Genomic DNA, 71,757 nt, shown 5'->3' on the forward strand with positions numbered 1-71,757 from the left:
GGTAGAAGCGACGTAGCTGTTTGATGTTCCAGGCGTTGCCGTAGATCTCGCCTTGATTGTTGGCCAGCTTGTATGTTCCGGGCTTCAGAACTTTGGCGATGACGAATGGCCCTTCCCAGGGGGGCGTGAGCTTGTGCCTCCCTCGGGCGTCTTGCCGCAGCCGAAGCACCAGATCGCCCACCTGGAGGTCTCGGGACCGGACCCCTCGGGCGTGGTAGCGTCGCAGGGACTGCTGGTACCGCGCCGAGTGTAGTAAGGCCCTGTCCTGAGCCTCCTCCAGCTGGTCCAGCGATTCTTCTCGGCTAGCTTGGTTGCTTTGATCGGTGTAGGCCCTCGTCCTCGGGGAGCCGTATTCCAGGTCAGTGGGCAAGATAGCTTCAGCCCCGTAGACCAGGAAAAACGGCGTGAAACCCGTGGCGCGACTCGGCATCGTCCTTAGGCTCCAGACCACCGAGGGGAGTTCCTTCATCCACCGCTTGCCGAACTTGTTGAGGTCGTTGTAGATCCGAGGCTTGAGCCCTTGTAGAATCATGCCGTTGGCACGCTCTACTTGCCCATTCGACATGGGATGAGCCACGGCGGCCCAGTCCACCCGGATATGGTGATCCTCGCAAAAATCCAAGAATTTTTTGCCGGTGAACTGGGTGCCGTTGTCGGTGATGATGGAGTTCGGGACCCCGAAGCGATGGATGATGTTGATGAAGAACGCCACCGCCTGCTCGGACCTGATGCTGTTCAGAGGTCGGACCTCGATCCACTTGGAGAATTTGTCGATGGCGACCAGCAGGTGCGTGTAGCCCCCGGGCGCCTTCTGCAAGGGACCGGCGAGGTCCAGACCCCATACGGCGAAGGGCCAGGTGATGGGTATCGTCTGCAGAGCCTGAGCGGGCAGGTGGGTCTGCTTCGCATAGAATTGGCACCCTTCGCAGGTGCGGACGATTCTAGTGGCGTCAGCCACCGCCGTAGGCCAGTAGAAGCCTTGCCGGAAAGCATTCCCGACAAGGGCTCGGGGCGCCGCGTGGTGGCCACAAGCCCCCGAGTGTATTTCTTGCAGCAGTTCCCGACCTTCGGCGATGGAGATGCATCGCTGGAGGATGCCCGAGGGGCTGCGATGGTAGAGCTCCTCTTCATTGCCCAGCAAGACGAAAGACTTGGCGCGTCGCGCTACCCGCCGAGCCTCGACTTGGTCGGGGGGTAGCTCTCCTCGACGGAGATATTGCAGGTACGGGGCCTGCCAATCTCGATCAGGCGTGGCCCCGCTCCGTTCTTCCTCGACGTCCAGTGCCTCGCCCTCGGGGGCCGAGGGTACCTCGGGCTGAGCCGAGGGTGCCTCGGTTTGAGCCGAGGGTGCCTCGGGCTCGGGCACGTCGTCGATCTTGACAGAGGGTCGATGCAGATCCCGGGAGAAGACGTCCGGGGGGACCGTCGTTCGCCCCGAGGCTATTTTAGCCAGCTCGTCTGCGGTTTCGTTGTAGCGCCGAGCGATGTGGTTGAGCTCGAGCCCGAAGAACTTGTCTTCCAGGCGCCGAACCTCGTCGCAGTAGGCCTCCATCTTCGGGTCGCGGCAGTGGGAGTTCTTCATGACTTGGTCGATGACGAGCTGCGAATCACCACGGGCGTCGAGGCGTCTGACCCCTAGCTCGATGGCGATCCGCAACCCGTTGACCAGAGCTTCGTACTCGGCCACATTGTTGGACGCCGGGAAATGGAGGCGCAGCACGTAGCGCAGGTGCTTTCCAAGGGGCGAGATGAAGAACAGGCCCGCGCCGGCTCCTGTCTTCATCAGCGACCCGTCCAAAAACATGGTCCAGAGCTCCGGTTGGATCGGGGCCGTTGGCAACTGGGTGTCAACCCATTCGGCCACGAAGTCCGCCAACACCTGGGACTTGATGGCCTTCCGAGGGGCGAACGAGATCGTTTCGCCCATGATTTCCACCGCCCACTTTGCGATCCTGCCCGAGGCCTCTCGGCACTGGATGATCTCCCCCAGGGGGAAGGATGACACCACAGTTACCGGATGAGACTCGAAGTAGTGTCGCAGCTTCCGCCTTGTCAGGATCATAGCATATAGCAGCTTTTGAACTTGTGGGTAGCGGATCTTGGTCTCGGACAGCACTTCGCTGACGAAGTAGACCGGCCTCTGAGCGGGCAATGCATGCCCTTCCTCTTGCCTCTCGACCACAACCGCGGCGCTAACCACCTGAGTGGTCGCGGCGACGTAGACCAAGAGGGCTTCTCCATCCGCCGGGGGCACCAAGACAGGCGCCTTCGTAAGGAGCGCCTTCAGGTTGCCGAGGGCTTCCTCGGCCTCAGGGGTCCAAGCGAAACACTCGGCCTTCCTTAAGAGGCGGTACAGAGGCAGACCTCTTTCGCCGAGGCATGAGATGAAGCGGCTCAGGGCCGCGAGGCACCCCATGACCCTCTGTACGCCTTTTAAGTCCTTGATGGGCCCCATGCTGGTGATGGCCGCGATCTTCTCCGGGTTGGCTTCAATGCCTCGCTCGGAGACGATGAACCCTAGGAGCATGCCTCGGGGCACCCCGAAGACACACTTCTCAGGGTTGAGCTTGACTCCTTTCGCCTTGAGACATCGGAATGTCACTTCAAGGTCGGAGAGGAGGTCGGAAGCCTTCCTTGTCTTGACTACGATGTCATCGACGTAGGCCTCGACTGTGCGACCGATGTGTTCGCCGAACACATGGTTCATGCACCGCTGGTACGTCGCGCCCGCATTCCTCAAACCGAACGGCATGGTGACATAGCAGTACATGCCGAACGGCGTGATGAAAGAAGTCGCGAGCTGGTCGGACCCTTTCATCCGGATCTGGTGATACCCTGAGTAGGCATCGAGGAAGGACAGGGTTTCGCACTCAGCGGTGGAATCCACGATTTGATCGATGCGGGGCAGAGGGTAGGGAACCTTCGGACATGCTTTGTTGAGACCAGTGTAGTCTACACACATCCGCCACTTCCCCCCTTTCTTCCTCACAAGCACAGGGTTGGCGAGCCATTCGGGATGGAATACCTCTTTGATGAACCCTGCTGCCATTAGCTTGTGGATCTCTTCGCCCATCACTCTGCGCTTCTCCTCGTCGAATCGGCGCAGAGACTGCCTGACGGGTCGGGCTCCGGCCCGAATATCCAGCGAGTGCTCGGCGACATCCCTCGGTATGCCGGGCATGTCCGAGGGACTCCACGCGAAGACGTCGGCGTTTGCGCGGAGAAAGTCGACGAGCACTGCTTCCTATTTGGGGTCGAGCCCGGAACCGATCCGGACCTGCTTGGTGGTGTCGCCACTGGGGTCAAGAGGGACGGCCTTAACCGTCTCTGCTGGCTCGAAGTTGCTGGCGTGGCGCTTCACGTCTGGCACCTCCTTGGAGAGGTTCTCCAGGTCGGCGATGAGGGCCTCGGACTCGGCGAGGGCCTCGGCGTACTCCACGCACTCCACGTCGCATTCGAACGCGTGTTTGTACGTGGGGCCGACGGTGATGACCCCGTTGGGGCCCGGCATCTTGAGCTTCAGGTAGGTGTAGTTGGGGACGGCCATGAACTTCGCGTAACATGGCCTCCCTAGTACGGTGTGGTAGGTTCCTCGGAACCCGACCACCTCGAACGTCAGGGTCTCCCTTCGGAAGTTGGAGGGCGACCCGAAGCAGACGGGGAGGTCGAGTCGCCCGAGGGGCTGGACGCGCTTCCCAGGGATGATCCCGTGGAAGGGCGCAGCGCCTGCTCGGACGGAGGACAGATCGATGCGCAGGAGCTTGAGGGTCTCGGCGTAGATGATGTTGAGGCAGCTGCCCCCATCCATCAGGACCTTGGTGAGCCTGACATCGCCGACAACGGGGTCGACGACGAGCGGGTATTTCCCCGGGCTCGGCACATGGTCGGGGTGGTCGGCCTGGTCGAAGGTGATGGGCTTGTCGGACCAGTCTAGGTAGACTGGCGCCGCCACCTTCACCGAGCAGACCTCCCGGCGCTCTTGCTTGCGATGCCGAGCCGAGGCATTCGCCGCATACCCTCCATAGATCATGAAGCAGTCGTGGACCTTGGGGAACTCTCCTGCTTGGTAATCTTCGTTCTTGTCGTCGTCGCGGGCCCTGCCACCCTCGGCGGGTGGCCCGGCCCTGTGGAAGTGACGCCAAAGCATAATGCACTCCTCGAGGGTGTGCTTGACGGGCCCCTGATGGTAGGGGCACGGCTCCTTGAGCATCTGGTCGAAGAGGTTCGCACCTCCAGGGGGCTTCCGAGGGTTCTTGTGCTCGGCGGCGGCGACAAGGTCCGCGTCAGCAGCGTCGCGTTTCGATTGCGACTTCCTCTTGCCTTTCTTCTTGGCGCCGCGCGGAGCAGACGCCTCGGGAGCCTCTTCCGATGGGTGGCCCTGGGGCTGCTTGTCCTTTCGGAAGATAGCCTCGACCGCCTCCTGGCCAAAGGCGAACTTGGTGGCGATGTCCATCAGCTCGCTCGCCCTGGTGGGGGTCTTGCGACCCAGCTTGCTCACCAGGTCGCGGCAAGTGGTGCCGGCGAGGAACGCGCCGATGACATCCGAGTCGGTGATGTTGGGCAGCTCGGTGCGCTGCTTCGAGAATCGCCGGATGTAGTCCCGGAGCGACTCCCCCGGCTGTTGCCGGCAGCTTCGAAGGTCCCAGGAATTCCCGGGGCGCATGTACGTGCCCTGGAAATTCCCAGCGAAGGCTCGGACCAAGTCGTCCCAGTTGGAGATCTGCCCCGGAGGCAGGTGCTCCAACCAGGCGCGAGCAGTGTCGGAGAGGAACAGGGGGAGGTTACGGATGATGAGGTTGTCATCGTCCGTTCCACCCAGTTGACAGGCAAGGCGGTAGTCCGCGAGCCACAGTTCCGGTCTCGTTTCCCCCGAGTACTTCGTGATAGTAGTCGGGGGTCGGAACCGGGTCGGGAATGGCGCCCGTCGGATGGCCCGACTGAAGGCCTGCGGACCGGGTGGTTCGGGCGAGGGACTCCGATCCTCCCCGCTGTCGTAGCGCCCCCCACGCCTGGGGTGGTAGCCTCGGCGCACCCTTTCGTCGAGGTGGGCCCGACGGTCGCGTCGATGGTGCTCGTTGCCGAGGTGGCTCGGGGCCGCAGGCGCGGTGTTGCGCGTGCGCCCGGTGTAGACCGAGGCTTCCCGCATGAATCGGGAAGCCGCGGCATGAGGTTCCGAGGGATATCCTTGCCTTCGGGAGGCAGTGCTCTCGGCCCGTCGGGCCGCAGCGCCTTCCAGGAGATCCTTGAGCTCTCCCTGGATTCGCCGACCCTCGGTGGTTGATGGCTCCGGCATCGCGCGGAGGAGCATCGCTGCGGCTGCCAAGTTCTGACCAACCCCGCTGGATGCGGGCGGCGGCCTGACCCTGACATCGTTGGCGACGCGGTGCTGGAGACCTTGGGGCAGGTGACGTATTTCTCCGACCAGGGGTTGGTCCGCCCATACCTGCCCGACGTCCCGACGGATCGGCTCAAGCGCTCCTGTTCCCTCGTCGAGCCTGGCCTGCGCCTCACGGACTTGCTCGAGTTGTGGGTCGTAACCCCCCGCCGGAGCGGGGACCACAGCTAGCTCCCGTGGGATGTCGGCGCGAGGCACCGGCCTAGGAAGATCACCGTCCTCCGGCATGCCGAGACGGTTGCCCTCGGAGGGATCCCCTAGCTCGATGTGGAAACATTCGCGGCTTGGGCCGCAGCTCTCGTCGCCAAGGCTGCGGCTTCCGTCGGAACCGTCGGATAGGCAGTAGTCACATGCGATCATGAAGTCCCGCATGGCACTGGGGTTGCCAAGTCCGGAGAAATCCCAACAGACGCTGGGGTCGTCATCTTCCTCGGACCCAGAGGGCCCGTAGGTTGAGACGTCCGTCAGCCGGTCCCAAGGCGACCGTATACGAAACCCCAGTGGGGTTGCATTCGCCTCAATGAGAGCGCCCGCCAAAACGAGGTCGTTTGGCGGGTTGAGGCCGAGTCGAAATGACGCAAGATGGGAGTTAGCCGGTACCTTTTGGTCGACGAGGAGCGACGCGGTCACGTCGGGGACTGGTTGCACCGTCATCTCAGGTACGAGGGCGACGTCCTGCAGGCTTTCCGCGAGCGCGCCGGCGTCGTCTTCTTGCTCGGGGTCAGCGTGTCGCGGGGGGACGGCGCTTGCCTTCGTCTTGAACGCGAGGTCGACGTCCGGCGTGCCTTCCGTCGGGGCGTCGGGGGCGTCGATTCGCTCGACGGCCAACGAAGCGTGTCCTCCCGCTTGGCCTTGATGGCCCCGCCTCCTCCTCCGTTGGCGGGGGAGAGAACGGGGCGAGCTCGAATGTTGCTCTTCCACCACGCGGGGAAGATGTCGTCGATTCCGCCGCCGGCGAGCGGGCTGTCGGCCGCCATTGTCGTTGTCGCGCGGCGGTGGAAGAAGTATCATGTCATAGCTGCCGTCGAAGGACATGAACTCAAGAGTCCCGAAACGAAGCACCGTCCCGGGCCGGAGAGGTTGCTGGAGACTGCCCATCTGGAGCTTGACGGGGAGCTGTTCGTCAGCACGCAGCAGGCCCCTACCTGGCGCGCCAACTGTCGGCGTTTCGAGACAGGGGGGTCCCAAAGCCGACGAGTGAGTGTGCTGCGTGCCCCAGCCCAAATGGGTCGAGCGCGTGGGCGAGCGCGAAGGGGGGAGAGGCGAGGTGGCCGGAGTCGAGCGTGAGAGAGGTGGAAGTCCCGCGGCCTTCGTGTTCGTCCCGCGCCCAGGTCAGGTGCGCTTGCAGTAGGGGGGTTACAAGCGTCCACGCGGGTGAGGGAAGCGAGCGGCCCCAAGAGAGCGCCTGTCCCGTCCTCGGTCCCGCGCGACCAACCTTCTTTAAGAAGGCCCTGGTCCTCCCTTTTATAGTCGTAAGGAGAGGATCCAGGTGTACAATGGGGGGTGTAGCAGAGTGCTACGTGTCTAGCGGAGAGAGAGCTAGCGCCCTAGGTACATGCCAATGTGGCAGCCGGAGAGGTCTTGGCACCTTGCTGGCGTGATGTCGTGGCTGTCGGAGGTGCGACGGTGCCTGGCGGAGGGACAGCTGTTGGAGCGGTCGAGTCCTTGCTGACGTCGCCTTGCTTCCGTAAGAGAGCTGGGGGCCGCCGTCGTCACAGAGCTTGTGGAGCGCCATCATTGCCCATCCGGCGGAGCTGGGCGGATGGGACGCCGGTCTTGTTCTCCGTGACCCGAGTCGATTCGGGGCAGGATGATGATGACGCTTCCTGTTGACGTGGCGGGTCTGTGCCCTAGGCGGGGTGACGTGGGGGCTCCTCCGAAGCCGAGGTTGAGTCTGTCTTCTGTTGCTGAGGCCGAGTCCGAGCCATGGGGTCGGGCGAGGCGGAGGCCGTTTGGCCGAGGCCAGGGCGGAGTCCGAGTCCTGGGGTCGGGCGAGGCGGAGTTTCGTCGTCTTCCGGGTCTTAGCCCGAGTCCGAGCCCTGGGGTCGGGCGGAGCGGAGTTCGCCGTCTTCCGGGTCTTAGCCCGAGTCCGAGCCCTGGGGTCGGGCGGAGCGGAGTTCGCCGTCTTCCGGGTCTTAGCCCGAGTCCGAGCCCTGGGGTCGGGCGGAGCGGAGTTCGCCGTCTTCCGGGTCTTAGCCCGAGTCCGAGCCCTGGGGTCGGGCGGAGCGGAGTTCGCCGTGGCGCCTTTGGCAAGGCCTGACTGTCTGTCTGACTCACCCTTTGCGTTAAATGCTCCTGCAACTCGGTCAGTCGGTGTGGCGATTTAGTCAGGGTCGCTTCTGAGCGAAGCCAAGGCCTCGGGCGAGCCGGTGATGTGTCCGCCGTAAAAAGGGGGGCCTCGGGCGAGACGGAAGTCTCTCGAGGTCGGCTGCCCTTGGCCGAGGCTAGGCTCGGGTGAAGCGCGATCGAGTCACTCGTGTGGAATGATCCCTGACTTAATCGTACCCATCAGGCCTTTGCAGCTTTATGCTGATGGGGGTTACCAGCTGAGAATTAGGCGTCTTGAGGGTACCCCTAATTATGGTCCCCGACAACGCCGGGTCCACTTTCTCCTGGCTTACCAAAACAGTGCTCGAAGGGCAGGTCGGCAGAAATATATTCACATATGTGGACGACATCGTCGTCGCTAGCAGAAGCAAGGAGGATCATCTTGCCGACCTCGTCGAAACATTTGCGAACATGCGGGACGCACGCCTTCGCCTAAACCCCGAAAAGTGCGTCTTCGGCGTTTGCCAGGGAAAAATATTGGGCTACCTGGTGTCGCACCGCGGAATCGAGGCCAACCCGACCAAAATTCAGGCCATCATCAACATGACGCACCCGCAATCAGCCAGAGACGTCCAGCGCCTGACAGGCAGGTTGGCCGCCCTCAACAGATTCATCTCCAAGTCCGCAGAGCGAAGTCTCCCCTTCCTCAAAACTCTCCGTGGCGCAAAAGACTTCGCCTGGGGACCAGAGCAGGCAGCGGCCTTCGCCTCTTTAAAACAGTACCTGTCGGAGTTGGCAGTCCTTACAAGCCCCGACTCTTCGCTACCCCTGTTGCTCTATGTTGCGGCTTCGCCGCATGCGGTCAGCGCGGCACTGGTGAAGGAGCAGACAGTTGAGGGCGTGATCCGGCAGTGCCCAGTTTATTACGTTTCCGAAGTGCTAACACCATCAAAATGTAACATGACGGAACTGGAGAAGATTGCCTATGCAGTTGTTATGTCTTCGCGCAAATTGCGCCACTATTTTGAAGCATTCAAGGTCCGCGTCACCTCAGATAGGGGACTCGGCGAACTATTCAGAAACCCGGAGGCATCGGTACGGATCGCCAAATGGGCGGCCGAACTCTCCGGCTACCACATCACTTTCGAGCCCAGGACAACGATCAAGTCACAAGTTCTAGCAGACTTCATCGTCGACTGGACCAGGCCAATAACACAGCCGGACCCGTCCGCAGAGAAGGTTTGGACGATCCACTGCGACGGCGCATGGTGCCATGCGGGGGCAGGCGCCGCTGCAGTCATCACCTCACCCGCCGGGGTCAAGCACAGATACGCGGCACGCCTCAGCTTCACTCTGGAATCTGACAGATGCACAAACAACATAGCAGAATACGAAGCTGTCATCCTCGGCCTCCGCAAGCTGAGGGCCCTCGGTGTCACCACCTGTATCGTCAGAACAGACTCCAAGGTAGTCACCGGCCAAGTCGAGAAAGACTATGCAGCAAAGGACCCCGCACTTATGCAATACCTCGCGGCCATCCGAAGTCTCGAGAGACAATTTAAGGGATTCACCTTGCAGCATGTTTACCGGGCTAAGAATGAAGAAGCCGATGCATTGGCCAAGGCTGCTGCCAGAGGCGAGTCCCTGCCCTTCGACGTGTTCTACCATGTTATCGGCACGCCAGCCGTCCGAAGCCCCGAAGGGCTCCAAATAACCAATGACAGCGAGGGCCACCGCATAGTCAACCTTATTATGACCGAAGATTGGCGAGCACCAATAACCCTGTTTCTACAGGGGTACTACCACCCAACTGACATCAATGAGGCCAAGCGCCTCAAACATCGAAGCCGGAACTTCGCACTGATTGAGGGCCAACTCTACAAGAAGGGGGTCAGCCAGCCAATGCTTAAATGTGTCACCGAGACCGAAGGCGTCCAAATCCTGCGCGAAGTCCACAGTGGTACTTGCGGCTCTCACGCAGGGCCAAGGGCCCTAGCCACAAAGGTGATCCGCCAAGGTTTCTACTGGCCAGCAATGATCTGCGCCGCAAATCGGGTCACAAGGTCCTGCGAAGCCTGCCAGAAGTTTTCTCCTCGATCAGGCAGCCCCTCGCAATTCACAAAACTGATCGCCCACACATGGCCTCTCCAGCGCTGGGGCCTGGACATCGTCGGGCCCCTGCCCACGGCTCAGGGGAACCTCAAGTTCACCTTCGTCGTTGTCGAGTACTTTACCAAATGGATCGAGGCGAGGGCTGTTTCCACAATAACATCAAAGACTGCACAGAAATTCTTTTGGCAAAACATTGTTTGCCGCTTCGGAGTACCGTCCAAACTCACAGTTGACAACGACAAGCAGTTTGACAGCCAAGACTTCAAGGATTTCTGCTTCTCCATTGGCACCAAGCTTGCCTTCGCCTCAGTATATCACCCGTAGTCCAACAGAGTCGTGGAACGCGCCAATGGAAAAATTTTCACAGCTGTCAAGAAGATGCTCCTCGACGAAAAAAGGGCAGGTGGGCCGACTTGTTACCTGAAGCGGTCTGGGCGCTAAACACGACTGAGTGCAGGGCGATTGGGTTCACCCCTTTCCGCCTTCTATATGGATCGGAGGCCATGACCCCACAAGAAATAAAGCATGGGTCCCCGCGAATAGTTGCGTCAGCTGTCCCCGACGTGGACGAACCCACTTCGAAGGATCTTATCGACGGAGACCGCGTCTTCACTCTATAGGCTCTAAATAAATACCAAGCCCAGACAAAAGCATGGCGCGACCTCACAGTCATCCCGCGGGAATTCAGCGAAGGGGACCTCGTACTCGTCCGAACAGCTCGGACAGAGTCCAGGGGCAAGCTGGAGCCCAGGTGGGAGGGCCCTTTCATTGTCAAGACGAAGGCCTCCCCCAGCGCATACAGGCTCGCAACGCCAAACGGCGAAGACTTGGAGCATTCCTGGAACATCGATAATCTCCGCAAATTTTTTGTTTGACTCATCAGGGCCAGCTCGCCCTTGTAATTCGAAAAAACAATTTTATTCTGGCCCGCACTCTTTTCCTCCCGGGGGTGAGGTTTTTAACGAGGCGGAGTCATGTAATATACAAGTGAAAAATCCCCCGCAAAAATCTACGTCGAAAAAAGACCGCGCCGACGGTCTCCGGCATTCGACCAATACAAAGTCACCGCGAGGCCGAGCGCTAGCTACCCTCGCGTGCGACACTCCGCGCAAAAGTCGCCTAAGGGTGCAGCCGGACTAGCACAATAAGTGCGAAAAATCGAAGTCTTCCGCGAAGACTATCCGTGCAAAAGTCGCCTAAGGGTGCAGCCGGACAAGCACAACAAGTGTGAAAAATCGAAGTCTTCAGCGAAGACTATCCGTGCAAAAGTCGCCTAAGGGTGCAGCCGGACTAGCACAACAAGTGCGAAAAATCGAAGTCTTTCGTGAAGACTATCCGTGCAAAGGTCGCCTAAGGGTGCAGCCGGACCAGGCACAACAAGTGCGAAAAAGACTACACCAAACTATCCACGCAAAGACCGACTACATACGCGCCAGACCGACATAACAAATACACCTTCGTGAGCATAGCCGAATGCACGAAGGCACACAACCTCATCATACAAGCCATTATATATGTACAAACGAGGGCATCACACTTTACATCGGCTCAACCTTCGGAATAATTCCCATCTCCCTATAGTTAAATAGCATTATCCTCAGCTCCTCACTCGCAAAAAGACTTCGCAGCTCCCCCTCACCTGCACTCGCAGCGGCCAGCAGGGACAACAGCTCCTGCCTGCCAACCCTGCCCACACGAAGCCGACCGCCGTCCGCCTCACTCACTCTACGCTTCGCAACCGCCCTTCGCCGCCTGTGCCCAGCACTTGGACCAGGCACAACTTCAGCATCCACAGCACGCGACGAAGCCTCCGCCGCCGCCACATCCAAGGCCGCAAAGTAATCCAAGTCCTCATCCGACGACTCTTCAGTCCACTCAACCGAAGTCCCAGAGTCACCAAAATCAGAAAACTTAGACGCAGATTCATCCGATTCATTCCCATCATCCACGGTCGAAGCCGCCAAAAAATTAGCAATAGCGGTTGCGTGCGCAGGCCCAAAATCTTGAACCTGCGCAGCAACCAAGGTTCAGCAACACATGCAAAATTCCCTAACTACCCACACCCACTAAGCCACCTGCGAAGACCCAGCCGTCGCGGGATCCTCCGCTGCCGGCTCCGCCGCCATCTTCACAGGATCCTCAGCCCTCGGCGCGGCAGTTGGCGACGAGCCACCGCCGGCCGCAGTGGCTGCAGGGGCATTAGGGGCGCCTTCGACGGTTTCTAGGGGCGGCGCCGGGGCGGCCTCGGACACAGCCGCCACCGGTTCAACTCCGAATCAGGCTGCGCGCTGTTCAACGCCCCGAAGTCCTCCACCTTCTCGTTACGCGCCGCCTAAGACACAGTACACAGATTCAGCAAACCCACATATAACCCACATTCAACAACACCAAACAAAAGTCAAACATTACCTAACCCCTCACCGTCTCGGACCGCTCCCTGACCACCTCCCGACCGTGAGGGCCCCACATCCGGTCGAAGAGGGCTCCCGCGGATTCCTTCACCACAGGGTCCTCAACCTTGTAAATATCGCGCTCGAAATCCTCATCAGCTTGGTCGAAGACCTCATAGTGCCGGCACCCTTCGCGGGACAGCGTGTTCATCGCCCCTTCGCAGGTGACCAGGGAGGCATAGGACATAAACCCCTCCACGATGGCGGGGAGAGCCAGCAACTCCTCCTGTAGCCACTCGAGGCAGCGAAGACCGGGCTCTCGGTCTGGCACTTCGAAGTCAGCGGTCCGCGCGCCCAGCTCGTGGTATGAGTCCATAAGCTGTTTGCGTGTCCGCTCAGCCTCCGAGCGCGTCGAAGCCTCGGCCCTCTCCACACGGGTCTGCAGAGCGTTGAACCGCTCCTCCAATTCCTCGGCGCGCTGTCTAGCAAGACTGCCCTCCGCCCGCGCCAAATTGGCCTCCGCCTGCGCAGACTGCGCCTTGGCGAGGGCCTCATTAGCCTCCTTCCTCTCCTCCGCCAGTTGGCGCCGGAGGTCAGTCCTCTCACCCTCCAACGCGGCCACCTTATCCGCCAACTTGCGGCACTTGCTGTCGGCGGCCGACTTTTCCCGGACGACGTCAGCATGTTGCGCCTGAAGTCTCTCGACTTCGGCAGACACAACTGCTGTAAGGGCCCCCGACGCCGCGCGGTCTGCGAAGTCAGCCGCCTACAAGACACACATAAGACCACAGCCCCAACGAAGCTGCTAAAAACCGAAGTCTAGCTCAACTTACCTGACTTAATGCCTCCTTCAGCCGGCGGGACACAGCGCCTGCCTCGTCCCTGACGGCAGTGAGTGCCGGAATCTCACCACCGGCACTAAGAGCACTACCCTTCGCCCTAGGCACCACGGCAGCCGCCGCGGTTGCCACGGCGGGCGGAACAACAACAAGTTGGCCTTCGCCCGACCCTGCAACGTATCAACAGATTAAAAAAAACTCGAGCTAACGACTTACCAACAAGATAATCATCCACGCTAATATCGGTGGCGAAGTCGGCAATGCGCTTGCCCGGCGGAGGCAACTCTCGGGCCTTCACGGCTCCGGCCGGGACAGACTTGGTACCGCCGACGGCGACCGCCTTCACAGCCTCCGGCACCCTGCTGGACCCAGGGGCGGCCGACTTCGCCGCCAGCATCGGCTGGCTTCCGCCGGGGGCAGCAGCCTTCGCAGTCCCTCGCGACCTCTTCGGCCTGGCCTCATGCAGCCTGACGACCGCCTGGCGCTTCTGCGCAGCTCCCTAACGATCCTTGTCCATCACTGCCGACACAATAGCAGCAATATTCCGCCCGTAAGGAAACACTCTCCAATCATGAACCATGCGAGATGTAAAAAAGTCTTCGCCGGCCGCGCGGGGGATAGGAACATTCTTAGGCCACTAACCCCCGGTAACCCTCAGCATCCGCGCCGAAGACTCCCGGAGCTCGGGCGAAGACATCCTTCCCCCTGGGGCCGCGCATGTCCTCATCAATTCCCTAGCAAAACCATCGGAAACCCCCAGTCCTCCCGTAGCAATACCTAGCTTCCTCTTCTTAGAGGATGGGGCGACCGCCGGCGTGGGGTCGTCTCCAGTCTCTGCCGCCGGCTTCTTCCCGCGACGATCCACATCGGCTTGCCCGGGATAACCGCCATACGGCAGACGGTTCAACTCGAAGACCCTGTTCAAGCGGTCATTAGACCCGCGTATATCCCAGCTACGCTGGCCCTCTGTCTTCGGCACGTACCGACCAACAATCCGCACCGCCCCATCCTCCGCTTCACGCACAAAGGCGGCCGGATCGCGGCTATGCAGATCCAGTGCGAAGGCGGGACTTTGCACCAGCATCCCACCACGGGAAGGCATCTGGCGAGGGCATACTTCGCCCAGCGCCCAACCATGCGCCAAAGGCCACACCCCATACGCCACAAACTCCTCAACCAAATCGCGCCCGCTGCTCAGGCCGGCCGCGCACCGAAGGGCCCCTTCGTTTGCATCCTCCTCCGCCACTTCAAACTGCGGGTATGCTGAGTAATAATGCGAGCACATCTCGGCCACGGGGAGCCCCGGATGGTCTTCGACTGTGCCCTCCGCAACGTAGAACCAAAACTCATGCCAGTTGCCCCATTTATTGCGGGCGCAAGGAACCAACTCAACTACCTCCATCGAGGTCTTGCCGGTCTTCGGCGTAAATGTACAGGACCCAAACTGAGCAACCTTATTTCCGATCATCCTTTTCTGCCAGTGCAGACAATAGTACTTCGCGAAGACTTCGACCGATGGTTGTCCGCCGTACGAAGTCGTCGCCTAGACATATTTCGACAGAGCCACCACGACATTCGGAGTCAGTTGGTGGATCTGGACGTTAAATCTGCGCAGGACTTCTCCCACGAATCGGTGCGCAGGTAGGCGAAGACCAACGGCAAAGAACGCCTCAAAGACAACCAACTCGCCTTTTGGCTCGGGGACCTCCTCCGTCCCCGGGACACGAGCGACTCCGCCGCCAAAGTAACCAAGCTGCTGCATATCTTGCACGCGGACCGAGGACATCCGCGACACACCGAAATCCACCGTGTCGCCGGCGCGCAACTCTTCCGCCGCCATAGTGCTCAGCGTCTCCTCAGACGACGCGTCGGTCGGCGGCGTAGCGGCAGCAGAAGAAGAAGAGGTCGGCATCGCTACGTACCGTCGGCGGCGGCGGGCGGTCTGCTTCACACGGGCCAGATCTCCGGCAAACAAGAGCAAGGAGGGCAGAAGAGCAACAAGAGGTTTGAGAAGGCGGTTAGGGTTTTCGCGGAGCGCGGAAAGATAAAGTTCAAAACGCGCCGCCCCCCGTCCCCTTTTATACACAGGGCGCGGCGCTTCGGGAGACCCGCAATCCAACAGTACGGCGTCAATCAACGGTCACGTCAAAAACCCCCGTGGAACCACTTCGAGCGAGGGCAGCGTCTCCGCCATCTAGCGACGTCTTCGGCACCAGATGACTTTGTCGAACTGGTCCCTCGGAGGGCAAATGTTGGGGCGAAGGCGAAGACGCCACCCTTCGCTCGAGGCCTCCGCCGTACTCGCTGCGCCAACGGTGACAAGACAACGGGCAGACTTACCCTTCGTCTCATACGCCGCCGGACGAAGGCCTGTGACGAGGTCGGCTCATCTTGCGACCTCGTCCAGAATGGAGGCCCGCGTACGATTCGGCCCATTGTAACAGGCCCTGCGTGGCCGTTGCGCGTTACGGGCCTAATTTGTAAAGGCCTCCCTGTAATTACGGTCTATAACCCCGCTTTATGGAAATATTCCGGGGATAACCTAGGTGTCTGAGGGCACATGCGTCCTTAACACGGGACGCTGGGTGCTCGGATACCTATAAATACCCCCGCACAGTGCACGTGAGAGGCTAGATTAACAGAGCTATTGCCATCCCGTGCGAAAACCCTGTTTACGTCACTACACACCCCCGTTGGATCATCTTGCACCGGAGAGCAAGTTCCAACAGTCGTTGCACACAAAAATACAAGAATACATAGCAGAAGTGCTTGAGTCAAGTTTGTTTAAGCTTCTGGTTAGATTTTGACCGTCAGAATCGACTTCTGGTAGTCGAACGCTTTGCTTTTCAACCCACTTTTATGATAATCGTTCCTTTGAAAATCATTCAAATCAGGGCATGTTTAGTTCAGTTGTAGACTACCAAAAACCGATTCTAGCAGTGAGTTGTGAGAAAGCTATTGTGAGTTGATTGTTTAGTTGACTGAAAATTGTAGATTCAATAAGAGCATAACAGTTTGTAATATGGATGATATAAATATGGAAAATGTGGTGTAGAAGGTGATACCGAATTGAAATGGAAAAATGTAGATTTTTAGGATTATATTCAGCCGTTGTACTCGTTTGATTGAGATTCCGGTTGTTTAAATTTGTTTTAGAAAGTTGAACCAGACACACACTCAATGTGAATGCAGAATCCATCGAGTTGTCACGACATGAGAAATATGTCGTTTCTTAAACCCTAAATCATGTAAACCCCATCATCTTTTTCCGCGCGCAAGGCCTATGATATTTGGATTCTCATATCAGTTAGATTATCTAGAAATCCAAATTCTCATAAAACTCTCCAGAAAAAAGTATGTTCCAAACAAACCCTAGTCCCATGGTTCATCGTGAAGAGTAGACACTGAACAAGATAAAAAATAGGCAAGTGTGTGTTGCCATGATAGCGATTCCGGATAACAAAAGGAAACATAAATCCTCTTTGGTACAACTTTTCTGACGAGCGTTTTCTATTAATCTGGATGTTATGACCGGCCGCCACTATAGGCGCCGGGCAACAGCATAAAGCATGCAGATAAGGATTAGAAGATAAGATTGCATGCATATAAGGATTAGAAGATAAGATTGCATGTAGATAAGGATTAGAAGATAAGATTTGTTAGAGAGAAAATAGGAGATCTATCTCATTAGATAAGGATTAGAAGGGAGTATAAATAATTGTAAGCGCCACTCTATAGATCAAGCAGAAACAAGATTGTTCCGGCTTCCCAGAGGGAGCCCGGAGATTACTGTGACCTAGCTGCCCCTTTCCTCGCGCCTCTCTCCTCTCACGCGCGGTGAACACGGTGACCCGCCGCCGTGCATCGCGCCCCAAACCCCGGCCACCAATCACCCACCACTACAACCTGCGATCAATCCGGGAATCAGCCCCGATTCCTATCAACCTGGTATCAGCAATTTCAGGTTCGATCACCATGTCCAGCCCCAACCCTCCACCTTCTCCCCACCACCCGCAGCCGCCACCATCTCCGGGGCTGTCCCAGCCGCCGGGTGCCCAGCTGTAGACACCGGCATCCCAGGGGACGACCGCCCCCATGCTCGGCGATCACACGGTGGCCGCACTGGTGCCCACTGCGCCGCCAGCCGACGCCGTGGCGGGCTCTTCCCGCCTCCAGGCATTCACGCCTCATGAGATGACGGCGGCCATCTTGGAGCTAGGCCAGGCGGTGGCTGGGATCCGCGCCTTCCTGGCAGGGCCCTATACACCGCCACCGCAGCTACCTCCGCCGCAGCAACCGCCCGCGTCGGCGACCTCGTACCAATACGGGATGCCGCCGGACTGGGCAGGTTCTGCTTCATCTTCTTCACCACAGGCGTCTCAGGGCCTCCCCATCCATATGGTCCGATTTCCGCCCTCGCCCTCACCACTGCCGGCGTGGGCGACCGTGACATCGGCACCCGTCTTCGGATCGGCCGCCATACAACCACACGTACCGTTTCAGCCAGCCGCTGGGGGAGTTCCCTCTCACGGGGGCTCATCGGCGGCCGGTGTCCTCTACGGCGGGGTGGATGGGTCGCTGTTCCACGGCAGCAGCGTTCCGCCCCCGGGGTCCAGGGGCCAGTGCTCATCCCCGCCAGCAGCAGCACCGACGGCACCCGCGACATCCGATCCCCTGCCTCCACGATTCTACAAACTGGAGTTCGCAACATACGACGGCGCTGCTTACCCCGTCAATTGGCTCAATCAATGTGAGCAGTTTTTTCGGGGCCAACGCACGCTCGCTTCCGACCGCACATGGCTAGCCTCATACCACTTGAGGGGCACGGCCCAGACGTGGTACTACGCCCTCGAGCAGGACGAGGGCATGCCGACGTGGGAACGGTTCCGAGAACTCTGCCACCTGCGTTTCGGGCCGCCAATACAGGGCAGCCGACTTGCGGAATTGGGTCGGCTTCCCTTTCAGTCCACGGTGCAGGAGTTCGCCGAGCGCTTCCAAGCGCTTGCGTGTCACGTCGACAGTGTATCCTCGGTTCAGCGGGCGGAACTCTTCGTCGGCGGCCTTCCCGACCACATACGGGTGCAAGTGCAGATGCACCATCCACGGGATCTTCAGACCGCCATGTACTATGCTCGCGCATTTGAGCTATGCACGGCGGCCGCACAGCCAGCTCCGACATCCCGCCCCACGCGACACGCCCCTCGCCCGCCCCAGCAGCCACCGGCGCGTGCGCAAGTGGGGGGGCAACCTCCTACAGCGGCGCATACACCTCCAGGGGGGCGCCCCTTTCGTCGGCTCACACCGGCGGAGATGCAAGAGCGACGCCGCCAAGGGCTGTGCTACAACTGTGACGAGCCATATGTTCCGGGTCACGTGTGCCAGCGCCTCTTCTATTTGGAGTGCGGGGACTACATCGTCGACGAGGGCGCGCTCGCGACTACCGATGACGCAGGACTGCAGGCTGCGTCCGTCCAGGACCCTGAGGCCGCTATTGCTTTTGTGGTCTCCCTCCAGGCACTCGCAGGCATTCGCACAGAGAGCTCCATGGTGCTTCCGGTGATGGTCAAGGGGGAGCGACTTATGGCTCTGCTGGACACCGGCTCCACGCATAACTTCCTCCAGAGTGCCACCATGCGTCGTTTGGGGCAGGTACCCGCCGCAGGGGAGCACCTCAGGGTCACTGTCGCAAATGGTGACAACCTTCGCTGCGCCGGGGTGGCCCGCGATGTACCCATCTCCATCGAGAACGAGCACTTCTCCATCACGTGCGTCGGCCTCGACTTGGGTTGCTTCGACTTCATCCTCGGCGTCGACTACCTGCGGACCTTAGGGTCCATCACTTGGGACCTCAAGGCCATGACGATGGCATTCCAGCGCGACGACCACCGTGTATTGTGGCGGGGCATCGGGGGTGCCGACCCTCCTGACCCTCGAGCCTCCGTAGCAGCGGTGGTAGCCGCAAGTGACCAGCAACCCATGCTGGACCGGCTTCTTCTTCAGCATGCCTCCACATTCGAGGAGCCCCGAGGCCTGCCGCCGGCCCGACCATACGACCACCGCATCCATCTGCTCCCGGGAACAGCACCGGTCGCCGTGCGACCATACCGATACCCCCAGCTGCAGAAGGATGAGCTGGAGCGCCAGTGCGACGCCATGCTCACCCAGGGGATTATCCGCCCTAGCACTTCGCCATTCTCGGCGCCGGTACTCCTTGTTCGCAAGGCGGATAAGTCCTGGCGTTTCTGCATCGACTACCGCGCCCTCAACGCCAAGACTGCCAAGGACAAGTTTCCCATACCCGTCGTGGACGAGCTTCTCGATGAGCTCCATGGGGCTCGCTTCTTCACCAAGCTCGATTTGCGCTCGGGCTATCATCAGGTGCGGATGTGCGTCGACGACATCGCCAAGACGGCGTTCCGCACTCATCATGGCCACTATGAGTTCCTAGTGATGCCGTTCGGGCTTTCCAATGCCCCGGCGACATTCCAGGCCTTGATGAACGACGTCCTACGGCCGTACCTAAGGAGGTTTGTGCTCGTCTTCTTCGACGACATTCTTATCTACAGCTCGTCATGGGCAGAGCATTTGCAGCAAGTCGCCATCGTCCTGAATGAGCTTCGGGCGCACCAGCTCCACCTAAAGCGCTCGAAGTGCTCATTCGGGGCGCCTTCGGTGGCCTATTTGGGCCACGTCATCTCCAAGGACGGTGTGGCCATGGATGTCGCCAAGGTGGCGGCAGTCACCTCGTGGCCAACACCGCGCTCCGCCCGGGGTCTCCGTGGTTTCCTGGGCTTGGCCGGTTACTACCGGAAATTCATCCGGGACTTCGGCCTCATCGCAGCGCCCCTGACACGTCTTCTGCGCCGAGACGCCTTCGCATGGGATGAGGAGGCTGCGGAGGCTTTCCAAGCGCTCAAGCGCGCCCTCACCACGGGACCGGTCCTCCAGATGCCCGACTTCGACAAGGAATTCATGGTGGACTGCGACGCCTCCGGCGTGGGGTTCGGCGCCGTCCTACACCAGGGCGCCGAGCCTCTCGCTTTCTTCAGCAGGCCGTTCGCCGTTCGCCACCTCAAGCTGGCGGCATATGAGCGCGAGCTGATTGGGCTGGTGCAGGCAGTACGCCATTGGCGCCCTTACTTGTGGGGGCGTCATTTTATTATTCGTACTGACCATTACAGCTTGAAGTTCTTGCTGGACCAGCGCTTGTCGACCGTGCCTCAGCACCAATGGATCAGCAAGCTCTTTGGCTACGATTTCGACGTCATGTACCGTCCAGGACGCCTCAACGTCGTAGCGGACGCCTTGTCCCGCCGCGACACTGAGGAGGGCAGCACCAGCTTCGGGTCGGCCTTATGCGTGCGCTCGGGGCCGTCTTTCACCTTCATCGACGACATCCGCCGCGCGACGTCGCACGCGGACGATGCTCAGGATGTGCGTCGGCACTTTGAGGCGGGCGAGCTGCAGGGTCCATGGCGCATCGACGACGGGCTACTACTCCATGGTAACCGCATCTACGTGCCGGGCCATGCTGACCTGCGCCACCAGGCCCTCTCCCTGGCCCACTCCGCCGGCCATGAGGGCATCCAGAAGACTCTACATCGCCTACGAGCGGATTTCTACATCCCCGGCGACCGGGCATTGGTGCGGGACTTGGTGCGCACCTGTACCACATGCCAGCGCAATAAAACGGCAACATCGCAGCCGGCAGGGCTGCTGCAACCGCTGGAAGTGCCCTCGCAAGTCTGGGCTGATATCTCCATCGACTTCATTGAAGGATTGCCCAAGGTGGGTGGCAAGTCGGTGATCCTAACGGTCGTCGATCGCTTCTCCAAATATGCACACTTCATCGCGCTCGGGCACCCCTACACTGCGACAACGGTCGCTCGAGCGTTCTTCGAGGGCATTGTTCGTCTACACGGCTTCCCCTCCTCCATCGTCAGCGACAGAGACCCCGTCTTTACGGGGCACGTCTGGCGCGACCTCTTCGGGATGGCAGGCGTGAAGCTGCGCATGAGCACCGCCTTCCATCCACAGACGGACGGCCAGTCCGAGGTGGTCAACAAGGTGCTCGCTATGTACCTACGCTGCGTCACAGGCGATCGACCCCGTGCGTGGGTCGACTGGCTCGCGTGGGCGGAATACTGCTACAACACCTCCTTCCACACCGCTCTGCGAGCCACCCCCTTTGAGGTGGTCTACGGTCGTTCCCCGCCGCCCATCCTGCCCTATACACCAGGGTCAGCGCGGACAGAGGCGACTGAGACTCTTCTACGCAGTCGGGACGAGATACTTGCTGAAGTCCGTCAACGTCTTCTTCAAACCCAGCAGATGTCCAAGAAATACTACGACGCCAACCACCGTGACGTGGAGTATGCTGTGGGAGACTGGGTTTGGCTGCGCCTGCTGCACCGAACGGCGCAGTCCTTGGACCCCCGTGCCAAGCGCAAGCTTGGGCCGCGGTATGCGGGACCATTTCAAGTGGTGGAACGCATCGGCAGCGTCGCCTACCGTCTACAGCTTCCGGACGGGGCGCGCATCCACGACGTTTTCCACGTAGGGCTGCTGAAGCCTCACCATGGCGAACCTCCAGCAACTCCGGCCTCCCTTCCGTCGGTCGTGGATGGACGCATCCTCCCGGGGCCGGAGCGCGCCCTTCAGGCGCAGCAGCGCCGGGGCGTTTGGCGCGTGCTGATCAAGTGGCACGGCCTCCCTGAAGACGACGCAACGTGGGAGACAGTCGACGAGTTCCAGGCGCACTACCCAGACTTCCAGCTCGAGGACGAGCTGTTTGCGCAGGCGGGGAGAGATGTTATGACCGGCCGCCACTATAGGCGCCGGGCAACAGCATAAAGCATGCAGATAAGGATTAGAAGATAAGATTGCATGCAGATAAGGATTAGAAGATAAGATTGCATGTAGATAAGGATTAGAAGATAAGATTTGTTAGAGAGAAAATAGGAGATCTATCTCATTAGATAAGGATTAGAAGGGAGTATAAATAATTGTAAGCACCACTCTATAGATCAAGCAGAAACAAGATTGTTCCGGCTTCCCAGAGGGAGCCGGGAGATTACTGTGACCTAGCTGCCCCTTTCCTAGCGCCTCTCTCCTCTCACGCGCGGTGAACACGGCGACCCGCCGCCGTGCATCGCGCCCCAAACCCCGGCCACCAATCAGTCAATCACCCACCACTACAACCTGCGATCAATCCGGGAATCAGCCCCGATTCCTATCACTGAATTGCTAGAGAATCTGAGGGTGTGTTTGGTTAAGATTTTATTCGTTACAAAAAATCTAGAATCTCAACCAAAGGAGTACAACAAAATATATTTATAAAAATCTAAAAACATCTCTAGTTTACTTCAGAATCATGTCTTACTCTAGATTTCTTAGATTCTTGTGATCCATGTTACAAGCTGTCATACTCATATACAGTCCATACTTGACAATTGTTTCTATCAAACAAATTTTAGTTTTTGTACAATTGTCCGCTCACAACAACTTTTTTTACATCTCACAACTAGAATCAGATTTCTATAAATCTACAGCTAAACCAAACAAACCATGAATACCATAAAACTTACGTACAGATAAATGAATCTATAGGTTTTAGGATCCATAAAGTGACCAATTTATCCCATTGACGACTCAGCGGATTCTTTGATTACTACGTTGACCCAGAGGATTTTCATTAAAGTGATTCTCACAGAAACGGGTCGAGAAGAAAGCATTTGGCTGTTCTCACGGCCAATATCCAAATTTAAGTTGAAACAATCACCCCTTAATAGCTTCTGAGAATTATGGTAAGTTGGTAACGAAGAACACAATTCAAAAGGTGCTGATGACATTCTATCAACCTTTGTTTTAGGGGGAAAATTCTAAAACTGACACATTGCAGTATATGATTCAGGTAAAATAGCCTGTTCGTTTCGGATTAAAGCGAACTGTTTAAACCGCTATATCTGCAATCTGTGTAGAGACAAAACACTGTCGATACTGTTTAAAATCAAGCAAGCTGTCACTTTGGAGACCGTGACTTTGGAGAGCCTTCCAATCTGGACGCCAGAAAAACATGGGGAAGAAAATGTGGGACAGCATCGACATGAGAAAACAATGCAAGTTCACTACTTTTTCTTGCCGGTGACACCCGCAACCACCTGCAAAGTAACAAAAAGATTAAACCTTGCCTCGACCAGTTTCAGTCACAGGATAACAGCATCTAACTGCCTGAGGGAAGTACTCAGGTTTCATTGGCCAAACGAAGGAGGTCAAAATAATGGCAGGCAGCAGGCTAACTATGCCCTCGGCAATTTACTCTGAGCTACCAGCAACACATTTAGAGTTCATTTACGGGACTTTTTTCGGACAGGTTAGTTTGAAGTGCCCAAACAGGAGTCACTGAAGATGAATAGGAAATAAACATTCTGAATTGGGAAATTAAAAGAAATTGAATGTTATGGTCGCTAGATTGGTAAGGGATTGGAGAGGAGTATCAATGGGCAGGAACGTCGGCCGGGGGCCTCTGCCCACGGCCGAGCAAGAGGAGGGTTTTCTCCCTTCGAATTCTTGCCTGCTTTATTTCTTATCCATTGATTACATAAATAGTCAAATTCTTGCCTGCTTTATTTTCTCATCCATTGATTACATAAATAGGCCGGCTGACAGACCCTATCTAGCTAAAGATCCTTATCTCCTTAAAACTCTCCTAAAAACTCTCAACAAACTACTAATTGATAACCTTACTAGATAATCTCAACTAATATCCAAAATAATCTCAACTAATTTTCTAATCTTATCTTTAACTATCCTTATCTAATCCCCTTGGAGGACCCATGGCTGCTGCTACCGCAGCCCCTCTGTGGGCCTCCAAGAGGGATTAGATAAGGATAGTTAGAGATAAGATTAGAAGATTAGTTGAGATTATCTATAAAGGTTATCAGTTAGTATTTTGTTGAGAGTTTTTAGGAGAGTTTTAAGGAGATAAGGATCTCTAGCTAGATAGGGGCGGTCAGCTGGCCTATTTATGTAATCAATGGATGGGAAATAAAGCAGACAAGAATTAGAAGGGAGAAAACCCTCCTCTTGCTCGGCCGTGGGCAGAGGCCCCCGGCCGACGTTCCTGTCCATCGATACCCCTCTCCAATCCCTCACCGATCTAGCGACCATAACATTGAATGTAAGCAATGTTTATCATTTATATGATCTGGAAAACAGCGCACATAAAACAGCGAAAAAGGAAGAAATCACATACATCATTTAGAGGTGGTGGAGGAACTTTTTCTGCGGTCTCCCATGAATCCAGGATTGGCCGGACAACTGCTGGAAGAAAGAGACCTGAAATTACACATATAAGGTTAGTTGAAATCATTTGGCAGAAGGAAAATCAAATCAATAGCAGGTGTTAACATTTCCCAGTAGATAATTGCAAAGGTTCAGGCAGGCAAGTCAGTAAAACTTAGGAAACAAGTTTGTTAAAATGTGTGTTCACACTTCACAGAATCAATAAAATTGATCTTGTTTCTTTCTGAAATTATGACGCACACAGCACCACTTCCTATCCGTTTGTCCCCTGCTAATCGCTGCAAAGTGTCAAATTGCACAAGAACATTTTGGGTCATGAATCATAACCATAGCAAGACCACTACTTAAGTTGTTCGATGCTTGTTTTTTTAAATGGGCTTCACACAATGTACATTCAATCTCATCACTTTTGAATTGACCCTTTATAGGTAGAAACTGTGAGAAGAATTGAATGCCTAGTGCTTATGATGCTCCATAAATTTGAACAACAGTAGCTGCCAGCAAAAAATTATCCAGTTCCCACACAAAACTGTCAACCTGAGATCACTCTGGCTCGTGAGTTGTCACCAGCGTGTTTAGGGTAGGACAACGCCGTTACTTAGTCAAACTAGATAGCAAGGGATTGTGAAGGATAAACTGAGGCAAACTATTGACGTTACTAATATACAATGGTATAAATAGGTTAAATTCAACAAATGCACACAAACATTTCTAGCCTACAACACCACATAAAGTGGACAGAGCTATTACTTGTACTATCCAAATGAATGAATCCACAAAGCAGAGTTCATAAATGATGTGGGCTAACACTTTTTGTGTGTGCATTGGGCAATTTCTACAGGCTATATTGGTTTTCATGAGTCTATTTATTATTGGTAGACGGTAGAAACCTCCTTGTTGGCAATCAAGTCTTTTCAAATGCCATTCAAATTCATAACACATAACCTAATGCGGTCTACCTCTACAAGCAAAGCAAGTGTTCGCTTTTTAATGCAATTTTGGAGGAAGATTAGGAACTTAGCATAACCAGATTTTGGATGGAGAAAATAATACCTATTATGGCACACATCTGCACCAACAAAATACAGCGGATTTCACATAGAACATTTTCAGGTAAAACAGAAATAGAGATTTAAAAGTGAAGAGAGGCAACAAAAACTAGTCAAATTGAGCTGAAAACCGGTCTAGCATTAACCTATTTTGTCTTCAATAGTTCAATTACAGCTAGCTTCTCAACTTTTCTTTAGGTACTTAAGAGTACTCCTACTCCGTCCATTCCAAATTGTAAGCGATTTTAGTTTTGTCCTAAGTCAAACCACTCTAGCTTCGACTACGACTATAGAAAAATGCACAGATATTTACATCATCGAACTAATTCATTAGATATACCATGAAATATATTTTGATGGTGCACTTTTTAATATATTTTGCTATAAACTTGGTCAAAGTTACACAAATCTATATCGATTTACAATGTGGAATGGAGGGAGTACTAGTTAGCATTGCAGTTTAACTATCTTGGGTGGGAAATGTAACAGCTGAATCTTTGTAGTGAACAAGTAAATGTATAGCCTGTCAGTTAGTATAATATTAATGAATCATGTGTCAATGGCCATTGGGGCAGAGCTACTGAAAACTTCTGAGATAGAATACTGGATATAACGAATAGTAGCAAGTGAAAAGAAATGTAAGCCCTACCAGAACCCTACGACGGAGTCAACGTCAACCGGAACCCCGAAGCCAAGGCACACCGAAAGCAAGGGGCACATCTAGTAGGGTTTGCGGAGGAGAAGCCAGGGCGCGTACCGAATCCGGCGATGAGACAGGAAGCTGCGACAACAGGCTCCTTCACAACGAAGATCTTGAGCTTCTCCATCACGGCCATGGCTGCCTCTTCTGTTTCTGCTCCCGCTCCTCCGCTTCGCCTTCGCCGTCGCTGGAGACGAGAAGGGAGACGAGTCAGTGCTCTCTCCTCCGATCTGTGGACGACTGGACGTAGGCCCGTGTCTTATGCGGAGAGGCTTCGACGCCTAGCCCATTTACATCCGCGGTCCAGTGGGGCACGATCCATTTTGTTGATGGGCTGAGGGAGTGAGGTCCAACCGATAGGCTGACGGCATATTCAGAGTTGCCAATTGGAATATTCCTCGCGCGCGCGCGAATATTTTGCCCGGACGAGCGAATCTACCGTCGCTGCAGCACCTGCACGGCTGCACCCGCCTTGTTTGGACCGCACGCGCGGCCACCCTTCTCCTCCTCTCCTCTCTTCTTCACCTACCTATTCTCTCTCGCTCGGCGCGCGTAGAAGAGAAGAGGCACTTCTTCCTCCTCGCCGGCTTCCCCTCGCGTGTCGCAAGTGCTTTACCCTACACCGTGGCCCGTGGATCGTCGCCGGACGCCAGGCATCGGCAAGCGGCAGCGCAGCCGTCCACCCTGAGTCCCTGATTTTGCCAAGGTTATTAGCCCTCCCTCCTCCGCACTATCTCTGTAACACCAATTCATTCTAGCTTACTTCTCATGAGATGAGAGGGGCGCATCCAGCACCGGGGCGGCCGCTGTCCGGGCTCGATCGAGCCCCCGCTACGGTCCCCGGAGGCCGGAAGCCGGAAGCCCCTCTTAAGTTTCTGCTATAATTTTATACTTGAAATTTAAAAATGCGATTTTAAATACAGAAAATAAAAGGAATAAGTCCATCCTCCGTATCTTTCTGGATCCGCTGCTCGCGTGGTGTTTTTAGTTTGTGTGTGTGTAAGGGTGGTCACCAGCACGTCTCGTAACTGGCGGCGTGCTTCTTTGATCCGTTTGCTTATGTCGCCTGACGTCAATACATCAGCTAAGGTGCCCTTTCCCGGTTGTGGATCGGGGTTCAGGAATCAGGATATATTCATTCTTTCTCCAAAAACTATAGAATTCATTCAGTGTCGGACGGACCTTGACAAAATGGAAGAAGCAGGGCGCAGAGGCATCAGCTTATTTCCACACGACCGCGTATTTTCTATTTAACCAGCGCAGCGCAGCGCAGGCATGGAAGCACAGCGGCCGTTCATGCAGATGAAAGATGAGAGAGACCTGAATGAAAGAACAACAGGAGGACAAGGAAGGAGGACGCCGTCAGCCCTCTGTTTAGGAAGCTCAACCGGGCCATGGAGTCCTCTTCAGCCCGCACCATCTACGTGAGCACTGAGCCGTCAGATAAGAACATCAGAGGTGGCACTGGATCTGGATGGTCCGCGAGCTAGCAGAGATAATAGATAACGCACGTCATTTCAGGTGTTTTACCCGTATGCTCTTTAGTGAACTAAGACTATGTTTGATTTCTTTAGTCTAGGGACTAAAGTTTAGTTAGGGGATTAAAGTTTAGTCCCTAACATATTTAGTTATAGGGCTAAAAATAGTAAGAATATACTAAATGACTTATAAGAAGACTAAAATGACTTTTAACATTCTCCTGCTATTAGTACAATTGAACTAAATGAAGGGTAAATATGGAATTAATATGGTTTAGTCTCTTTTAGCACATATGCGAAGGACTAAAGACTAAATTATTTTAGTCCAAATTTTAGTTCTAGTGTTTGGTAAAAAAGGGACTAAATGAGACAAAAAGCTAGAGACTAATCTTTAGTCCCTCTAACCAAACACCCCCTAAAGCTAACGTGTCCTACAGACACACTAAGGGCTTGTTCGGTTAGCTCCCAATCCACATGGATTGAGTGAGATTGGATGAGTTTAAATCCCAACTAAGTCAAATCCTTTCTTAATTTTTTTCAATCTCACCCAATCCATGGGTAACGGGATTAACCGAACAAGGCTTTATCTCATCCAATCCATGGGTAACGGGATTAACCGAACAAGGCTTAAGGTTTCACCCAATCCATGGGTAACGGGATTAACCGAACAAGGCTTTATCTCATCCAATCCATGGGTAACGGGATTAACCGAACAAGGCTTAAGGTTGGCACGCCGTCCCAGCCAGATCGTCTAGGCCCTGGATATTATCGTGTTGTACGTCGTGAAACCCAGATCTGTGGCTGCCGCTCTCGTTCGCTTTTCAGTTTTACCCTATGCTACTATTTGCTGAAATGTATTGCAGCATCTTCACGTTTGCAGCGTTTCGGCCGCTTAAGCGCAGTGTATGTCTTTGCAAGAAAGATGATGATGTCAGCTCGATCGGAACAGATTAACTGCTGCTGCAATAACCCACTCAGAGCACCTACATCTGCTACTGCAGAAAACAGACAGCGGAGCAAGCCACACGGAAATGAGCAACAAAGAATGGTTTTGAAATTTCAGTATGGTACAGAAGCATGGTGGACAGCACCAGCACAGCATGTGGCCGTGAAATAGAAGCAGCAAGTTACAGATACTCTTTATACAGGTACATGTGCATACACCAACCGTGGCCCAGACACTTCTGTCCAGGCGGGCACTGTTTGTTCAGTGTTATCCGTGTCGGATTATTCTGCCACTATGAGCAGGCCTTTCCTCCGAAGAGTTTCACATGTGTTGGAGATGCTACTCTAAAATCATCATCTCCAGGTATGGGGGAGAAGTGAAAAAGTATCATCTCGACTCCCACAACAAGGTCTCAAAGAATAATTTACACGTATTTTGGTCCTGCAGAATCAGAGGAAGTTCAGTAGGTGCGAAGCCACAAGGCAAATAATAATTTGTTTGGTATTGCAATCGAGGGAGCAGGATGCGTATCCTTTTATTTACCTCACGAGTCAATTGGTGCAACCCTTGCTGGCTTCATTATCCTTACAATGTTCCTGATGTGCTCAAACCCCATGACTATCACCCCTATGAGATAAAGAAAGCTTAGTTGCAGCTTGCCAAGCAAGTTATAGACTGCTACGGCAGCATTTGCACCTTCATCTGTTCGCATCGTGACGGTAATGGGCCTCGCGGAAATGAGTGCCCCGGTCTCTGATGAGGACGCAGCGTAAGAGATTTGATCCAGAACAGTTAGCCTTGAAGAGAAATCGGAGGTGTTTAGTCTTCTTAAGCTTACCCGATGTGTTCTCAGGCTGGGCTGACCACTCTTCAGGTTTCATCGCAGATCCGGTGGCCTTTATCAGATCCATAAGTGCATTGTTCACCTGCAATTCGTAGAAGGTTACATGAGTTCCTACTGAACTTTTCATGATAGACTGTGACCAAGCGAGAGAAGCAAACACCAGAAAGTATTGTGCTGAGTGCGTGCTAAGCCACATGCCTAGATACTTGAGGCAACTTGATCCCAAATACGACTTTTAGTAACCTATTGTGTCGTATAATTCCGTTATTCTCTGCTAGACCTAGTAATGGGGAACAACTATCTCCAAGAGTAACATTTGGTTAGGTGACCAATGATGCTTTCAGATAACTGCAACGTCTGATGTCATCTAAGTTCGCTCAGTATATATGACAAAAGTGCAGCAGATTTTTCTCACTCAATTCTTCTTCCTAGTTTGGTAGACAAAACTTGAGCATTAGAAAGCTTAAATTTCTCAGGAGAAGCTTGCAGACAGACACTGTTTTTGATGTTATCTTCGTTGTTGGCCATAATTTTTGGGATTTTGCACCACTATACAACAGTTTAAGAAAATAAGCAGATCGATAGATTCTATCAATGTCCTTCCTAGCATTTCAGTGGCACATTTCGCTATTGTTTTATTGAAGTCCGCATTTTACCTCATCTAGTTTTTCATGGTTCCCTAGATGTGTGCCATGCTTGAGCATGTGGTAAGCCAGTAAGCCACATACCTAGATACTTGAGGCAACTTGGTTTCGTTATAACTTTTGGTAACCTATTGGATCCTATAATTCTGTCTTTTCATGCTAAACCTAGTAATGGGGAACAGCTGCCTTCAAAAGCAACATGTATTCTGTTTCACGTTTAGGTGATGGATGATGCTTTCGGATAACTGAGATGTCTGGTGTCGTCTTAGTTCACTCGGCAATTCTGGTATTCTGTTGCACGTTTAGGTGATGAAATATGCTTTCAGTTAACTGAGATGGCTGGCATCTTGCTCGTTCAGCAACTATGGACAAGTTGCAACAGAAATTTCTCATTCGGTGCTCCTTCCTAGTTTGGTTAGACAAAAGTTTAGTGTTAGCTAGCTCAATTTTGAGAAACTTGCAAAGCCACAGCTTGGGATGTTACCTTCATTGCTTAGCAATTTTGGGGAGTTTCAGTTTAATTAAGCAAATAAGCAAAACAACCAATCACATCAATGCCCTTAATGTTTCAGTGGCACATGTTGCTGTTTTATGAGAGTTCTCACTTTACCTCGTCTGGTCTTTCATGGCTCACTAGATGTGCACCATGAAGTTCTACCATTCTTGCAACAGGAAGAAGGCTTTCTGCTAGACGTTTTGCATGGCACAATTGCGCAATGATATCGTACCTGAATTTTGTAATGTAAGCCACATGAAATGCATGTGCACCATTCTCTGAACAAGATTATCCACTGTTAACAAAACTAACCTTCCATGAATAACTGAAACTAGAAAGCCGGCAGATCGTATTGTATCTAGCTCCTTAGTAGTCATGTTGTGAGTCCAACATGCATTGATTTGCCCTTCAAAACCACAATTAGATTGCATCCCTGTCGACGATATGCCCTTCACATATTCCTGAAAGAAGACACGGTACAGATAAACCTTCCATGAATAGGTTGATGCATGTATGTATGTTGTCTTCATTCTGGTGTCTACCTACTAATATGTTTATATTCTAAAGAGGGGGTATGCAAAACACAAAACCATATATTCACAACAAAAGACCCATTCAGGAAGAATCAGAACAAAAAATGACCAAATCAAAACCACATAATCCAAGAGTATGGGACATATACAAATATGATTATATTCTAAAAGGGTATGAACAACATAGAACCAGATTCATAACAAAAGACGACCTATCCAAATCACATGATCCAATGGTATGGGACAGCTGAAAAATAATGTGTAAAAACAACAAACGTCAGCCAAAATACCCAAATCAATGTCTCGGGACAGAACATGACATATCACTCACTTGATAGAGGACCATTCTTCTGGTACACGACCCAACAGTCTCCTCAAGGTATTCCTGCATAGTTGCATTGTTAAATCAAACATATAATGCAATGGATCTGAAAAAAAACTAATTTTCATCAAACGGGGGATTATAATGGATGCACCGTTAGTTCCTTACCTTCGTATAATGCGTTTCCAAGTCCACAAGGGCTCTTTCCTCTGGTGTTTTTGCCCTTAAGAAACGGAATGCAAGAGAAAGCATCTGCCCATCTACCTACAGAAGCAGGAAGGGAGAGGCTTAGCTCGTGCCACGAATAGTTGAAAATAATAATTGGTGTCTCTTGTAGCATTTCCTTTGCATTGAACGTATTCAGCCCACAAATATGTATGCAAATATCAAAACTCCAGTACCTTTGGGAAGCACTGAAAGCCACCTCCAGTGACATTAAGCAATGCCAGCGAACATAGCCTGTGAGGCGCAATCGCCGCAAGCTTGCAAGCAATCATGGCACCTGGTTGCACACAGATAACAGGGTCAATGCCTAATAAAGGTCACACATTGGAGAGAGAGAGAGAGAGAGAGAGAGAGAGAGAGAGAGAGTCTCAGAATCGAAAGACGCACAATAGGAATAGGACTTACCCATGGAGTGGCCAAAGACGTGAGCTTTCTTCCACCCCAAATGATCCATCAAGGCCAAGGCATCCGTCGCCATGATTGCCGTCCTGCCAGATACAAAAGAACACGTTTGAAAACAAATGCTCGCCCATTTTTTTACATGAGCGCGTGAACTGAACGTGATGGAAGATATGATTCCCCCCTTCTTTCTTCCCCGTCACTCGTTTTTCTCGTGGAAAAAACTATTGTGGCAGAAAGGGAGCGAAATGTGGGATTTTTCTCGTCGAAAGCTACATGCAGCTGATGTCGTCCACCAAATCCCCGTGTACGGTCCTTCTGAATCGCAAGGCGAGGAAGCAAGCAATCCTGCGACACCTAACGAACGGAACGGCCCACCGATCGTTGCAACCGACGACGACGAGGGAGGATTTGGATCTGTTGGAGGAGGAGGGGGATACTCACGAGTAGTAGGATTTGTTCGGGGGCACGGAGCTGCGGCCGGCGCCGCGGTTGTCGAAGCAGCAGACCTCGATGCCGTCGCCGTCGCCGCCGGCGGCCTCCTCGTCCGGCCGCAGGGCCTCGTCGTCGGCCGGCTCCAGCGACCCCGTCAGCCCCTTAATCTGCGGGCCCCACGAGTCGTGCGTCCCCGCCAACCCTTCGATTCCGATCGCAAACCAAACACCAAACCGTTTCTCAGCGAAAAAGCATTCTTTAAACAACAACACGAGGAGAAAGAACAGGATTCCTCTTCCTCCTCTGGGCCGAGGACCGGGAGAGGAGAGACCGGCGGTGTGCGTACCGATGATGAGGAGCACCTTGGTGGCGCCGCGGCCGTAGCGGCGGTAGTAGACGCGGACGCCCTCCCACTTGTCGCCGTCCGCGTACCTGCCCACCTCGCAGTAAGGCATTGCTGCTGTGCTCGCCGGCGGCTCTCCTCCTTCCTGACCTGATTCAGCTAGCGCGCGCGCGTCCGTCTCGTTCTCGTCGCCGCCGCCGCCGCGCGCGATTTGGCTGGTTTGGCTTTGACCGTTTTGGAGGGGATCCGAGAACGGGCGAGGCGTGGCTGCCTGGAAGGCTGGAAACGAGAAAAAGTGCGCAGAGGAAAAACGAGGGGGGAAGGGGAGCGGAGCTGCGGAGGAAGGGGGCGGCTGGTTGTAGTTATATCCGCGGGACTCGGAAAGAACGGGCGCCGCGGCGCGAGGGAAAAGAAGGTGCAGGCGGGGGAGTCCGTTCCAGAGGCGCGAACACGTGGACGGATGGCGCGGGGGCGGATGTGAGCGGGGCGGCGGAGACACGTCGGCGCGTCGCCGTCCGCCGCCGAGTCAAACCGGCCGGCCCAAGCCCAAGCCTTCCAGGATAAACTAATAAAACTATGCGGCTGAGGTCCATGTTTTCTGGGGCGGGCAATTGCGCTTGGTTTCGTCTGGTCGTCGCGTCGGGTTTTTTTTTGTGCCTGCCGAGTTGGACACTTGGACTGGATAACGGAGGCAGCAAGGAACGCCGTATCGTGTTGCGCTTTTTGCGGCCACAAGCGTGGCCGTGCTGTGCTGTGCTGTGACTGAAACGTCGACCGGTGAGTGACGATGCTGAGTCCTCCCTCCTATCCTGGAACTGAGGGAACCCGGTCACATTGGACGGACAACTTTCACAGCGATCGGGATCAAGTCATGGAAATGATTGGGAACGGAGAACGGGTAACAGTTTATAAAGGGCATTAGAAGTAAATAAATGCTATTTTCTGCACGCAAAATACAGGCTTCTATAGCGTCGCTCGCTCTCGCTCCGTCCATGTCAGGCCCCCAGTCCCCACCCACCCGATCCAGCCCCGGGCGGCGGTGCTGTTGAGTGCCGGGCGATGAGCAACGGCACGCGGTTCGTAAGATTCTTGTGATGCGCGTGCGCGCGCTGACGCGGCTGTCCGATCGGGTGGGAGGCACGGGCGCCGTCCCGGGGCAACGCGCACCGTCCTCCTGTCGTCCGCCGCGGCCGCTCGGTGCCGGGCCCCGCCCCCGCGCTCCGTGGTGGTGCTGTTGGTGGTGGCTGCATCCGCTTGGCACGGAGCGCGGGGCGTCGATCCATCAGACGACCGTCAGTGCGTCAGGCACAAGGGTGACCCGATCCACCCGCTCGTCCACGACGGATGGATGCTTTTCGCTCCGCTCTGTTTCTTCCTTTTGCAATAATAACTAGGTATTTGACCGTGCGTTGCCAGGAAAGCTAAAATTAGTATAAAATATAAATATATAACGACAAACGTCACTATGATAAGCAAAATCCATGACAAAATATTACCGGAACAATAATATTATATTAACGATATAAACATGTAATGTTGATATAAATCTTCCCACTCAAATAGAATAAATTAATGCCGAGAGAACATTATAATATCACACGAATTATTTTTAAAGAAGCAATATAGAAACCGACCTCTAGAGGCCCTTTTGCTAGGGACGATTCTTATCAGCTAGACCATTGATTATGTCAGGTTTCTTCTCAGGCGCGAACAGATATCTCAAAAAACGCTCTGTATGAACATCAAGCACAGAACTCTAAAAAATTGAACGGTCATGTGGGATAAAATCACCAGCAACCGCGTGAAAGTGAAACACGACATAGGCAAAGAAAAATCATTAGAATCAACTATTAGCAACATGCAGTTCGCTTTAAGTTCAATCTTGGTACATCAATAAGGAATAGACTTCTTTTGATGAGTTAGACAGATGCTTAAAAGCTTTACAACCAACTTATTATTTTTGCACAATCTAGCAACAATTCTAAGACCTAAAGCCAGTAGCGGTATATATCCAACATGGGTAGAAAGGGCCTGATTTTGAATGGAGCCACAGTCATATCCTTCTACCTACCCTGCCTACAAAAACACAACTTCCCAAAACCTATAAAAATAGAAATTGAAATGACCAATACTACCCTCGTCGGTTCCTTGATCAGTCTGATATTCTAATCTCTACTCCTAGCACATCCTTTACACAACCTCGTAAGTCACAAATGCAATGGCAATTGAGGGCACCACCTCGAGACGACAAAACAAGGGCAGGATGTTAGAAACAAACTACATAGAATTTACAGAACAAAATATTGACAGAAATCTAGAAACAATTTGCCAGCTAACGTTAGGCAACATCAAAAGTTTGTTCCAGTTTTAAACTTTTCTTAGAAGGATTACCTTGACTGAGTTCGGCACAAGACCCTTGTATAGAGCACCAACTCCATGGCGAACGGTCTTCTTGAATGCATCGATCATGCCATTGTACTGGAGTGCTTCTTTGACTTGTCCAATAACAATAGAGTCAGCATGGCTCCAACCAACCATATGCATTCTTCTACTGATGACATCAAGAGGGTATGCAACAGTCTGGCCAATGGTTCCAGCCACAGCTCCGCACTCAAGCCTTGTAACTACGTGAATCTCGTTGTCATTTGCAAGGCCAAATGAATTTGTCTGGATTAGCTAGTCTTTGAGGGACTCGTATACAACGAAGTTGAGACCAACCATATGGAACCTTCATGAAGATAACCAACCAAAAAGTGATAATTAGTTATTAGAGAAGATTTTTCAGAATTTGGGCAATGTAGATATCAGAAGAAAATTTCATCAATGTTAGAAAAGAGAAATATGGTTGAATCATGTTTGTTGCGGCTAGTCTTCATGTTTTTGTCACACTTGTCTGCAATTTCTAGGAAAAATTACTTTCATATTTTGTGGAGTCTTTAGTCGCTAAGCAAAACAAGCATGACATAGCAGAGAATAAGCTTTCAAAACCAGAGGAGACAAGGATATGGCAAAATTTTCAAATAGTTTGGTTGTAATACCTTTTTGTGAACACTGTAGAACCCACTATACTGAACTGTTGCGCCCAAGAAGGAATCCATCAAACTTCCACATAGGTCGGCAGCTGTGACAAGGGTATAGCTAGCAGCTGGTTCTAGAATACATCAGGAGCACATTGAGTGGTGAAAAATCCTATCAGCACAAATGCAAGCCTAATCGAGAATCGAGTTGTTGCTGCAAGAAGCCCATCTATGGTTACACCACCAATGGTAACCTGCCGCACTCTGAACAAATCAAAAGGAAATAGTGAAAAATTATATGTTTGCTAATGATTTGTGCAATCATAAAAAAGACTTAACAACACCTTGAATGTTGTGATAATTCGTGGCTCAGCTTTACAAAGAATGTCGAGCTCAGATGACCATGTATCTCCATTGCAGCAAGCATAATGTCCGATAACACCATCAATAAGAGCAATAACAAGAGTTGACTCTTTTGAATCCAAACACCTATCTATCCCTCTAATGACTAATGCTATCAACACAACCGAGATACTTGCAATACCGCTATTTGACAAAACTTGCTTCCTGCCAATAAGAGTGGGTTGCACCTGCATTAGAAAGATTCGAAAGGAAACTTTCTGAAATCCAAACATATCCAGCTAAGCAATAATATCAATATTTTCAGAATTAGAAAGCTCACAAAAACAGGCACAATGGTTGCAACTCATTTACATCCACTGTCATGTGGGAGTGGGACCAAGTCTACCAGCAATGGCTCACGACATGGCATCGCGCCTATGAACAAGGCTTGGTATAGGAAAAGTGAATTTAGGTTTAACTTCTTGATTGGTAATCAATTGCAAGTAACATATATTTAATTTCCCTCTTTCTATCTCCATCGTCACTGGTAGACTTGCTCCACAATCAACATGAAATCCAGACCAAGAGCTTTTATTTTCAGAAAAATGACTCTAAATCTTAGAAGAATGGGTAAATATGGGTGGAGGATAATCTTACATCAAAACAGTTATTTTCTGTATTCTAGCAACCTATGAATAAAAGTGAGCATAATGTAACAATCAATGGCATAGCTCCTGAACTAAAGAAAGTAGGCATGCTAGCAAAAATATTAACTACATCACTGTATAGAAAGGCATACAAAACATATTTTATTAGATAGTGGGCATGATATCTCCTTAACACAAGAAAGACAGTTGAATTCAAATTGAGGGTCATCATCCTTCCACTTATAAAAAGTTAGCTCATCTAGTAGTTTTATGGCTGCACAATGCATATGAAGCCCTTGGTTTCTCCTCTCACAAAAAATTATAAAATCACTACTCGATATAGGAAATAATCAAACAAAACTCCCACCACATACTCTGAGAATTTGTAATGATCAAATGAGAATCTGTAATGATAGCAGCAGAGTTTCAATGATTATAATTGTTTGTCTAAATGCAATGGCATGTCGAAACTTAATAAAAGCATTAGGAACTGCAATTGTACGCAATATGTAACTTGTGCCATTCAGGAGTTTACTTTTCATGGTTTCTAACCTTTGCCGTGTTTGTTCAGCCTACCATGTGTTTGTTCAGCCTACCAGGTCGCTATGAGTCATTTTGGAAGGAGCTTGATGGTGTCAAGCAGGTATGGAAGAACAGGAAGGACCTCACAGTGAGGACCTTGGGATTGCGACTTTATTCGAGGGATCAGAGAGGTGCGGACTTATTGGTTCATCACCGAGGTCTTGCCGACCCTACGAACAAGGAGACACAAGAGGGGTCAGTGAGGAGCCGACGCGACCAAGCAAGCAAACGAACGAATAGACAAAACAAAACAAAACAAGAGATAGAGAGAGGCTGTGGTCTTGAAAGGGACAGGGAGCTGGCCGCACATGCTATTGCCGACGATGACAAATTTGAGGAGCATTCGCTTGCGCGTCGCCATGGGCGCAGGCGCCAGATCTGGGTGTGCAGACATGGGTAGAATCGGATCAGAGCGTGTGGACGAAGAGCGGAGGAATGATGAAGAGTAGAGGGTCTCTGTGTTCAGGCAAACCTGCTAAGTCGACAACCAACTCGTCATCCTGTGCCGCCGCGTCCTCGTCGTCCGAGCGTTGGTTGCGGAGGTGGGCATCGGAGGCGGGGCGCGTGCGTCGCGCGTGGGGCGGATGCATCGATGTTGTTTGGGCAGAGACGAAGGCGAGCGAGGCGATGGTGGAAGCGAAGGCGAGCGAGGCGGGCGGGCCTGCGCGTCGCCATGGGCGCGGGCGCCGGATCTGGGTGCGCAGACATGGGCAGAATCGGATCAGAGCGTGTGGACGAAGAGCGGAGCAACGATGAAGAGTAGAGGGTCTCTGCGTTCAGGCAAACCTGCTAAGTCGCCAACCAACTTGTCATCCTGTGCCGCCGCGTCTTCGCCGTCCGAGTGTCGATTGCGGAGGTGGGCATTGGAGGCGGGGCGCGTGCGTCGCGCGTGGGCGGATGCGTCGATGTTGTTTGTGCAGAAACGAAGACGAGCGAGGCGATGGTGGAAGCGAAGGCGAGCGAGAGCGGTGATTTCGCAGAGCCGTCTGGGGCGAGTGGTCGTGCGACGGACGGCGGGTAGTGCGGCGGATGCGGCCGTTGCGGGCGGCCTTTGCGGGATTGGGGGAAGCGGCGGACGGTGGGTCGTGCGGCGGATACGACCGTTGCGGGCGTGCGGGATTCGCTGGCGCGGGCGTGCGACGGTTTCGCGGCGGCGTCTGGGGACGCGTGGGAGCGCGGCGGACGGCGGGGCGTGCGGGGCGTGCGGCCGTTGCATGCGGGGCATGCGCGTGCGGGTAGGAGCGGGGGCAGTCTACACTGCCCCCTTAATAGTTAGTAGAGATATCCAGAAGCAGTTGTGTTTCTATTCTATTTTTCTTTTAGAGCATTGGGCGTTTTCAGGTTAATACATAGGATTAATTTGAGTGACACCTCATAGTAAATGCATATGGCAGTCAGTTTGCAACTTCTTGCAAATCATTCGAACCTAAAGATTCAGTTTTAGTACATGATCCTGAGCCTGAATGCTTACTGCATTCATTATAATTTCCTGGCATTCATTTTGGTACTCGAAATCTCCCCCTAATACCTGGAAAAGCTCATGATTCAAGCAAGCGTACGAGCCGTAAATAGATTCTCATGAAGAGATTCTAAAACTTAATGATCGACGGAGAATGAATTCTCACATAGATCCCTAGTTTTCTGTGTGCCCATATATGTACGCTGCGGTGGTGAGATTGGGAACATACCTAATGTACGCATGGGAAATCTTTCACGGATTCCCACGTACTAAAAACCATAGGGGAACTTGTACATGCAGTTAATCACAAGTCAGGGGCGTGCAAAACTTCCTAACTCCAACCATAACCAGTTGGAAATGACAATTCATTACTGATGGTCATTAATGATCTGAAATATTCGAATCTATCACAGATTCATCATATCCTTTATGGATATCATTCTGAATACCAAGACAAACAATCACCATTGTAAGCACATTTGTTAAATTCAGTAGTGAGTGTGGAGGCTAATGTGCTCAAGCTTGAGACATTATTGCTTAATGGTCATGTGTTGTCCGAAGGACACACTTGAGGTCATCATATAGATGCACCAAAGAACCATATAAAGCCTTCAATGTCCATACAATCTCTGTAATGGACCACACTCGTTCCTTTGAAACAATTCAAAGAACTTAACCGATTCAGATCATATTTTAAGATAAGAGGGACTTAAAATCTCATTTTCGATGATACTCATCAAGTATCCATCTTATGGGAAAAACATGACCAATAGAATTGTTCATAACTTTTCATTTCATCCCAACAATGGGATGACCAATTCAATCTTACCCAGCATGGTAAGTATCATCACTTGAAAAGTTATAACATATGCAACACTTTGTATGGGAGGATGTATGTGGAATACAATCCATAACAAATGTTTCCGAGAAACACATGCAATATCCATCACTATCACCTTGTGTTTGCCCATGATAGGAATTATATGGATATCACTATAATATGGTAAGATATCAATCAACACATTCTTGATACTTCCAATACCAAAAGGGGATATGATAATAACATATCATGATATCGCACGAAGCGATTGTCAAAAATATCCTTTTCTCTTTCCAAAGGAATTATGAGAATATTTTGTTTCCCCACTTATAGAGTTTGTGGCTCAATTCTCCACATTGCATGCTTCTTCCTCAATTGGAAGAATCCCCGTACAAGTTTGCACAACTCAAATCAATGAGTCTTCAACTCCCTTGATGAGTTGGTTCAACTCTAATCGATGAGCTTGTTCAACTCAAATCACATGAGTGATCAACTCCAATCGATGAGTTTGTTAAACTCAAATTCATATGAGTTTGTTCAACTCAAATCACATGAGCTTGAACATATCACAATGTCAATAAATGTGATATCAATAATAATGAGATTATACCAAATCTCATAGATCATTTGAATAATACTCAAAAGCAAATCATCTAACAAAATGGTCTTCTCTTAGAAAGAGAAGTGTTGTTACATGATTAGTCCAAATCACGATTTACACAACAAGCCACTATTATCATGTCAGATTAAAGATTGAAGTACACTTCATATCTTAGCTTTCATGAGTAGTATACATTTATTTGGGATTTCATATACAAGATTATATGCCTGGGCATACTACACTATATCACGTATAGTGTAATGACAAAAGAGTTTGTCATACTCATTGCCCTTCCCTTTTTAATGTGCTTATATATTTGCTTTAAAGAAAAATATATGAATACAAAGTGTTAGTCTACAACTTAATGTAGACACATACTCATAAGTCCACAAGTCTTATGATTTTCTTTGCTATTCATATTGTGCTTGCACATCAAGCCGCAAAAGCACATAAGTTCTTTTCATAAGAACCATAAGAGAAAGAGAGCATCTCATTTCCTCCAAATTGAAGAGGTGAATTCCCATATCATGCAAAAATGAAATGAACATATCCAACGAACATTGAGGATAATTAAGCCCATTAGGTGAGTTCATCAAACTCTATTAAATAATTATCCTTCAAATGGGTTAACCATTTTCTGATGTTGTAATATAACGCAAAATATATCATATCTTTATATCTTGGAGAATTCTAGGTATCACATAAAGTGTACCAAAGGATTTTTGAAAATTGGTGGACACAACGTAGATAATCTCCATGTAATGAAACAATGGAGTAGATCTCCCAGTAGCAGGCAAAACTTTTGCTGCCTGAAAGCATGGTCTCTGGGCTGATATATTCAAAGAACATAACGCAGCCAATGCTTAGGACTCCACTACCCTGTGCTTGACCAAAATTTCAAAAATAAAATGGAAATCACCATAAAGGTGAATAACCAACATCACATCTCCAACATATCTACTTGGGAGAACACATAGGTAATCATCATCACCATATGATATAGACCTCTTACTGATGGGCAAATAACATTTTGCTGTCTAAAAGCTTGGTCTCAGGGCAAATAAATTCCAAGAACTTATTGCAGCTAAAGCCTAGATCTCCATCATGTGTTGAATAATCCCAAGTTCAAGATATGTGTCATATTTTGCAAGAATTTATCATTTAATTAAGTAGAACTTAATTAAAAGAACTCTTTGAGTTGCAAGCATGATCACAACGTCTAGCCTGGCTCCATAGCCTGCAACGCCTGCTTGGTCCGTGATCTTTTTGGGTTAGCACGTATAGGTAATCATCTCGAAAGATATAGACCTCATAGTGATAAGCATTTCAAATGCGGCCTAAAGCACAGTCTCTGGGCTACTAAATTCTATAAAGAATTTAGCGCAGCCATTGCTTGGGACTCCATTAACCTATGCTTTTACCCAGAAATTGCAACCTCGTTTTGCATGTAGACCATTTAGTTTCGACTTATTAAAGTGCTATGTTTTTCATGCAAACATAAAAGAATGCAAAAACATAAGCAAGTCAAAAATATGTGAATTATAAATGTAAAATAAAAAATATAATTCACTGACAAGTTTGCATTTTCACAATAAAAACAGACAAATATGTATAATTACATATAACATAGCAGTCTCATTATTCAAATTTAGATATTAAATACTGATTGAAACTATGATACAAACAATCACAGAGTCATGTACTTAAATTTGCAGAAAATAAAATAATAATAATGAGTAAATTTAGCCCATCCAGGCATGTGGCCGAACAGCCCAGCCAAGCCAGGTGCGGCCCATGCGGCCAGGCCGGCCCAGCCTCCGGCGAGATCATCTCCTTCCAGTGGTGTCGGATTGTTGTCCAACATCCAGCCATTAGACATGTACTAGCCTCTGTAGCCATACCTAAGCAGCGTCTCCACGAACTTGTCTTTGAATCGCTTTTCGTCCGATAGACACCGGATGCATGGACATTGCTGTCGACGGTAACCGCTCGGTGGAGAGCAAAGTGCTGATAACGTGTTAGAACTTAGTGAAGAGAGACAGAGAGAATGAGAAATGACCGAACACTTTATTGCAGGGAACATCCTGATATATATACATGTGTAGGGGTGCAATGTCAATGGGTGTGTCCCTTGGTAGGCACCCCTTGGTTTGATCATAGAAAATGTTACAATTTTCTTAACAAGAAAGAGCATCGGACGATGAGCAGGAAAAAATGACGTGGACCTTCCTAGCACCCAGTTTTGCTTTCGTGGTGATTGAGAATGTGCGTAGAAAAGACCATCCTAGAAGATGCAAACAGAAAATCCAGTGGCATAAAAGTAGTTCATAATTGAAATAGACAATGATATTAAATCCTTTTGACAAATGGATAAATAACTCATGTGAATGGTGTGACGGGCAATGATGATTACAACAACAACAAAGTCTTTTAGTCTCAGGCAAGTTGGGTTAGGTTACAACAAAAATTTAGGAGAAATGATCATTTTAATACTTTATATGGTGGAATCATGCATAACTTCAGTAGTCATCTGCCAAACAAAGAAAATTATGCATAAGGACGAGGTTCCTTACCGTCCTACTCAGCGTATATCAGATGAGAAAATTGATGATGCACAGCAGGAAGTAGAAGACAATGTTGTAGAGCCATTTGACACCGACCTAGCCCCATCTAATGCCCTTGATCGCAGCAAATGCCAAGTTGGCATATACATCAATCAGAGTGGCATTCTGCAAATACCATAAAATGTGAGGATACGTGGAAACACCACATACGACAGTAAGGTATGGAACTAGAGTCGGATGACTCAGCAGCTGCGCCACAAAGAAGGCAAAGGTCAGCAAGAACCTAGGACGGTACACAAATGACCAACTGCGAGCCTGCGAGACCGCGTCACAAAGTTAAGGACATGACTGATTGTGCTGACTTGAAGGTACACGACAGAGGAAAGCTTCTGAAAATCATCCTGGATAGTCTTCTCAAGGCTTTCGACATGGAACAGTTTCCGCAGATTAGCAACCATGAAAAGGATGAGCAAACTACAACAATTTCTCATAACTTTAAATAATGCTAAACTAGCCACTGGCCCGTACTGGGAAGAAGTCAGTCTTGTATACAGCCTAGAAGAAAAATGATAGTTATCATGACCAAAAAACTTCCAACTGTCAGGTTGTGGATATGGTTTTACTATGTCCTTCGAGATAGCCATAATGGTACTTATTCATGTCGCCAGGTTATTAGGTTACCTAATATGCGGCTTGCACTGACATTATGAACCAAACAAATTAAGGATCAACTACATATTTTACCCTCATCATGAACTACTAGTATAGTGCCCGTGCGTTGCGACAACACACAATTTAAGGGGGCCTATGTCGGGTTTAGTGTCCGACCGCACACCCAGGGTTACCCTTGCGGTGCTTTTGGGTAGGACGGTGTTGTTGACTGTAGCTCGATGGTTCGTGCTGAGAGCACGAGAGAGAGAGATAGGCGATTTTCTGCAGGTTTGGGCCGCTTGGAGAGGCGTAATACCCTACTTCCTGGAGTGGATATGTATGTGGCGTGTTACAAGTGGTGTCTCCTGAATGGAGAGAAACTAACGAGACAAGTAGATGGGGTTGATTGGGATAGATAGCTAGATGAAAATGATGGAGTTCCCCCGGGGCCTTATATACACGACCGTGGGGTATTCCATACGTACATGATGATCACGTTTCTCCTAAATAATAGTGAACCGACTAAACCAATCTCCCAAAAATCCCGCCGACTTATCCCTAATCCGCCCGACATTAGAGGGTGCCAGGCGCGGGAAAGTCGGGCGGTTTCTTGGGGTAGCCCGCGATTCGTCGGACCGTCTAGGCTCGGATCCATCGACCTCTCGGATCGGCCCATTCTGCCAGTAGCTTTTGCCCGGCCCACGAATAGATGGCCCTGCGGGGTAACATGCCTTGCGCAAGGATCTTTGGCCTTCTAGTGGACTCGGGGGATATCTGTCCCCCACAAGCCCCCAATATTTGAGTTGATTTTGAAATAATCGGCCCAAAGATTCTTGGTCCCGCCTACGGGTTTGTTATATGGCCTGATTTCTGTTCTGGCTCGGTGCACCGTTGGGTGTAGCCCCCGAGCTTTGAGTGTATTTTAGAAATAATCCATTCAAAGGACTTCATCTTATGCTTTTGAAATCAGAATTTTGTCTTCAATGTATTGTAGGTCTATTGGGTGCACCGAAGGTGCACCCAATGGGTGTAGCCCCGAGCTTTGAGTGGATTTTAGAAATAATCCATTCCAAGGTCTTCATCTTATGCTTTTGAAATCAACATTTTATCTTCAAGGTACTGTAGGTCTATTGGGTGCACCGAAGGTGCACCCAATGGGTGTAGCCTCCGAGCTTTGAGTGGATTTTAGAAATAATCCATTCAAAGGTCTTCATCTTATGCTTTTGAAATCAACATTTTCTGAATATCCAAATGATGCCATCTGTCCATGCCTTGTTAGGTCTAAAATCAATTTGATCGGTGACATATTGGACGTCTGGCTAGTTGAGGCAGATGGCTCTCAGCTGGACATCACCCTGCTCTGTGCCTCAATGCTTCTGTTGGTTAGACTTGCGCTTCAGTAGCCACATTTGGACTTCCTTCCATCTCAACCGATCTCCTCCTTTTGTCGTGGTATATTCATTGCGTATATTTTATGGATATCACCTGGGCGACACACCCATTTGCCTGAGTAGTTGACTTAGGTCCAACCAGTGTCGTGTTACGCAAAGCGGCGCCTGTTGCCTGACTCATTTTCAGGCGGCTTGAATTGCTTATTGAATTCTTGCGACTGTTCGACGAATGAGGTAGGAAGTGGTTGGTCACCCCAGCTTCTATAAATAGCATGCTTGCCCTGACTGTTCTCTTCGCTTGTTCTTTGATCACTTGCTTTCTTCTTCTTCTTCACTCCCTCCCTTTCCAACCGACCATGGGCAGGGGTAGGAGGGGTAGGGGTTGGCTTCGCCATGCTGACGGCAAGCGCAAGCGTGCCCCGAGTCCTCCCTTGGAGGACTTTGGCGACTCAGAATACTCGGAGGAGGCCTCCTCCGAGTATGACCGATCGCCCGCTCCTGCTTATCCAATGGTGTCGTCCGAGGATTCGAACGACTCCATGGGACTGTCCACCGCGGTTCGAGCGTACTGGTGCTCCATCGAGCGCGCCAGGCTCGGTGGGTCGGATGAGTCGGAGGAGGTCTCCTCGGCGAGGAGTGGAGCGGCGACAATGGTGACGGCGAGGGCGACGGTAGCAGCGGCAACGACGACAATGACAAGGGCGACAGTGGCAAGGGCGACAGCGACGGGAGCATGGGCGACGACGACGACAGCAAGGGCGACGGTAACGGCGAGGGCGATGGCGGCAAGGGTGACGGCAGCAGCGGCGACGACGACGGCAGTAAGGGCGATGGTGACGACGGCAAGTGCGAGGGCGACGGCGGCAAGGGCGACGACGGCAGCAGCAAGACCAGTGGCATAATGTCGCCGGTTTAAATATTAGTTTAGATAGTAGTAGTAGTAGTAGTAAGTAGTAGTAGAATAAGGTAGTGTTAGTTAGTAGTGTAGTGTAGTGTAAGTAGTAGGGTAATGTTATGTAATGTAATGTAGTGACCAGGGGTAGAAGAGGCCGACTCATAATGAGTCGGCTTCGAGTTTGTGTTGAACCCCCCTTTTATGAATGAAGAATGCAGTTATTTCACTTAAACATTGTTGCCTGCTTTTTGCTCGTGCGCTTGAAGGCTTGCCGACATTTTAGAGGTAATGCTCGAGTGATGATTGTGATTCTTACTTTTCCGAGTTATGATTTGACATTTTAGAGGTAATGCCCGACTTATGGAGCCAACTTATACTCATGCCGACGTGTCTTCTTGAGTTCCGAACCCTAAATCTCACTTTTCTCCTCCGCCACTTCTCTGTTCTCTGAGTTCTCGAGCCTGCCTGCTCCGCCCGAGAGATTGCAATGGCTCCCAAGCGGAAGAGGCAGAGTGCTGCTGCTTTGATTATTCCGCCCATCGATCCCAATAGCCAGCTTCCATTTGCCAATAACCACATGTCTGTCATTTCCGAGTCCGATCTTCTTCATCTTGTGGAGACTGGGGTTTTGCCGCCGAAAGAACTGTGTTCTTGGCGGATCTGGCGCAGGGCGACTGTTCCGACAGAGGACACCCACGAGGCCATCGTTTTTGCGTCGTTGGCTTGCCCTTCCTGTTTCTCCATTTTTTGAGGTCTCCTTGATTTCTACGATTTAAATCTTACACATTTAAATCCCAACTCCATTCTTCAAGTTGCCATTTTCGTGCACCTTTGTGAGGCCTTTCTTGGAATTCTACCCCATTTTGGGCTTTGGAGGTATCTTTACCATTGTCGACCCGGTATGGCCGGAGGACAGCATCAGCTTGTCGGTGGTGCCAGTTTGGAGCTTCACCGGGGGAGGAAAGTCGAATACCTTGATATCCCCCTCAAGGACAGCATTAAAGGATGACGCCTTGAGTGGTTTACCATGAAGAATCACAACAAGTCCCTTCCCTCTCAATCAGGAAGGCAGCCCGACGTTCGCACGCCCAGCTGGACAGAGTCCCCCACTTATTCAGAGGTAGCCGAATCCAAGGTGTTGCTTGCTGAGATTTGCTCGCTGAAGGACAGAGGCCTGACTGCTGAAGCTGTGGTTGCTGACTTTGTCTTCAAGAACATCCAACCTCTGAAGGATAGAGTCTACCCTGCTTATCTGTACACCGGGGTCAATGATCATACCCGAATTACCAATAGATAGATTCTCGTTGAGGACCTAATAAGCTAACTTGATGATGAGGACATCACTTCTATACATACAATGAATGGACCGATAACAGGATCACGTGCACGACAACTAAATATCCAGGTACGTTCTACCCTAGTCAATTGTGTTTCAGAGCTTACGCTTGGGACCATAGATGTTTTGATGATTAGGAACCTTGGAGAGGACCAGCAAGGACTTGGAAAAGGCCTAGGTGTTGAGGAGGAGGAGCAAGGGCGCCACAACAGGAAGGAGATCAAGTCCGACTCGGCTGCGACTCCATCTCGGGTTCCAGGACCAGTCTGCACTAAAATGGACGCCCAAGATGCATCCGGACTCCGATTGTGACAGACTTGATTTGGTTGGAAAGATAAGAAGATTATCTAACCAACCCAACTGGTTCCACCCTAAAATTCGTCAGGAGTCAACGTCAATCGTCGAAACAAGTCAGAGTTCAGATTCTGTTTTGGTGCTGCGACACCGTCTGTTGGGCCGTTGGGCCGTGTATCGCGTCGGAGCCCATTAGGGGCGAGTACAGGGGTCATGCACGCCCTAATACTCTATTTATTCAGCAGCCGACGTCACGTTAGGGTTGAGTTTTGCTTAAGTTTAGATCTGTCGAGAACAGCCGCCGTAGATCGGTTTGTGAGACCCCAACTTGTGAGTTTAATCATTCATCCACAATATTCTAGATTGTGTTCTTTCTTGTTCTTGCTTGTGTCTTCGATTCTCAGGCAGGAATTAGCCCTCGTGGCGAGGTCAATTGTGCAGTGCACGGTTGATAACCAGAGGAGAAGTGGTGCTGCGATTGCGGGGTTCTAGTCGTGTTGATTGGAAGCCGGATCGTCTGTGTGACATCTCCACCAAATCGATAGTTATCTTCACCTGACGGAAGATCGGGCACCCCCGTTCCTATCAAGTGGTATTCAAAGACTCAGGTATTACCATCAGGCTTACCCTAGTTTAGTTTAGGTTTTTCATCCTATAACTCCAGATAATCTCCATACAAAAAAATCCGCTGTCCTATAACCCTGTTTAGCCTTGCAATTTCGTTTCAGATTGCTTTGTTGAATTTGTATCCGTGTCGAGTCTTGTTGCGGGTTTAGGTCGTGTCATAATCGTAGTTCAACCGCTCCATCACTGTTATTTGTTTCCGCCGCTATCCCATCCACCTTTCCTAGATTACAAGTCGAGACACCACGTTACTCGATTTGCCCTCGCTAGCCGCCTTGTGTGAACTCTCGCCACGCTAGCTCTAGATTAGGTTGCAAGCCGCATTGCATTGCAGCCCTCCTTGTTTCATCATCTGGCGCTTACCTATTGCTTATACCAGGGAGGTTTGTGCCCCTGTGTTCTATAGCCGCCGCTAGCCGCCGCTACGGTTCCTACCAATTTGTGCCCTGGAAAACCATAACTTGAGGTACCTTCCATAAAACGGGCATAACTTTTCGCTCGGTACTCCGTTTGAGCTCAAATTTTTATAGCAGATTCTTGACTCCATTCTGGGGTCACCCAAACTGGCCTATGGCCTGTTTTGTTCGGTCAAAAAATTCAAAAAAAAACGGGATAATAATTAAAAAATTGTTAAAGTGTTTTCAGGAATTTTAGAGATCCTTTGTGATTTTCTCTAGGCCACAATACAACTCTGTTTCAAGTGAAATTTTTTGTGCTTCCATCATTTGTGATTTTGGATCAGTGATAAAAAATTCAGAATATTTCGAGCTCGTTTGCTGGTACTCCTTTAGAAACGCGCCTTTGATTTCTACTAGTGCTGAAAAATCTGCGCTATTTACAGAACTGCCATTCTGCTAGTTTGTTACTTTTATCTTGTTGTGCTTCGATAGGACACGTCTTAGCCAGCAATTGTGACTTGTGCTTTAGACACTTATTGAACTTCGCTAGTCTGCACTCGATTTTGTTCCACATTCACATACATATTGTGCCTGTCCTACATCTCCACATACTATATCTTCTGATCAATACAGATTTGACCCTTGCAATCGCGATTTCACTACCTCTTGGTAAGTATCACGAACCAGCCTCCGATTGTACCATCCTTTCCTTGTATTTCATCAGACACTTGTAAGAGCTTGGTAAGATACATTAGAGTGTGTTCTTGTGTTCCACCTAAGAGGAGCGTGTAGTGAGATTATTAGGGATAACCGTCACCGTTTGTTTCCTGTTTTTGTGTTTCGATGGCAGGCGACGACGAGGAAGCAAGGATCCCTACAGACTTCGATGAATGTGTTAGCCGCCAAGATCTTGAGGCAAACAACAAGCTCTTGAAGGAGCAAATGGAGGAGATGGTCCACAAGTCAGTGCATGATGCCTTCATTGACATGAACCTTGGCAAGACTTACGAGAGGCTGGATCAACGATTGTCCCAGATCGTCGACAGACTTGCTGTATTGGAGACGCAACAACAAGCACCGCCGCCACCACCACCTCCTCGTCCACGTCTTCCCGATGATGCCGTGTTTGATGAAGAAGGTAATTATGATGAAGCGGCCACCAGAGATTTGCGCCTATGTCGTCGTCTTCATCAAAACACAGAAGGTATGCCACACCAACACCGCCAGCAAGGTAATAACAATCGTGCTCCTGATGACCCTTATGCTAAGATTAAATTTTCTATACCATCTTTTTCGGGTCATTATGATGCTGAGGGATATCTTGATTGGGAGATGACGATAGAACAGAAATTTGCTGCCCACCTTGTACCTGAACGACATCAAGTTAGACAAGCCACTAGTGAATTTAAAGATTTTGCTATTGTCTAGTGGACTGGTCTAGTTGGGGATGGTAGAGCACCTACGACTTGGGAAGATCTTAAGGTAGCTATGCACGATAGATTTGTTCCCCCATCTTATCATAGAGAATTGCGTAAGAAATTGATGCGTTTAGAGCAAGAGGATAAATCTGTTCAAGATTATTATGCTGAGCTTCAGAAGGGATTGCAACGTTGTGGGATAGTAGAGGGACATGAGGACGCTCTTTGCCGTTTTTATTCAGGTTTGCGACGTGACATTCAGGACATTGTGGATTACAAAGAATTTAACACTGTCAATAAGTTGTTCCAGTTTGCTATGCTTGTAGAGAAGGAATTGCAGGGACGCCAACATCGACCTAGGGCTACTTTTGGCGCCTCCTCTGCATCACGGACGCACACACCTGCCTCGAGCCATATTCCCTCGACACCTGCTGCACATGTTGGTAACCTTCCTTTGCAGGTACCCGCCAAGAAACAGAATTCACCAGCACCTGCAGCACCTTCCAGTGGTCGTTCTTCGGGTATTGTTTGCCACCGCTGTCATGGGATTGGTCACGTGAAGAAGGATTGCCCGAGTCAGCGAACATACATTGCTACGGATGATGGCTACATTAGTGCTTCCGACGGTGAGGGTGACGATGATGACTCCAGTGATGTTGCTGCTAATGATGATGCCATACTTGGTGCTGATGCTACGGTGAACCTTCGAAGCATCATGGTGCAGCGTGTTCTTAGTTCTCATCCTGAACCATCAGAGAAGCAGCAACGCCATAATTTGTTCCAGACTTTCTTCTCCATCGAGAATCGACGTGCACGTGTTATTATTGATGGTGGAAGCTGCAATAATTTGGTGAGTTCAGATTTGGTCAAGAAGCTTGACTTGACCACACGTCCACGGCCACATCCATACCACATTCAGTGGATCAATGATTCAGGCAAGGTTAAGGTAACACACATGGTACGAGTGCATTTCTCCATTGGTATGTATTCTGATTATGCGGATTGCGATGTAGTACCTATGGAAGCTTGTTCTCTTTTGTTGGGTAGACCTTGGGAATATGATACTGATGCATGTGACCATGGTAGGAGTAATACATACACTTTTAGGCATAAAGATAAAAACATTACTTTGCTACCTTTGACTCTTACTGAAATTGTACAAGTTGATAAAGATAGAGCTGCAAGTACCCATAAGGAACCAACTAATGAGACAGAAATTCAGCAACAAATTAAATTGAAAGCTCCTGTCATGCTTGCTACTAAATCTGATCTTCTTGAAACTCATGCTACTGATGCTTGTTGCTATGCCTTGGTTTGCAAAGATGCTTTCTTTTCTATTGATGATATTGCTAGCACTTTGCCTGCATCTGTGACTAACCTTTTGCAGCAGTTCCGAGATGTTTTTCCCTCTGAATTACCTCTAGGACTTCCTCCCATTCGTGGGATTGGGCACCAGATTGATTTGATTCCTGGAGTGAGCTTGCCCAACCGTGCTGTTGGACCATTTAATATTTCAGATTTAAAGCCATATTTGGGAAAAGAAGATGAGCTTGAGTCAAGGATGACTCCACCTCAAGAGGGGGAGAATGATGAGGACATGGATGTGTTTCCCTCTGAGATACCCCCTCGATTACCACCTGAGTTGCCTCCATATTTCCGGGTTAGTCCCACCTTTAACATTTCAGATTTGAAGCCATATATGGGTGACGAAGATGAGATCGAGTCGAGGACAACTCCAATTCAAGAGGAGGAGGATGATGAGGACGTCACTTCTATACATACAATGAATGGACCGATAACACGATCGCGTGCACGACAGCTAAATCTCCAGGTACGTTGTACCCTAGTCAATTGTGTTTCAGAGCTTACGCTTGGGACCATGGATGTTTTGATGATTAGGAACCTTGGAGAGGACCAGAAAGGACTTGGGAAAGGCCTAGGTGTTGAGGAGGAGCAGCAAGGGCGCCACAACAGGAAGGAGATCAAGTCCGACTCGGCTGTGACTCCATCTCGGGTTCCAGGACCAGTCTGCACTAAAATGGACGCCAAAGATGCATCCGGACTCCGATTGTGATGGACTTGATATGGTTGGAAAGATAAGAAGATTATCTAACCAACCCAACTGGTTCCACCCTAAAATTCGTTAGGAGTCAACGTGAATCGTCGAAACAAGTCAGAGTTCAGATTCTGTTTTGGTGCTGCGACATCATCTGTTGGGCCGTTGGGCCGTGTATCGTGTCGGAGCCCATTATGGGCGAGTACAGGGGTCACGCACGCCCTAATACTCTATTTATGCAGCAGCCACCGTCACATTAGGGTTGGGTTTTGCTTAAGTTTAGATCTGTTGAGAACAGCCGCCGTAGATCGGTTTGTGAGACCCCAACTTGTGAGTTTAATCATTCATCCGCAATATTCTAGATTGTGTTCTTTCTTGTTCTTGCTTGTGTCTTCGATTCTCAGGAAGGAATTAGCCCTCGTGGCGAGGTCAATCACGCAGTGCACGGTTGATAACCAGAGTAGAAGTGGTGCTGCGATTGCGGGGTTCTAGTCATGTTGATTGGAAGCCAGATCGTCTGTGTGACATCTCCACCAAATCGATAGTTATCTTCACCTGACGGAAGATCGGGCACCCCCGTTCCTATCACTTGATCTGATGCTAAGGGGCAGGGTTTCGAATGTTGGCACCCCCTTGTCTTATTCTGCATGGAATCTGCCTATTCAGAATCCCTTTTCCGATTTCATTTCCAATCCTCCTGCTCGAGATGACAGTCCGGGCCATAGAGTGAGACCCTCCTTAGAAGACATTGAGGCTTTCATTGCTCCCTTCCAGAATCTTCCTGAGGCTGAGAAGCAGACCCATTTTGAGATGCCAACCAGTGCTGACGATGCTAAGATGAACGTCGTTCTAAGCATACTAGCCGGGGAATCATCTGACTCTGCCCGCACCGAGCCAATGGTGGTTGCAATTGGGTAGGACCTTGGTGAAGACGAGAAAATTCAGAAACCAGAAGGTGCTCGTCGCAAGCGATCACGCCGAGCGAACCATCCAGCTGCACCTGTCGAGGAGAAGAAGAAGAAAAAACAACTCCGGCGGTTATCATGCTTGGAGCAAGATGCTGGCCCCTCCACATTGTTCCTCGGCGATGGCCCGATGAGCACCATCCTCGGGGACGATGTCGGAGGTTGTGACGATGTTCGGGTTGCCGGCAGTGTGCTTGATGAGGAAGAGGAAGAGGAGGAAGAAGAAGTTCCACTAATACGCAAGAATAGTCATCGCAATAGGGGCAGCGACATTCCCATGCAAGCCTTGTTAGCACTTGTCAGCCTTCAGGGGTTGTCGAAATCTAATTTTGACCAAGCCTTGGAAGAGATCATCCCCGAGAACCTTCTATCAGAGCCTCCTGAAAAATTGACAATCCCATCATCTGTTCAGAGGCCCCAGATGATGGCCTTCTGCCGTGTGATCCTGCTGGGCAAGAGGTAACCCAGACAGTCTCTCGTGCTTCATCGACCTTGGAGGGCGGTCTAGCTCATGAAGACGCACCGGCCCTCAATGCTGCCGATCCAAGTCACCCGGCTCCTCCGGATATGGCTGAGGGATCCTCAGCCTTAGATGTGGCTACTATGGAGGGCCTAGCCCTCGAGGGTGGTGCTGGGAGCGATCCAACCCCCGAGGGTGTTGGGGTGGGCTCCCCTCTCCCTCTGCTGCTTCCATGGATGTTCACATTGGATCACCGTCGGTCCAATCTGAGGAGGCCGCGGTGACACATTTGTCTGCTGCCCTCGCTGGTCTAGTCACTTTAGAGGCTAGTGATCCAGACGCGAGGAGTATGCCGCCTGCTGATGAGGCTGAGGTTCCTCTAAGTCATGCCTTTGATATCATTCCCATTGACATCCCCTCATCAAGCAATGTATCCACTCTTCCTGCTTTGGGTCTTCCTTTGTTCCTCTCCAATCTTCAGGCGAGTCAACTTTTGCTTTTTTACTGTTCCCACCGACAAACTAGATTTTTTGCTTATCTTTTCATAATTATAGGATGTTCTTGGTTCTGTGTCTGTCCAACTGAGATCCTGTGGTGTTCCTGTCCCTGACCAAGTTTTGTCCTTGATGCAGTGGAACCCTCTACTGCTTCAAAAACAGATAGATGAACTGAAGGCATCAAACATTGGTTAGTGATCTCATAGTTTCCTTATTTGCTTTCATTGCTCTGCTTATTTTATATCTTGCACTTTTTTCTGCTTCTTTTATCAGATTTGGCTTGGTGATGCTCTGATATTGAAGAAAAGTATACCCAGAGTTAGGCCGACTTGAGCCAAACCTCTGCTTTCTTGGACAGTGTGAAAGTCGCCTAGAGGGAGGGGTGAATAGGGCGAATCTGAAATTTACAAACTTAAGCACAAACTACAAGCCGGGTTAGTGTTAGAAATAGAAACGAGTCCGAGAGAGAGGGCACAAAACAAATCATGAGCGAATAAAGAGCGAGACACGATGATTTGTTTTACCGAGGTTCGGTTCTTTCAAACCTACTCCCCGTTGAGGTGGTCACAAAGACCGGGTCTCTTTCAACCCTTTCCCTCTCTCAAACGATCACTTAGACCGAGTGAGCTTTCTCCTTAATCAAACGGGTCACTTAGACCCCACAAGGACCACTACAAACTTAGTGTCTCTTGCTTTGATTACAAGTGCCTTGAGAATAAGAATGGGAAGGAAGAAAGCATGATTGCAAAAGCCAAGCGACAAGAGTGACAAATAACACACGGATCACTCTCTCTCTCTCAAGTCACTAATCACTAATGATCACTTGTGTCATTTGTGGAGCTTGGAGAGATTGGAGGCTTTGATTGTGTCTTGGAATGGATTGCTAGCTCTTGTATTGAATGTTGAAGGTTGGAATGCTTGGATATTAGGAATGGAGGTGGTTGGGGTTGTATTTATAGCCACCAACCACTTCCTAGCCGTTGCTCCTTTCTACCGACCGCGGACGGTCCGCCCCTACAGATCAACGGCTGAAAACGCAACGGTCAGCAGTAACAGCTATATCAACGGCTATATTGCATTTAATGTGTCGTCAGATGTCAGATAAAGCCAGTCGCGGACGGTCCGGTCGTGCACCCCGGACGGTCCGCGAGGACGCTATAATTCATTTGGCCGAACCCGTTACCTTCGGGTTTTTCGGTTCCTCACCTACCGGACGGTCCGCGCCTGAGCCCGGACGGTCCGCGCGAGGTCTCAGACGGTGCTTGCTCTTCCATCGGACGGTCCGCAGTAGAGACACATGTTTTTGCATTGGTTCTGTTCGAGGGTTATTTAGGTGTCGCGAACGGTCTGCCCCAAAGGCCCGGACGGTCCGCGCTTGGCCTGATTTCCCAAAAAGCTTCTCCTGTCTGGAATAATCTACGGTATTCCGGACAGTCGATTTAGTATAGTTGTAGATGAACCTTTGGCACCTATAGAACATATAATCTAGAGCAAACCAGTTAGTCCAATTATTTGTGTTGGTCAATTCAACCACCAAAATCAATTAGGAAAAGGTGTAAGCCTATTTCCCTTTCAATCTCCCCCTTTTTGGTGATTGATGCCAACACAAACCAAAGCAAATATAGAAGTACATAATTGAACTAGTTTGCATAATGTAAGTGCAAAGGTTACTAAGAATTGAACCAATAAATTCTCATAAGATATGCATTGATTGTTTCTTTATATTTAACATTTTGGACCACGCTTGCACCACATGTTTTGTTTTTGCAAAATCTTTTGTAAATTCTTTTCAAGGTCCTTTTGCAAATAGTCAAAGATAAATGAATAAGATTTTTGAGAAGCATTTTCAAGATTTGAGATTTTCTCCCCCTGTTTCAAATGCTTTTCCTTTGACTTAACCAAACTCCCCCTTAATAAAATTGAAAGGGAATTAGGCTTACACCTAGTTCCTAATTGATTTTAGTGGTTGAATTGCCCAACACAAATAATTGGACTAATTAGTTTGCTCTAGTGTATAAGTTATACAGGTGCCAAAGGTTCACACTTGGCCAATAAAAAGACCAAGAATTGGGTTCAACAAAGAGAGCAAGGGATAACCGAAGTGTGCCCTGGTCTGGCGCACCGGACTGTCCGGTGTGCCACCGGACAGTGTCCGGTGCACCAGGGGACTTCACGCTGAACTCCTCACCTTCGGGAAAATCCAAAGGCGCTTCGCTATAATTCACCGGACTGTCCGGTGCACCACCGGACAGTGTCCGGTGCCCCAAGACTCAGCGACTCTGAACTCGCCAGCTTCGGGAATCCGCTCCGCTATAATTCACCGGACATGTCCGGTGCACACCGGACTGTCCGGTGAGCCAGCGGAGCAACGACTACTTCGCGCTAACGGTCGACTGCAACGCATTTAATGCGCGCCAGCGCGCGCAGAGGAGCAGGGCACGCGCGGGTGGCACACCAGACAGTCTACAGGACTTGTCCGGTGCACCACCGGACAGCCAGGCGGGCCCACAAGACAGAGCTCCAACGGTCGGAACCCAACGGCCTGGTGACGTGGCTGGCGCACCGGACAGTGTCCGGTGGCGCACCGGACTGTCCGATGCGCCATGCGACAGCAGCCTCCACCAAACGGCTAGTTTGGTGGTTGGGGTTATAAATACCCCCAACCACCCCACATTCAAGTCATCCAAGTTTTCCACCTTCCAACTACTTACAAGAGCTAGGCATTCAATACAAGACACACCCAAGTGATCAAATCCTCTCCCAATTCCACAAAAGCTTTAGTGATAAGTGAGAGTGATTTGTTGTGTTCTTTTGAGCTCTTGCGCTTGGATTGCTTTCTTTCTCATTCTTTCTTGAGATCAAACTCACTTGTAATCGAAGCAAGAGACACCAATCGTGTGGTGGTCCTTGTGGGAACTTTGTGTTCCAAGTGATTGAGAAGAAAAGCTCACTCGGTCCAAGGGACCGTTTGAGAGAGGGAAAGGGTTAAAAGAGACCCGGTGTTTGTGACCACCTCAACGGGGAGTAGGTTTGCGAGAACCGAACCTCGGTAAAACAAATCCGCGTGCCACACTCTTTATTCGCTTGCGATTTGTTTTGCACTCTCTCTCGTGGACTCGATTATATTTCTAACGCTAACCCGGCTTGTAGTTGTGATTAACTTTGCAAATTTCAGTTTCGCCCTATTCACCCCCCTCTAGGCGACTTTCAATTGGTATCAGAACCCGATGCTTCATTAGAGCCTAACTGCTCGAAATGATGTCGGGAGAACTCGCCAAGAAGGAGATGGAGACCGGCAACAAGCCCACTACAAGCCACGGGAAAGCTTCATCGGAAGAGTCCCGCAACAAGGGGAAAGGGAAGGAGAAGAAAGCTTCTTCCCACAAGTCGCATCGGAGTGGCGACAAGAAAAAGAAGATGAGGAAGGTGGTCTACTACGAGACCGATACTTCATCACCTTCCACCTCCGGCTCCGATGCGCCATCCATTACTTCTAAGCGCCAATGAGCGCAAGAAGTTTAGTAAGATCCCCTTACACTATCCTCGTACTTCTAGACATACTCCATTACTTTCCGTTTCATTAGGCAAACCGCCAACCTTTGACGGTGAAGATTATGCTAGGTGGAGTGATTTAATGAAATTTCACCTAACCTCACTCCACAAAAGTATATGGAATGTTGTTGAGTTTGGAGCACAGGTACCATCCGTAGGGGATGGGGATTATGATGAGGACGAGGTGGCCCAAATCGAGCACTTCAACTCCCAAGCCACAACCATACTTCTCGCCTCTCTAAGTAGGGAGGAGTACAACAAGGTGCAAGGATTAAAGAGCGCCAAGGAAGTTTGGGACGTGCTCAAGACCGCGCACGAGGGTGATGAACTAACCAATATCACCAAGCGGGAAACGATCGAGGGGGAGCTCGGTCGCTTCCGTCTTCGCCAAGGGGAGGAGCCACAAGACATGTACAACCGGCTCAAAACCTTGGTGAATCAAGTGCGCAACCTCGGGAGCAAAAAATGGGATGACCACGAGGTGGTTAAGGTTATTCTAAGATCACTTATTTTCCTTAACCCTACTCAAGTACAATTAATTCGTGGCAATCCAAGATATACACTAATGACTCCCGAGGAAGTAATCGGGAATTTTGTGAGCTTTGAGTTTATGATCAAGGGCTCAAGGAAGATCAACGAGCTTGACGGTCCCTCCACGTCCGAAGCACAACCGGTCGCATTTAAGGCAACGGAGGAGAAGAAGGAGGAGTCTACATCAAGTAGACAACCAATCGACGCCTCAAAGCTCGACAATGAGGAAATGGCGCTCGTCATCAAGAGCTTCCGCCAAATCCTCAAACAAAGGAGGGGGAAGGACTACAAACCCCACTCCAAGAAAGTGTGCTACAAATGTGGTAAGCCCGGTCATTTTATTGCAAAATGTCCACTATCTAGTGACAGTGACAGGGGCGACGACAAGAAGGGGAGAAGAAAGGAGAAGAAGAGATACTACAAGAAGAAGGGCGGCGATGCCCATGTTTGTCGCGAGTGGGACTTCGATGAAAGCTCTAGCGACTCCTCCTCCGATGAGGACGCCGCCAACATCGCCGTCACCAAGGGACTTCTCTTCCCCAACGTCGGCCACAAGTGCCTCATGGCAAAGGACGCCAAAAAGAAGAAGGTTAAATCCAAATCCTCCACTAGATATGAGTCGTCTAGCGATGCTAATGCTAGTGATGAGGAAGATAATTTGCGTACTCTTTTTGCCAACTTAAACATGCAACAAAAAGAGAAATTAAATGAATTGATTAGTGCCATCCATGAGAAGGATGATCTCTTAGACACCCAAGAGGACTTCCTTATTAAAGAAAACAAGAAGCATGTTAAAGTTAAAAAATGCTTATGCTCTAGAAGTTGAAAAATGTGAAAAATTATCTAGTGAGCTAAGCACTTGCCATGAGACTATAGACAACCTTAGAAATGAGAATGCTAATTTGTTAGCTAAGGTCGATTCTAATGCTTGTGATGTTCCAATTCCCAATCTTAGAAATGATAATGATGATTTGCTTGCTAAGATTGAAAAATTGAACATATCTCTTGCTAGCCTTAGGAATGAAAATGAAAAATTAATTGCTAAGGCTAAAGATTTTGATGCTTGCAATGCTACCATTTCCGACCTTAGAAGTAAAAATGATATATTACATGCTAAGGTTGTAGAATTAAAATCTTGCAAGCCCTCTACATCTACCGTTGAACATACTTCTATTTGCACTAGATGTAGAGATGTTGATATTAATGCTATACATGATCACATGGCTTTAATTAAACAACAAAATGATCATATAGCTAAACTAGATGCTAAAATTGCCGAGCATGAACTTGAAAACGAAAAATTTAAATTTGCTAGAAGCATGCTCTATAGAGGGAGACGCCCTGACATTAAGGATGGCATTGGCTTCCAACAGGGAGGAAATGTCAAACTTAATGCCCCTCCTAAGAAATTGTCCAACTTTGTTAAGGGCAAGGCTCCCATGCCTCAGGATAACGAGGGTTACATTTTATACCCTGCCGGTTATCCCGAGAGCAAAATTAGGAGAATTCATTCTAGGAAGTCTCACTCTGGCCCTAACCATGCTTTTATGTATAAGGGTGAGACATCTAGTTCTAGGCAACCAGCCCGTGCTAAGTTGCCTAAGAAAACTCCTAGTGCATCAAATGATCATGACATTTCATTTAAAAGTTTTGATGCATCTTATGTTTTAACTAACAAATCCGGCAAGGTAGTTGCCAAGTATGTTGGGGGCAAACACAAGGGATCAAAAACTTGTGTTTGGGTACCCAAAGTTCTTGTATCTAATGCCAAAGGACCCAAAACCATTTGGGTACCTAAAGTGAAGAACTAAACTTGTTTTGTAGGTTTATGCATCCGGGGGCTCAAGTTGGGTAATCGACAGCGGGTGCACAAACCACATGACAGGGGAGAAGAAGATGTTCTCCTCCTACGAGAAAAACCAAGATCCCCAACGAGCTATCACATTCGGGGATGGAAATCAAGGTTTGGTCAAAGGATTGGGTAAAATTGCTATATCACTTGACCATTCCATTTCCAATGTTTTTCTTGTAGATTCATTAGATTACAATTTGCTTTCCGTTTCTCAATTATGCAAAATGGGCTACAACTATCTATTTACTGATGTAGGTGTCATTGTCTTTAGAAGAAGTGATGATTCAATAGCATTTAAGGGAGTGCTAGAGGGTCAGCTATACTTAGTGAATTTTGATAGAGCTGAACTCGCCACTTGCTTAATTGCTAAGACTAACATGGGTTGGCTCTGACACCGCCGACTAGCCCATGTTGGGATGAAGAATCTTTGGTAGCAAATGCTTTATACTTGTTAAAAGAGGTAGAAAATCTAAATTTGCTCCTAAGACTGTAGAAGGCTTTTTACTAGGATATGATTCAAACACAAGGGCATATAGAGTCTTTAACAAGTCCTCTGGAAAAGTTGAAGTTTCTTGTGACATTGTGTTTGATGAGACTAACGGCTCTCAAGTAGAGCAAGTTGATCTTGATGAGATAGGTATTGAAGAGGCTCCATGCATCGCGCTAAGGAACATGTCCACTGGGGATGTGTGTCCTAAGGAATCCGAAGAGCCTCCAAATGCACAAGATCAACCATCCTCCTCCACGCAAGCATCCCCACCGACTCAAAATGAGGATGAGGCTCAAGTAGATGAAGGAGAAGATCAAGCAAATGAGCCACCCAAGACAACGACATTGATCAAGGGGGAGATGCAAATGATCACGACAAGGAGGATGAAGAACAAAGGCCGCCACACCCAAGAGTCCACCAAGCAATCCAACGAGATCACCCCGTCGACACCATCCTCGGCGACATTCATAAGGGGGTAACCACTAGATCTCGGGTTGCACATTTTTGTGAGCATTACTCTTTTGTTTCCTCTATTGAGCCACACAGGATAGAGGAAGCACTACAAGATTCGGATTGGGTGGTGGCGATGCAAGAGGAGCTCAACAACTTCACTAGGAATGAGGTATGACATTTGGTTCCACGTCCTAATCAAAATGTTGTAGGAACCAAATGGGTCTTCCGCAACAAGCAAGATGAGCATGGTGTGGTGACAAGGAACAAAGCTCGACTTGTGGCCAAGGGATACTCCCAAGTCGAAGGTTTGGATTTCGGTGAAACCTATGCACCCGTAGCTAGGCTTGAGTCAATTCGAATATTATTAGCCTATGCTACTTACCATGGCTTCAAGCTTTATCAAATGGACGTGAAGAGTGCCTTCCTCAATGGACCAATCAAGGAAGAGGTCTATGTTGAGCAAACTCTCGGCTTTGAAGATAGTGAGTACCCTAATCACGTCTATAAACTCTCTAAGGCGCTTTATGGGCTCAAGCAAGCCCCAAGAGCATGGTATGAATGCCTTAGAGATTTCCTTATCACTAATGGATTCAAAGTCGGAAAGGCCGATCCTACACTCTTTACCAAAACACTTGAAAATGATTTGTTCGTATGGCAAATTTTTCTTGATGATATTATATTTGGGTCTACTAACGAATCTACATGTGAAGAGTTTAGTAGGATCATGACACAAAAATTCAAGATGTCTATGATGGGGGAGTTGAAGTACTTCTTGGTATTTCAAGTGAAGCAACTCCAAGAGGGCACCTTCCTAAGCCAAACGAAGTATACTCAAGATATTCTAAACAAGTTTGGGATGAAGGATGCCAAACCCATCAAGACACCCATGGGAACCAATGGGCATCTCGACCTCGACGAAGGAGGTAAACCCGTCGATCAAAAGGTATACCGGTCGATGATAGGCTCTCTACTATATTTATGTGCATCTCGACCGGATATTATGCTTTCCGTATGCATGTGTGCAAGATTCCAAGCCGACCCTAAGGAAGCTCACCTTACGGCCGTAAAATGAATCTTGAGATATTTAGTTTATACTCCTAAGTTTGGGCTTTGGTATCCTAGGGGATCCACTTTTGATTTAATTGGTTATTCGGATGCCGATTGGGTGGGGTGTAAGATTAATAGAAAGAGCACATTGGGGACTTGCTAGTTCTTGGGAAAATCCTTGGTGTCTTGGGCTTCAAAGAAGCAAAATTCGGTAGCTCTTTCTACCGCCGAAGCCGAGTACATTGCCGCAGGACATTGTTGCGCGCAACTACTTTGGATGAGGCAAACCCTTAGGGACCACGGTTACAAATTAACCAAAGTTCCTCTTCTATGTGATAATGAGAGTGCAATCCGCATGGCAGATAATCCTGTTGAGCATAGCCACACTAAACACATAGCCATTTGGTATCACTTTTTAAGGGATCACCAACAAAAGGGAGATATCGAAATTTCATATATTAACACTAAAGATCAATTAGCCGATATCTTTACCAAGCCTCTTGATGAACAAACCTTTAACAAACTTAGGCATGAGCTAAATATTCTTGATTCTAGGAACTTCTTTTGTTGATTTGCACACATAGCTCATTCATATACCTTTGATCATGTCTCTTTCATATGCTATGACTAATGTGTTTTCAAGTCTATTTCAAACCAAGTCATAGGTGTATTGAAAGGGAATTGGAGTCTTCGGTGAAGACAAATGCTTCCACTCTGTAACTCATCCTTCGACGTCGCTCCGAACAACTCTCCGGCTTTGGTATAATCTTCACTCATATGTCTTTTACCAAAGGGGGAGAAAGTAATTTTAAAGGGCTCTAATGATTCCGTTTTTGGCGATTTATGCCAAAGGGGGAGAGAGCATGAGCCCAAAGCAAAAAGGACCGCACCACCACCTAATTTTAAAACTAAGGATTTTCAATTTGTAGTTTTCAAATTGGTATCTTATTGTGTTCAAAAGGGGGAGATAGTAGAATTTTCAAAATTGATATCTTAAAACCCTCTTGAACACTAAGAGGAGATTTCATTTAGGGGGAGTTTTGTTTAGTCAAAGGAAAAGCATTTGATTCATTTACCTTTGACTATTTGCAAAAGAACTTTGAAAAGAATTTACAAAAGAATTTGCAAAAACAAAACATGTGGTGCAAGCATGGTCCAAAATGTTAAAAATTAAAGAAACAATCCATGCATATTTTATAAGTATTTATATTGGCTCAATTTCAAGTAACCTTTGCACTTACATTATGCAAGCTAGTTCAATTATGCACTTCTATACTTGCTTTGGTTTGTGTTGGCATCAATCACCAAAAAGGGGGAGATTGAAAGGGAATTAGGCTTACACCTAGTTCCTAATTGATTTTAGTGGTTGAATTTCCCAACACAAATAATTGGACTAACTAGTTTGCTCTAGTGTATAAGTTATACAGGTGCCAAAGGTTCACACTTAGCCAATAAAAAGACCAAGAATTGGGTTCAACAAAGAGAGCAAGGGATAACCGAAGTGTGCCCTTATCTGGCGCACCGGACAGTGTCCGGTGCACCAGGGGACTTGACGCTGAACTCCTCACCTTCGGGAAAATCCAGAGGCGCTTCGCTATAATTCACCGGACTGTCCGGTGCACCACCGGACAGTGTCCGGTGCCCCAAGACTCAGCGACTCTTGAAAGTCGCCTAGAGGGGGGGTGAATAGGGCGAAACTGAAATTCTCAAAAATAATCACAACTACAAGCTGGGTTAGCGTTAGAAATATAAACGAGTCCGCGAGAGAGGGCGCAAAACAAATCGCAAGCGAATAAGAAGTGTGACACGCGGATTTGTTTTACCGAGGTTCGGTTCTCGCAAACCTACTCCCCGTTGAGGAGGCCACAAAGGCCGAGTCTCTTTCAACCCTTCCCTCTCTCAAACGGTCCCTCGGACCGAGTGAGCTTCTCTTTTTCAAATCACTTGGGAATCAAACTTCCCGCAAGGACCACCACACGATTGGTGTCTCTTGCCTCAATTACAAGTGAGTGTTTGATCACAAGAAAGAATGTCAAAGAAAAAGAAGCGATCCAAGCGCAAGAGCTCAAATGAACACTACAAATCACTCTCTCTAGTCACTAAGGCTTTGTGTGGAGTTGGGAGAGGATTTGATCTCTTTTGGTGTGCTTTGTAATGAATGCTAGCTCTTGTATAGTGGTTGGAAGCTGGAAAACTTGGATACAATGAATGGTGGGTGGTTGGGGGTATTTATAGCCCCAACCACCAAACTAGCCGTTTGGTGAGGCTGTCGTTCGATGGCGCACCGGACAGTCCGGTGCACACCGGACATGTCCGGTGCGACAGCCACGTCACCAAAGCCGTTGGGATTCGACCGTTGGAGCTCTGTCTCTGGGCCCGCCTTGATGTCCGGTGGCGCACCGGACGTGAACTGTAGATTGTCCGGTGCGCCTGCTCCCGCGTGCCTGACGACTGCGCGCTTCTGGCGCGCATTAAATGCGTCGCAGGTAGCCGTTGGCGCCGAAATAGCCGTTGCCTCGCTGTTGCACCGGACAGTCCGGTGTACACCGGACAGTCCGGTGAATTTTAGCGAAGCAGCTGAAGTGAATTCCCGAGGCTGGCGAGTTCCGGAGGCCGCTCTTCCTTGGAGCACCGGACATGTCCGGTGTACACCGGACAGTCCGGTGAATTATAGCGGAGTTGCCTCTGGAAATTCCCGAAGGTGACGAGTTTGAGTTTGGAGTCCTCTGGTGCACCGGACATGTCCGGTGGCACACCGGACAGTCCGGTGCGCCAGACCAGAGGAGCCTTCGGTAGTCCCTTTGCTCTTTTGTCGAACCCAATACTTGGTATTTTTATTGGCTAAGTGTGAACCTTTGGCACCTGTATAACTTATACACTACAGCAAACTAGTTAGTCCAAATATTTGTGTTGGGTAATTCAACCACCAAAATTAATTAGGGACTAGGTGTAAGCCTAATTCCCTTTCAATCTCCCCCTTTTTGGTGATTGATGCCAACACAGACCAAAGCTACTGTAAAAGTGCATAAATGAACTAGTTTGCATAATGTAGGTGTAAAGGTTGCTTGGAATTGAGCCAATATAAATACTTACATGATGTGCATGGATTGTTTCTTTGTTTTTAACATATTGGACCATATTTGCACCACATGTTTTGTTTTTGCAAATTCTTTTGTAAATTCTTTTCAAAGTCCTTTTGCAAGATAGTCAAAGGTAAATGAATAAGAATTTTGTGAAGCATTTTCAAGTTTGAAATTTTCTCCCTTTGTTTCAAATGCTTTTCCTTTGACTAAACAAAACTCCCCCTCAAATAAATTCTCCTCTTAGTGTTCAAGAGGGTTTTAAGACATCAATTTTGAAAATACTACTTGCTCCCCCTTTAGAACACAAAGAGATACCAATTTGAAATTTACCAATTGAAAATCATTAATTTTTAAAATTAGGGTGGTGGTGGTGGTGCGGTCCTTTTGCTTTGGGCTCATACTTTCTCCCCCTTTGGCATGAATCGCCAAAAACGGATACTTTGAGTGAGATATAAGCTCTTTCCTAACTATTTTCTCCCCTTTGGCAAATAAAACATATGAGTGAAGATTATACCAAAGATGGAGAGTGAGGCGGAGCGACGGCGAAGGATGAGTAGTAGAGTGGAGTGGAAGCCTTTGTCTTCGCCGAAGACTCCAATTCCCTTTCAATATACCTATGACTTGGTTTGAAATGCACTTGAAAACACATTAGTCATAGCATATATAAAAGAGACATGATCAAAGGTATATTTAAGAGCTATGTGTGCAAATTAGCAAAAGAAATTTCTAGAATCAAGAATATTGAGCTCATGCCTAAGTTTGGTAAAAGATTGTTCATCAAGTGGCTTGGTAAAAATATCGGCTAATTGATCTTTAGTGTTAATGTATGAAATCTCGATATCCCCCTTTTGTTGGTGATCCCTAAGAAAATAATACCGAATGGCTATGTGTTTAGTGCGGCTGTGCTCAACGGGATTATCCGCCATGCGGATTGCACTCTCATTATCACATAGAAGAGGAACTTTGGTCAATTTGTAACCGTAGTGCCGCAGGGTTTGCTTCATCCAAAGCAATTGCGCGCAACAGTGGCCTGCGGCAATATACTCGGCTTCGGCGGTAGAAAGAGCGACCGAATTTTGCTTCTTTGAAGCCCAAGACACCAAGGATCTTCCCAAGAACTGGCAAGTCCCCGATGTGCTCTTCCTATTAATCTTACACCCCGCCCAATCGGCATCCGAATAACCAATCAAATCAAATGTGGATCCCCGAGGGTACCAAAGCCCAAACTTAGGTGTATAAGCCAAATATCTCAAGATTCGTTTTACGGCCGTAAGATGTGATTCCTTAGGGTCGGCTTGGAATCTTGCACACATGCATACGGAAAGTATAATGTCCGGTCGAGATGCACATAAATAAAGCAATGAACCAATCATCGACCGGTATACCTTTTGATCCACGGACTTACCTCCCGTGTCGAGGTCGAGATGCCCATTGGTTCCCATGGGTGTCTTGATGGGCTTGGCATCCTTCATTCCAAACTTGCTTAGAATATCTTGAGTATACTTCGTTTGGCTAATGAAGGTGCCCTCTTGGAGTTGCTTGACTTGGAATCCTAGAAAATACTTCAACTCCCCCATCATCGACATCTCGAATTTCTTTGTCATGATCCTACTAAATTCTTCACATGTAGACTCGTTAGTAGACCCAAATATGATATCATCAACATAAATTTGGCATACAAACAAATCATTGTCAAGAGTTTTAGTGAATAAAGTAGGATCGGCCTTGCCGACTTTGAAGCCATTAGCAATAAGGAAATCTCTAAGGCATTCATACCATGCTCTTGGGGCTTGCTTGAGCCCATAAAGCGCCTTGGAGAGCCTATAAACATGGTTAGGGTACTCACTATCTTCAAAGCCGGGAGGTTGCTCAACATAGACCTCCTCCTTGATTGGTCCATTGAGGAAGGCACTCTTCACGTCCATTTGGTAAAGCTTGAAGCCATGGTAAGTAGCATAGGCTAATAATATGCGAATGGACTCAAGCCTAGCTACGGGTGCATAGGTTTCACCAAAATCCAAACCTTCGACTTGTGAATACCCCTTGGCCACGAGTCGAGCATTGTTCCTTGTCACCACACCATGCTCGTCTTGTTTGTTGCGGAAGACCCACTTGGTTCCTACAACATTTTGGTTAGGACGTGGAACTAAATGCCATACCTCGTTCCTCGTGAAGTTGTTGAGCTCCTCTTGCATCGCCATCACCCAATTCGAATCTTGGAGTGCTTCATCTACCCTGTGTGGCTCAATAGAGGAAACAAAAGAGTAATGCTCACAGAAATGTGCAACACGAGATCGAGTGGTTACCCCCTTATGAATGTCGCCGAGGATGGTGTCGATGGGGTGATCTCGTTGTATTGCTTGGTGGACTCTTGGGTGTGGCGGCTTTGGTTGTTCATCCTCCTTGTCTTCATCATTTGCATCTCCCCCTTGATCGTTGTCGTCATCTTGAGTTGGCTCATCATTTTGTTCTTCCTCTTTATCAACTTGAGCCTCGTCCTCATTTTGGGTTGGTGGAGATGCTTGCGAGGAGGAGGATGGTTGATCTTGTGCATGTGGAGGCTCTTCAGATTCCTTAGGACACACATCCCCAATGGACATGTTCCTTAACGCAATGCACGGAGCCTGTTCCTCACCTATCTCATCAAGATCAACATGCTCTACTTGAGAGCCGTTAGTCTCATCAAACACAACGTCACAAGAAACTTCAACAAGTCCTGAGGACTTGTTAAAGACTCTATATGCCCTTGTGTTTGAGTCATATCCTAGTAAAAAGCCTTCTATAGTTTTAGGAGCAAATTTAGATTTTCTACCTCTTTTAACAAGAATAAAGCATTTGCTACCAAAAACTCTAAAATATGAAATATTGGGCTTTTTACCGGTTAGGAGTTCATAGGATGTCTTCTTGAGGATTCGGTGTAGATATAACCGGTTGATGGCGTAGCAGGCGGTGTTGACCGCCTCGGCCCAAAACCGATCCGAAGTCTTGTACTCATCAAGCATGGTCCTTGCCATGTCCAAAAGAGTTCGATTCTTCCTCTCCACTACACCATTTTGTTATGGCGTGTAGGGAGAAGAGAACTCATGCTTGATGCCCTCCTCCTCAAGAAAGCCTTCAATTTGAGAGTTCATGAACTCCGTCCCGTTGTCGCTTCTAATTTTCTTGATCCTTAAGTCGAACTCATTTTGAGCCCGTCTCAAGAATCCCTTTAAGGTCTCTTAGGTATGGGATTTTTCCTGCAAAAAGAACACCCAAGTGAAGCGAGAATAATCATCCACAATAACTAGACAGTACTTACTCCCGCCGATGCTTATGTAAGCAATCGGGCCGAATAGGTCCATGTGTAGAAGCTCCAGTGGCCTGTCACTTGTCATGATGTTTTTGTGTGGATGATGAGTGCCAACTTGCTTCCCGGCTTGGCATGCGCTACAAATCCTGTCTTTCTCAAAATGAACATTTGTTAGTCCTAAAATGTGTTCTCAAAATGAACATTTGTTAGTCCCGGCTTGGCATGCCCTTGTGTTTGCCCCCAACAAACTTGGCAACTACGTTGCCAGATTTGTTAGTCAAAACATATGATGCATCAAAGGTTTTAAATGAAATGTCATGATCATTTGATGCAGTTGGAGCTTTCTTCTTAGGCAATTTTGCACGAGTTGATTGCCTAGAACTAGATGTCTCACCTTTATACATAAAAGCATGATTAGGGCCAGAGTGAGACTTCCTAGAATGAATTCTCCTAATTTTGCTCTCGGGATAACAGGCAGGGTACAAAATGTAACCCTCGTTATCCTGAGGCATGGGAGCCTTGCCCTTAACAAAGTTAGACAATCTTTTAGGAGGGGCATTAAGTTTGACATTGTCTCCCCTTTGGAAGCCAATGCCATCCTTGATGCCAGGGCGTCTCCCACTATAGAGCATGCTTCTAGCAAATTTAATTTTTTCATTTTCTAAGTCATGCTCATTTATCTTAGCATTAAGTTGAGCTATGTGATCATTTTGTTTCTTAATTAAAGCTAGGTTATCATGGATAGCATCAACATTAATATCTCTACATCTAGTACAAATGGAAACATGCTCAGTGGTAGATGTAGAGGGTTTGCAAGAATTAAGTTCAATGACCTTAGCACGCAAAATATCATTGTTATCTCTAAGATCAGAAATTATAACATTGCAAACATCTAGTTCTTTAGCCTTAGCAATTAATTTTTCATTTTCAATCCTAAGGCTAGCAAGTGAGACATTCAATTCTTCAATCTTAGTAAGCAAGTTAACATACACCCAAGAGTCCACCAAGCAATTCAAAGAGATCACCCCGTCAACTCCATACTTGGTGACATTCACAAGGGGTAACCACTAGATCTCGAGTTGCTCATTTTTGTGAACATTACTCTTTTGTGTCCTCTATTGAGCCATACAGGATAGAGGATGCACTAAGAGATCCGGACTGGGTGATGGCAATGCAAGAGGAGCTCAACAACTTTACGAGGAATGAGGTATGGCCTTTAGTTCCACGTCCTAACCAGAATGTTGTAGGTACCAAATGGGTATTCCGCAACAAACAAGATGAGCATGGTGTGGTGACTAGGAACAAAGCCTGACTTGTTGCCAAAGGTTATTCACAAGTCGAAGGTTTGGATTTTGATGAAACCTATGCACCCGTAGCTAGGCTTGAGTCAATTCGTATATTACTTGCCTATGCTACTTACCATGGCTTTAAGTTGTATCAAATGGACGTGAAGAGTGCCTTCCTCAATGGTCCTATCAAGGAAGAGGTATATGTTGAGCAACCTCCTGGCTTTGAAGATAGTGAGTATCCTAATCATGTTTATAAGCTCTCAAAGGCGCTTTATGGGCTCAAGTAAGCCCTAAGAGCATTGTATGAATGCCTGAGAGACTTTCTTATAACTAATGGCTTCAAAGTTGGAAAAGTTGACCCTACTCTCTTCACTAAAACAATTGCTAAAGACTTGTTTATAAGGCAAATTTATGTTGATGATATTATATTTGGGTCTGCTAACAAGTCAACTTGTGAAGAATTTAGTAGGATCATGATACAGAAATTCGAGATGTCAATGATGGGGGAGTTGAAGTATTTCCTTGGATTTCAAATAAATCAACTCCAAGAAGGCACCTTCATCAACCAAACTAAGTACATTCAAGATATACTTAAGAAGTTTGGAATGGAGAATGCCAAACCCATCAAGACATCCATGGGAACAAATGGGCATCTCTACCTCGACACGGGAGGTAAATCCGTAGATAAAAAGGTATACTGGCCGATGATAGGTTCTTTACTCTATTTATGTGCTTCATGACCGGACATTATGCTTAGGGCCGTGAAAAGAATCATGAGATATTTAGTTTACACTCCTAAGTTTGGGCTATGGTACCCCAAGGGATCTACCTTTGATCTAACTGGGTATTCCGATGCCGATTATGCCGGATGGAAAATTGACAGGAAGAGCACATCAGGGACTTGTCAGTTTCTCGGAAGATCCCTAGTGTCCTAGGCTTCAAAGAAACAAAACTCAGTATCTCTATCCACCGTTGAAGATGAGTATATTGCTGCATGCCATTGTTGTGCACAATTACTTTGGATAAGGCAAAGCCTCAGGGACTATGGCTACAAGTTGAGCAAAGTCCCTCTCCTATGTGATAATGAGAGTGCAATCCGCATGGCAGATAATCCAGTTGAACACAGCCGCACTAAGCACATAGACATCCGGTATCACTTTTTGAGAGATCACCAACAAAAGGGGGATATCGAAATTGCTTATGTTAATACCCACAACCAATTAGCCGATATCTTTACCAAGCCACTAGATGAAAAGACTTTTAGCAAACTTAGGAACAAGCTAAATCTACTTGATTCTCGGAACTTTGATTGAAACATTGCACACATACCTTATTTATATACCTTTGATCATGTCTCTTTCATTTGGTACAACTGCATACTTCTTATTCTTCTTATACCAAAGACTAAGACTACTATGCTTCCATAAGTATCTCTATGAAAGGGAAATGGAGTATTTGGCAAAGGCAAGGCTTCCACTCCAACTCTAACGGTATCATTTATCCTTCGCTTTTACTCATTAAAATCTCAATTGGTATGACCTTTCACTCATATACTTTAATTACCAAAGGGGAGAGTTTTAAGTGGCCTTTCAAGTTTCTTTGTTTTTGGCGCTTGATGCCAAAGGGGGAGAAAGTAATAGGCCCAAAGCAAAAGGACCGCACCACTGCACCACCCATTTTCAAAATTCAAAATTTCAATTGGTATTCCATTTGGTTTCAAACTCTCAATAGGTATAATTTCATCTGGTATCTACTTCAAAAACCCTCTTGACAGCTAAGGGGAGAGTTTCTTAAGGGGGAGCTTTTATTTAGTCAAAGGAAAAGGCATTTGAAATAGGGGGAGGAATTTCAAATCTTGAAAATGCTTCTTAAAATCATATTCCAATACCTTTGGCTATTTGCAAAAGAATTTGAAATGACTTTTCCAAAAGATTTGCAAAATCAAGCATGTGGTGCAAATGTGGTCCAAAATGTTAAATAGAAGAAAGCAATCACATTTATTCTTAGACTTATGTAGAAAGTCTTTCAATTTGTTTAAATCTAAGTAACCTATGCACATCTATCATAACTGCAAACTAGTTACATTTTTAAACTTTATATTTGATTTGGTTTGTGTTGGCATCAATCACCAAAAAGGGGGAGTTTGCACTATTTAGTATTTGATTCTACAGGATCAAGTGAAGAGTTCTCACTATTGTATCTTGGTTTTGATCCAACTAAAATTTTCATAACCAAGTTTGCACTATTTAGTATTTGATTCTATAGGATCACTTATTCACCCCCCCCCCCTCTAGGTGCTCTCAATTGGTATCAGAGCCGTACTCTTCATCTAAGGGACTAACCGCCCGAAGAGATGGATCCTAAGGGCAAGGGGATGGTGATCAACGACAAATGGAAGGAGTCCCTCCTCAACGAGCCAAGAGAGGACAAGC

General features: G+C 49.2%; 2 protein-coding genes and 1 long non-coding RNA gene across 9 annotated transcripts; 1 reads left to right on the forward strand and 2 right to left on the reverse strand.

Moving 5' to 3' along the window:
* Positions 1–22,815: 22,815 nt before the first annotated feature.
* Positions 22,816–26,351, reverse strand: LOC100282278 (uncharacterized). The gene is given in 3 exon segments (NM_001155190.1): positions 22,816–23,164; positions 24,259–24,341; positions 26,115–26,351. Coding segments are annotated over 3 exon segments (195 nt in total). The 5' UTR covers positions 26,194–26,351; the 3' UTR covers positions 22,816–23,131.
* A 255-nt stretch (positions 26,352–26,606) lies between these two features.
* On the forward strand, positions 26,607–29,025 carry LOC101027216 (uncharacterized). Its single transcript, NR_169068.1, has 2 exons — positions 26,607–26,763; positions 28,399–29,025. It is a non-coding gene; the product is annotated as an uncharacterized lncRNA (long non-coding RNA).
* Positions 28,568–33,295, reverse strand: LOC100281755 (uncharacterized). 7 transcript variants are annotated; one of them, NM_001411883.1, is made up of 12 exons: positions 32,726–33,095; positions 32,389–32,581; positions 31,951–32,033; positions 31,722–31,822; positions 31,489–31,584; positions 31,330–31,383; positions 30,778–30,926; positions 30,580–30,697; positions 29,320–29,407; positions 29,178–29,234; positions 29,025–29,108; positions 28,570–28,922 (listed from the first exon to the last, which is right to left on the reverse strand). In NM_001411883.1, exons 1-11 carry the CDS (start codon positions 32,832–32,834, stop codon positions 29,026–29,028), a joined length of 1,131 nt encoding a protein of 376 aa, NP_001398812.1. In that variant the 5' UTR covers positions 32,835–33,095; the 3' UTR covers positions 28,570–28,922; position 29,025. The 7 variants fall into 7 exon arrangements, 6 of the variants coding, with proteins under 6 accessions (XP_020397707.1, NP_001398813.1, NP_001398812.1 ...); XR_004851787.1 differs by having other exon boundaries at positions 28,568–28,922; positions 29,178–29,407; positions 32,726–33,295; XM_020542118.2 differs by lacking the exon at positions 29,178–29,234 and having other exon boundaries at positions 28,568–28,922; positions 32,726–33,295.
* Positions 33,296–71,757: the final 38,462 nt, after the last annotated feature.

The sequence above is a fragment of the Zea mays genome, chromosome 8, assembly GCF_902167145.1.
Source record: "Zea mays cultivar B73 chromosome 8, Zm-B73-REFERENCE-NAM-5.0, whole genome shotgun sequence".
NCBI classification, from domain to species: domain Eukaryota; kingdom Viridiplantae; phylum Streptophyta; class Magnoliopsida; order Poales; family Poaceae; genus Zea; species Zea mays.

Excerpts from the sequence above, each read along its gene's own strand:
- LOC100281755 (NM_001411884.1), bottom strand. The coding sequence starts at position 32,834 with ATGCCTTACTGCGAGGTGGGCAGGTACGCGGACGGCGACAAGTGGGAG. Across the intron at positions 32,034-32,388 it reads CCGAACAAATCCTACTACTC|GACGGCAATCATGGCGACGG; the intron begins GTGAGTATCCCC and ends TGTATCTGGCAG. Across the intron at positions 31,585-31,721 it reads GCTTTCAGTGCTTCCCAAAG|GTAGATGGGCAGATGCTTTC; the intron begins GTACTGGAGTTT and ends CTGCTTCTGTAG.